The 72,089-nt window shown below is 34.0% G+C and overlaps 1 protein-coding gene across 1 annotated transcript; it reads right to left on the minus strand.

Moving 5' to 3' along the window:
* Positions 1-6,911: 6,911 nt before the first annotated feature.
* LOC134246517 (uncharacterized) lies at positions 6,912-30,283 on the minus strand. Its single transcript, XM_062728904.1, has 7 exons — positions 30,232-30,283; positions 27,120-27,234; positions 22,766-22,836; positions 20,644-20,872; positions 13,145-13,261; positions 8,504-8,570; positions 6,912-7,160 (listed from the first exon to the last, which is right to left on the minus strand). Exons 1-7 carry the CDS (start codon positions 30,232-30,234, stop codon positions 6,977-6,979), a joined length of 786 nt encoding a protein of 261 aa, XP_062584888.1. The 5' UTR covers positions 30,235-30,283; the 3' UTR covers positions 6,912-6,976.
* Between the last annotated feature and the right edge of the window lie 41,806 nt (positions 30,284-72,089).

Here is a 72,089-nt window from a genome sequence, read left to right on the forward strand (position 1 = left end):
TCAACCTGTTAAAAATACGGACTTAAAAACAGGAAGGAGAATATAATGTTTGTTTCAGGAAAAGTCATGTGACACGTTTTTCACTATACGAACGGGGACACGTGTGTAAACCCCAAATACGAACTTTCGATAATTATGAAAAGTTCACACTAACACACATCTTTTAATCCTAACTAACCGGGGACATTTTTTCAACATATTGAAAAATGGATTTTTTCGGCTTTTTGGGGTAATTAGACATCCCTGATTTCGAATTTGGCGCTACTTTTAATCGAAGACAACCGGGGACGTCCCCGGTTGGAAGGTCGTCCCCGGTTGGAAGGTGTGTAAACAAACAAATGTCCCCGTTTTACACCTTTCACGCACGCACACATATATATATATATATATATATATATATATATATATATATATATATATATATATATATATATATATATATATAAAGCACTAAAAAACCAGCAACACTGTATATCCTAAATGTCGGATCTACCAAGTAGATACAAGGTCACGGATGGAAATTTATATATATCACTAAAAATGACCAACGACACGAACAATAGAAATTGTCAAATTTTCGGGACGCCCTGTCCCTTCCTCAGGACAAAGAAAAAAGTTAAAAAGTCATAAGAACAATGGAAAAAGAGAAACAAAAACAACTAGCACTACTACTAAACTACTACACACTAGATATTTACATACTTAATTACATGATGAATTGGAAATTTTTAAAAACACTAATAAAGAAAGAAATCCGGACCGCTATGAAATGCGTCCGGTCTATCGGGTATACTCGGGCGAAGTGCGATTTACATAATTGAACGAATTAATTATGCTAATTAATTACGACAATCAGTAAATCGTACATTGTTTCATTCTGTCAAAATGGCGTAACTTTACTTAATAACGAATAATCGAAGAAAAATAATATAGCAGGGATATTTAAACATATGAATTATGATCAATTATAAATTTTGAAATATTTAAGGACTTATTACCGGGAAAAAATAATTAACAAAGGTGTAAGCAATACATAGTTATGAGAGTTGTTCGAGAGTTGGTGACGCAAATTAACTGTAGAGTTTACACTAAATTGAGAGAATAATCTTGTTTAGTATCATCAGGAATTGGGTCTAGTTGACGTTCATTCTGGTGAAGTCATTCAGTTTGTTAATGCCATTAGGGCGGAATGACTTCAATCTGTGCATCCAGAACTTTTCTTTGCTTTTTCTCTGAGCATCTGTCCATCTTGGGTTATGGTCAATCACCACGACTGTCATGTCCTCCCATTTGTGACCCTCAAGGTTGAAATGTTCCCCAACGGGTTCATTGAGTTTTTTGGTCCTAATGGTCGAACGGTGGTTATTGACTCTCCTGCGGAGATCTCCTGTTTCACCAATATACTGTTTGGAGCAAACTTTGCAACTGATGAGATAAATGCAGTTGTCAGTATGACAGGACAAATTCCCTAGTATTTTGTAGCTGCGGCCTGTAACAGGGCAGTTAAAACTGTCTGTGTCAGTGCTGTGCTTGCAAAGAAGACATCTTCTGTCAGAGCAAGTTTTAAAGCCCCCGTTAGGTAATGGGTTGTCCAGTCTGGTTCTTACTACCATGTCCTTTAGGTTCCTTGGGCGTCTGTATGCAGCCAATGGGGGTTCCTTAAAGACCTCTGCCATTCGTTTGTTTGAATGGAGAATTGGTAGGTTCTTTTGAAGGATACCGCTAAGGTTCTTAAGGACGGGATGGTATGTGGTTACCAGAGGGACCCTGCCGCTATTGTCTTTCTCCTTGTAGCGTAATAGGTTTTTCCTGTCATGTCCTGCCATCTCATCAATAGCTGTTTGTACGGTGCGGGCATTGTAGCCTCTTTTGCATAAGTGGGACTTAAGAAGACCACTTTGCTCCTGATATAAGGCAGGGGACGAACAGATGCGTCGAATTCTGGTGGCTAGACCCTTAGGCACTCCCTTAAAAGTGTGTGGGGGATGACAGCTAGAGGGCATAAGATATAGGTGGGAGTCTGTGGGTTTGGTGTGGAGTCTGAATTCGATTTCACCATCAATCAGGGTAGATGTAGTATCTAGGAATACGTTTTTCGAATTAGATACGTCTACTGTAAATTTGATCGATTGATGAAAGGTGTTGGCAAACGTAATGAATGCCTCGAGGCTCTCGCGACATTCCACCCACTTCATCTCTATATCGTCTATGAAACGCAACCAGCTATGGGGCCTAAATGGTGCTTGAAGTAACAAGTTGCGTTCCAGTCTGCCCATGAAGACATTGGCATAAGACGGTGCCATTTTCGTACCCATAGCAGTGCCATTAACCTGCAGGTAATGTTCTCCATTAAACATGAAGTTGTTGAACTTGAGAACATGTTCAAGGAGCTTAGCAAGGGACTCTGTAGAAGGAATTTGTATGGACCTACTTTCCCAGACTTCTCTACAGGCTTCGATACCCTCATCGTGTGGAATATTGGTGTACAAAGATGTGACGTCCATAGTCACGAGGAGGGTATGATTTGGGAGGCCAGTAGAGGGCGTCTTGTTAATGTAGTCCGTGGTGTCCTTGAGATAGGATGGCAAATTCTCTACGTGTGGACGGAGATGTAAATCAATGAATTCAGAAATTTTCTCCGTGGGGTGTCCAATTGCGCTGACTATGGGGCAACCTGGCATGCCTTCTTTGTGTATTTTAGGAAGCAGATAAAATTGTCCTGGTCTACAGTCAATAGGATTTAAGGTCTCATAGACGTTGATACCAATCTCATTTTTCTCAAACATATCGTCAAGAGTTTTGGTAATGGCGGTGGAGAATTCTTTAGTAGGGTCAGAGTCCAGTTTCTTATAGAAACGTTCGTCTGAGAGTTGTCTTTGGGCTTCCGCCATGTAAGTCTCTTTATCCATTACTACAACTGTAGAGCCTTTGTTTGCTTTCTTGATTACAATGTCATCCCGATTTTTTAATGATTGTAAGGCAGATCTCTCTTCCTTACTCAAATTGTCGGGAGTCTTGTCTGGCATTGAAAGGAGCTTCTCTATGTCTGACTCAACGGCGTCAATATACGACTCAAGCGCGCCGCACTTGCCCGGTGCAGGTGACTGGGAACCTGCACCGGGCAAGTGCGGCGCGCTTGAGTCAAGTTCAACAACTTCATGTTTAATGGAGAACATTACCTGCAGGTTAATGGCACTGCTATGGGTACGAAAATGGCACCGTCTTATGCCAATGTCTTCATGGGCAGACTGGAACGCAACTTGTTACTTCAAGCACCATTTAGGCCCCATAGCTGGTTGCGTTTCATAGACGATATAGAGATGAAGTGGGTGAAATGTCGCGAGAGCCTCGAGGCATTCATTACGTTTGCCAACACCTTTCATCAATCGATCAAATTTACAGTAGACGTATCTAATTCGAAAAACGTATTCCTAGATACTACATCTACCCTGATTGATGGTGAAATCGAATTCAGTCTCCACACCAAACCCACAGACTCCCACCTATATCTTATGCCCTCTAGCTGTCATCCCCCACACACTTTTAAGGGAGTGCCTAAGGGTCTAGCCACCAGAATTCGACGCATCTGTTCGTCCCCTGCCTTATATCAGGAGCAAAGTGGTCTTCTTAAGTCCCACTTATGCAAAAGAGGCTACAATGCCCGCACCGTACAAACAGCTATTGATGAGTTGGGGGGACATGACAGGAAAAACCTATTACGCTACAAGGAGAAAGACAATAGCGGCAGGGTCCCTCTGGTAACCACATACCATCCCGTCCTTAAGAACCTTAGCGGTATCCTTCAAAAGAACCTACCAATTCTCCATTCAAACAAACGAATGGCAGAGGTCTTTAAGGAACCCCCATTGGCTGCATATAGACGCCCAAGGAACCTAAAGGACATGGTAGTAAGAACCAGACTGGACAACCCATTACCTAACGGGGGCTTTAAAACTTGCTCTGACAGAAGATGTCTTCTTTGCAAGCACAGCACTGACACAGACAGTTTTAACAGCCCTGTTACAGGCCGCAGCTACAAAATACTAGGGAATTTGTCCTGTCATACTGACAACTGCATTTATCTCATCAGTTGCAAAGTTTGCTCCAAACAGTATATTGGTGAAACAGGAGATCTCCGCAGGAGAGTCAATAACCACCGTTCGACCATTAGGACCAAAAAACTCAATGAACCCGTTGGGGAACATTTCAACCTTGAGGGTCACAAATGGGAGGACATGACAGTAGTGGTGATTGACCATAACCCAAGATGGACAGATGCTCAGAGAAAAAGCAAAGAAAAGTTCTGGATGCACAGATTGAAGTCATTCCGCCCTAATGGCATTAACAAACTGAATGACTTCACCAGAATGAACGTCAACTAGACCCAATTCCTGATGATACTAAACAAGATTATTCTCTCAATTTAGTGTAAACTCTACAGTTAATTTGCGTCACCAACTCTCGAACAACTCTCATAACTATGTATTGCTTACACCTTTGTTAATTATTTTTTCCCGGTAATAAGTCCTTAAATATTTCAAAATTTATAATTGATCATAATTCATATGTTTAAATATCCCTGCTATATTATTTTTCTTCGATTATTCGTTATTAAGTAAAGTTACGCCATTTTGACAGAATGAAACAATGTACGATATACTGATTGTCGTAATTAATTAGCATAATTAATTCGTTCAATTATGTAAATCGCACTTCGCCCGAGTATACCCGATAGACCGGACGCATTTCATAGCGGTCCGGATTTCTTTCTTTATTAGTGTTTTTAAAAATTTCCAATTCATCATGTAATAACTGACCTAAGTGAAGGAATATTAATATTAATATAGAAAGCATAGAGAAATTCACTTTTACAAGGATACTCACTTCCGCCCCGGCCCGGGGTTGAACTCTCGACCTACGGAATCTGTCTCCTAGCAGTACAGGAACAGCGCGTTAGTCCGCTCGGCTATCTAGGCAAGTTAAAAAACTTGCTTTCGATACCGATGGAATTCTCACAACGCTGCCCTACACTACACGGTCATTGAGAATGGAAGTGAGATACAGTTATTTGGACATTAGTTTTAAAAACTACTTTCATTAGTTTGACTCTGCAAAAATCTCCGCTAGGGTCCCCGTGTGTTTACATTTTGTTTACTCATAGTCCAGACCAGCAGCAATAGCCCGTGGCTATATAAAGCCACCGTCTAAAAAGCACAAATTAGATGACACCTGAAAGGGGGTGTGTGAATATTAATACTACTTGAGAATGCCTTCATATTAATACAGCATATGACTTTGCTGTTCCTAATAAAAATATTAAAATATTTCTTAAAAAACATTTTTCTTCCTATATATAATTTCATAACAATTTGAATTTGATTCCCCCTTGTTTCCCTCCCTACCCCAAAGGGCCATGATTTGAATAAATTTAAATCTTTAATATATATAAGGATGCTTAGATGTCAATATTACTTAACATAGCTTTTCTGTTCTTGGGATTTTTCCCTTTATTTTTTTAAATAAAACTTTGATCCACCATTGTGACCCGACCCTACCCTTTGGGGTTATGATTTGAACAAATTTAATTTTACACTACCCGAAAATGCTTCCATATAAATACTTGTATCACTTGTCATGGCTTTGCTATTCTTGAGAAGATTTTTTATAACATATTTTCATGTAAAGCTTGGATACCCCATTGTGGCCCCATCTTATCCCTGGGGGTTATGATTTGAACAAACTAGAATCTAAACTACCTGAGGATTATTCCATATATATATTTCACTAATCATGGATTTGAAGTACTTCAGAAGACGGTTTTAAAAGACGTCCCTGTCTAGACCTATGTCAAACTTTAATCAGCCATTTTGGCCTCACCCTATGCCCGGGGTTGATGATTTGAACAAACTAAAATCTACACTAATTTAGCATGATTTCCTGGCCCAGTGGTTCTTGAGAATAAGATTTTTAAATATTTTCCCTATATATTCATATGTAAAATTTGATCCACCATTGTGGCCTTACACTTCCCCCGGGAGTCATGATTTGAACCAACTTGAATCTACGATACATGAGGATGATTCCACATTAGTTTCATCTTTCCTGGCCCAATGGTTCTTGAGAAGATTTTTAAAGGTTTTCCTTTTATACTCCTATGTAAAACTTTGATTGGCCATTGTGGTTCCACCCTTCCCCAGGGGTCATGATTTGAAAAAGTACACTACCTAATGATGCTTACACATGTGTTTCATCTTTCTTGGCCCAGTATTTTTTGAGAAGATTTTTATTGTTTTCTCTCATATCCTCCTATTTAAAACTTTGATTCCCCATTGTGGACCCACCCTACCCCCGGTGGTTATGATTTAAACAATCTTGAATCTACGCTACCTGAGGGTGTTTCCAAATGAGTTTCATCTTTCCTGTCCTAGTGGTTCTTGAGAGGAAGATTTTTAAAAGATTTTCCCTATATACCCGTATGTGAAACTTTGATATCGCCATTTTGGACCCAACCTACCCCCGGGGGTCATGATTTGAATAAATGTGAATATACACTACCTGAGGATGCTTCCATATGAGTTTCATCTTTTCTGGTCCAGTGGTTCTTGAGAAGATGTTTTTTTTAAAAATGTCATGAAGTTTTCACTAATTCATAATTATTTCCCCTTGGAAGAGGGCTTGACCCTTCATTTTACTAAACTTGCATTTCCTTTACCTAGAAATACTTTGTGTTTAGTTTGGTTGAAATTGGCCAAGTGGTTCTTGAGAAGAAGATAAAGATATTAAACGTTTACGACGACAACGACAACGACAGACAATGGACAAATTTTGATCAGAAAAGCTCACTTAAGCGTCTAGCTCAGATGAGCTTAAATGGTTTACAGACAGACGGACGGTTAAACAGCTCGACAGACAGACAGTCAGACGAACGGCGGACGCATTACAATCGCATATACTCTTCTTTTTCTGACCACTAGAGCTAAAGTGATACAATTATTACCATTTTGACCCCCACATAACTGTTTGTGGACTGCTGTTTATCCTTGGAATGATCTCGCCTTCTTTTCAGTATGTATATCAATCCAGTTATCATTAGAATACTGAAAAATGCCAGAAAACCAAGCGGGATAACGATTCCAAATCCAATACCAGATCTGTCTTTTCTACAAATGAAGCATCATCATGCTTTATTTAAGAGAATGAAGACTTGTGCTTCCATTACATATTTTCTTTACAAAATCTGAACGAGAATTCAGTTGGCATAAACACTTTCCTAACTTGCCTTTACCTTGCAACTATTTTTTCAAATAGAGATGTTATTCTTTTACATTAAAAATGGAAATGTTAATCTCAAATTCATCTTTGACAAACTTAAAACAACCTGATCTCAATTCTGTTTTTTATATTATTAATTTTGAATATCATTATGACTATGTAAATGCACCCTTCTGAATAAAAAGATTTATTACACGTAATATTAATGAGAAAAAAGGATATCTGAATTTCGTCCCACCCTAATTCAAAGGAACATGATTTGAAAATTTTTTTTAAAACATGATGCCCGTATCCTTCTATCTCGAGAGGAATTAATGTCAATCTGTCATTTCCATTGTCTAAATATTTCTCTTTCCTTTATTTCTTTCTTATTTACGAAAAACCCTTTATTTCTTTACCTTTTCTTTGCTTAAAATCGTCCCAGTAGCATAATTTTATGACAATGTCTTCAAATGCTTTACTGTATACATGTAGCCCCTCTGCTTTCAAAAGTTAGGCTTGTTGCATTGAAATGCCCGTCATTTAAAAGAATACTCCGAGCAATGATTTTGACAAGATTTTTAATGGAAATCTGTTTTTGCATTAACCATGCATTTTCAAAAATACAGTATTCAACTGTGAATGTTACTATCTCTATGCCATTTTATGCAAAATACAAGACTGCATTTAGCGTTTTTTCCTGCTTTTTTCCAGGTTTGTGATCATATTCGTATGACCGTTCACGGTAGCTCAGTCCGTGATCGGGAGGTCGTGAGTTCGTATCCGCGACTGAGCTAAGTCGATAAAAAATGGGTAGCAACTGTTCCTTCGCCATGCGCTCGGCACATTGAAGTGAAAGTTGTGGGTCCTTCGGATGAGACCTTAAAAACCGGGGGCCGTGTCAGCTGCAGGCGTTGGCACAATAAAGATCCCTCACTGCTCAATGGCCCTGAGTGCCGAGTAAAGGTCAAAATTTGAAGCCCTTCATTGGCACACGGTGTCGTCTCCAAATGATTGAAAAATTTTGTAGAGGGACGTTAAACTATATACAATCAATCAATCAATCGAAGGAAGATAGACCTGGTAATTGATGATATCTCCTTCTTGAATATTACATTTGAATTCATTGATAAAACAAGTACCTGACCATTTAACGAGTTCCAAGTGTCCTATACATGTACAAGTAAGTTTATTATAAAACGATTAAACTACTTATGAAATGATAACGAATTAAGAACTGCATAAAAATTACTTTGATTTATCAACACCATCATCAACTTCAACAGCAACTTGTGAATTCTTTGCGTAACATTCTTGATCTACAAAAATGAAAATTAAAACCTGTCAAGCATTCATAGTCTAAATCAGAATATGCTTTTTTGTAAAGATGTATGAGTAATTTTGAAACCTTTCTTTATATTATACTCATATTTACATTGTAATGCTGGATGGTTTTAGTGTTTATACGAGGGGTTATCAAAACGTTCGTAGACTGAGGCTATGAAATTAGTACTATGTAGTTTGTGTTTACAAAAATTTATATGGGACATAAAACAACAAAAAAAAGAAATGTTGAAAATTTTAGCTTGATACGTTCAATATTTGCCAAATTATTATAAACTAAAAACAACATTATATGTTCACCGGGCGCTATCGCCGTTTAGTTTCATCACGTCCGACAACGTCATTGTTTTTTAACGTTCGATTTTTTTTACCTTAAACATTTTTGATGAAATTCTCTGGAGCTGAATAAGGACTTAATCCCGCCTGGTTTATATGACTTTACAATGTCATGAACAGTGACTTTCAATGAATTTAATATTTCAAATGGATTTATATAATGAGTGAGATCCTCACTTGAGTGTAATATCTTCAACACATGAACAACGTCATTTTTTGGCGTGATTGATTTTTCACACCTTGACTACAAATCGACATTAACTGTGTATCCCTTTTCTCTCTGAAACTATTTTGACCATAAAAGAAAAGTACTCTGGGTTTATATTATTTCTCTGTAGCCAGTTTAAACATATCTTATTCTATACCAGTTTTTTTCAGGGCCAAAACTTTATAGGATATTGGAAAAGGAAACCCCTTCCTCTTTTGACGTCATTTTTAGGCCTTTTTTGTTTAGACACCCCATGCAAAATTTACAATAAAATTTCATAGAACTTCCAGAATGAAATGCAAATTTCATATTTTATTTAACAATTGTGTCCCAACACATACCTGAACTAGCGGGGTTTTTGGATGTCAAATGTTCATATCAAAAGAGTTTTTCTCAGTTACACTTACATGTAGGTCGCAAAAACGTCGTGTTCGAGGTTGCACCGCCTGGACAAACCATGGCTTACATAAACATTACTAATTTTTTTTTTTAATCCATGATTCATTGTTTTTTCTTCAGATCGAAAAGATGATTCTAACTAGATATCTTAAAATTTATTGATATACCTAAAGCTGTTTTAATCTTATGGCGCTAGTCCACTAACTTTTTGACAACCCCCTCGTATGTGTTATTAAAAGATTGTTTATCTGTGTATTTTATTTATGTATCTGTTCACGTATTAATATTGTTTAGATTAATTAATTAATAATTAATATTGTAATTATATGATTATTGCTAGCGCTCTCGAGCGCAAGCAAGTACGTTAATCCAAATTCCTGGAATTCTTCGGCTTCACAGTCGAGCATTCTGTGAAAACTGTACAGGTGGCAGAGGATAGTTTCAGATTAGGTACTGGTAAACAAAAATAGAGAAACCTAAGGTTTGAATGCATGTTAAAGGTAATTTAATGGCTAGAATATTTTATGGGTGCATTTGGAGGGAATTGGTGGCCTTGTATGTTTTATTGAAATATGACACCTTAGTGTCACTACTACTGTATATGGGATATGGACTAGAAATACGAAACTAAGATCAAAAATCACTTTTCCGGTTTATCACCAGAAAAGCGGGGGTGGGTTCATAGGATGAATTTCAGCTAGAAAACGAGGTGGTCGAGCCATTATCTCTTGCTGTTCAGTAGTATGTACAAATATCATTATGCAATTTGTTGGTAGCTTAGGTCATTAATTACCACGGGCCTGGAAACAGTTGCAGCTGCGGCGAAATAGTGAAAATAGGCTTGATTTGCATGAAGTTTTGAGATTCTCCCTGTGCCATCATTAGGGCTCATTGTGTAAGTTGTACATGTTTTATTCCTAAAAGCTTCAAATTCCTCAAGGGACTGTATCATACTTTTATTACATGTAGAGAGAAATTTAAAATCAGCTCAATATCAAGTAAACCGTCAGTCAAACGTTTTGATTTAGAAAAAAAAATAATAATAAAAAGGACAACTATCTTCTGCCACCTGTGAAAACTACTAAAGAAAGACCGAACGATAAAAAATTTCTTTGTACAATTAAATAACTTTGTTTATTTATTGTGTACATGTAGCTTACACTTTAAAGATAACTACATAATTGTAATACTTCAAATTTTCCCTCTCATCTAACGGAAAAGCACGAGTCATTATCTGATTATTCTAAACAAAGACAAGGGATTTTTTTTTACGTCTAAGCAAAAGATAAACTCTATTTTCAAGATCTAGACCTCACCACAGTAAAAATATATTCAATAACTCGCTATCATGGCAATGTAGGCCAAGCAAAAAAATTCCATAAACAAGGATTTACACTAAAAATTACGAATAAATACATTATTTATATTTAAAAAATCTGTGTGAGGCTTTTAAGTAGCTTCAGAATTGAAGCTCTCCGAAAAAATATTTTGACAGACCGGGCTTTTAACCTAACAGTTCTTGACAAAGATAACCCAAAGGGCCAAGCTACTTCGCATCGTCATATTTGGAACTCTCTGGAAACTACAATGGGTCAACACCCCCCCCCCACCCACCCCCATCGTTTCTATAAAAAACACTTCACAAAATAATATAGCTTTATCACACCCCAACCTCGTTAAACAATTAAAAAAATCAGCAAAATAAATCACTTAATCACGGACCTTCCTTTCTGTGTTTAAAAATTGCTACGGCGCTATAGCTCAACTATCTTTTTTCAAAGATAAACTTGTTATATCACATTTAACGTCGGGTTCGTTACCGACTTAAATTTGGGTCAGTCCTTTCAGGCTATACGTCTGTTAAACTTATCTGTAACGTTCCCAACGGTCGGATTATTGCAACCTCAGTACTAATCTGACATAAGCTGCGAGATGGTACATGTATCCACCATTCCCTTGACCTTAAGACTATTCATTCTAACTTATTTATTATTTTTAATTAAGAAACATTTGTTATCCTTTGTAAATGTGTTATTCTCTATAAATCACTGAATCTGGACATACATGAACATACATATCTGTATCTCACAAGTCTGAAAAATTTGAATCGGTCACCAGAAATCTATAGTGCCAGAGTTTATATTTATTGCTAACAGAGAGAGAGAGGTAGGTGGGATTTGTAGCATTTGAATGTTCGGAATCAAGAGCATGTGAATGAAATATCAAAGTACTCAGAAGTACAGAGAGCCGGGCTCATTTATAGAGTAGAATGAATTTCTTACATGAATCACGTTTATATTCTGATGAAAAAATTATTTTAAAACTATCAATATAAATGATAAGACACTGACAGTGAGTTTTTCAATCCTAATACCACGATCCGATTTTGTCAGAATCAGAATTAATCTGGTACCGCAGCTGAATGTAAACAAACAGGCCAGTCTGCATGGTTCCCTCTCCGGTTTTATCTCGTATGAGTCGAGAACTACGGTAACACTGATTATCGAAAATCCCTACACTAATGAACTATGTTCTTTGACTTATGAGGCTTTCAAAGTAATTACTACTAATGTTTATTTATAAAGATAAAACTTCGTTTTATTTTTGTTGCTTTATTTAGCGTTTGTATTATCTCAAAAGCGGTTGAGAGTAAGAACTATATTTTTGCACGTAACTTTAAAATAGCGACTATTGGGTTAACATCCTGCCTTAAACAGGATCACATAAGCCGGCTATTGCTCTTTGAGCAATAAGCCCGGCTAAAAATTAATGTGTTTTTTGTTTGATAATATGATCAAACAATTTCCTTGTGTTATAATTTCATGCAAATTATCAAGCATGTATATTGCTTGATCATATCATAATACCTAAAAATAAGAAATTTATGCACTAAGTTAAATTTAAATCCAATTGGGACATACAACAATGCATGTTTCCATTTAAACATAAAACAATTTTCATCTGTATTCTGTTTCTTTTTAGAACCTTTACTATATTTTTCAGTGGCATTTATTTTTACAATCTCAATTACATGTACATATCAAGTTATCAGGATTTCATGTATTAAGTCTAGGAATCAACGTCTCTTGAGTTCTAATCGTCTTCTTTCTTCCAATTTTTCTTTTATTTGAATATCTTCTTTCAATTAGGTTTTATTTCTGTGATTAATTTTGTAAAACTTCCTCTATTTATCAATTTTTTTTTTATTCTGGATAACTATCTACAAAGTTCCATTGACATGAACTGGCGACTTGTTTTGATAAATCAATCAATACTTCTGATGTTTGCTTTTTAGTAAATTTCATATGCAAAATGAATATGCCCTGTTTTTTAATGAAGTCAATTAATTGATCATAATCAATTCAAAAGGTACATATAATTATTTCCAATGTTTTTGTTATAAATAATATATGAAGTCTATTTACTAAAATTTAATTTAAAAATCTGTATTTTTGTTCTACTATCAATACATCTAGGAATGTTAATTGTTACATGTTCTCTGAAACACCATGCATATACAATAAGCATTTACTTGTCACGAACAAAGTATATCATTTTTCATAATGGAGCTATTCTATGATATAGCTATAAATAATATTATCTTACATCTAAAACTTTCCGTTGATGGAAATGACTTTAAGCAAGGGTGAGAATAGTTTCTACAATCTGCCTTATAGTTGCGCTGCACTACAGCTCCTAGACTGTTGAATTCACAACAATATTCTGAAATATAAAATTCAATCTGATGAAATTAAAAGATATTGAATTATGATAATGAACATCAATGTATACAGTAAAATTTGCTCAGTATCAACACATACATTGAGAATTCTTGGATATAGCGAAGTTATCTTGGATCCATTGCTATATGAATTTAATGAAACCTTTATATGCATATGGCAACTTACAGATAATTATAGCGAAGTAATTTTAAAGGTACCAGTGACTTCGTTATAATAGAGTTTTACTGTATTATTATATGTAAAAAAAAAAAAGGACATTTGTTCATCCATTATAAATGTTTTTTTTTTGTTTTATGTCCCCATTTTCGAGAAAGCGAGGGGACATTAAATCTCATTCATCTGTCCGTCAGTCTGTTTGTAAGTCCGTCACAAAAACTTTAACCTTGCATATAACTTTTGATTAATAGGGATTATGACTTTCATATTTTACAAGTGTACACCTTATGAGAAGCCTATTTTGGGGGTACCACCAAATTTGACCTTTTGACCTTGGAGTTTGACACAAAAATTCCAAACTTTTATTTTTCATCATTACTTTTGAATATCAGATAATAGGACTCTTATATTTTTCCAATATGTATTATGTGTGGCAAGACCTTTCATTCCATACCAAGAACTTTGACTTTTTTGACCTTGACCTTTGAGATGTTCATACTTATGATAAAGCTTTAACCTTGGCTATACCTTTTGAACAGTAAGGGCTAGGGCTTCCATGCTTCACATACGCAATTCTTATTAGAACACATTTCATTGGATACCAACAGTTTTGTCCCTTTGACCTTGACCTTGGAGTTTGACGTACTCTTTGAAAACTTTAACCTTGGCCACAACTTTTGAACGGTAGATACTAGGACTTTTATATATCACATATCGTGTTTGTTAAAAGACCTTTCAATCGATACAAATAACGTTGACCTTTTGACTTTGGAGATATCCTAACTTACATGAAAAACTTCAGCCTTGGTCATAATTTTTGAATGGTATGGGCTAGGGCTTTCATACATGTACTTCACTTATGTAATCCTTGTGAGAAGACCTTATTTTTGACACCAAGAACTTTGACTTTGACCTTGGAGTTAATTAACATTTGGAGGGTTAGTGCTAAGGTTTTCATATTTCACATATTTTATCCTTGTGACAGAACCTTTCATTTGTTATCAAGAATGACCTTGGAGTTTGACTTCGGGTTATAAAATATTTAATTTGCATTTTTAAAAAGTTAAATCTTCGTTATGTTGCAATACGGGCTCATCAGGGCTTCACAAATGCATTTTGTTCCTTATATTGAGAAGAAATTGCTTTCATATTTTGTCCTGCGACAAGATATTTCCGAGCATGCTATGATTTCTGACTCCTTGACCTTCATGAATGACCATATTATTGTTTTAATCAACTTTAGTGATAATTTCTAAATGACATATGATCGGGCATTCATATTTATTACAACATGTCATCTCAACCACAAAGACACCGAAAGCAGGGAACCTCAATTCTTTCAAGTTGCTTGTTTCTATTGTTTTGTGTTCTTATCTTGATTATTTGTTTAACTTAAGAAATTTGATATTCTTAATCATAAAAGTTTATTTCAAAAATTCACAAGATTCAGATACACTAGTACCTTACGAAAAAGAGGCCCGTGAACCGCATCGCTCACATGAGCACTGTGAGAGGAACAAGCAAAAAATCAGTACAGTAAATGCATAAAGGTGGGTGATTATGAAAAATCAATTCAGTAAATGCATAAAGGTTGGGGGGGGGGGGTTAAGATTTTTGTTCATAAATTCAAATTGATGCAAACTTATATCTGCACTTACTAAGATGATTACAGTTTTTTATTAACTGTGGTTTTTCCCTAATAAGTTTGAACATTGACTGTTGTTGAGTCATGATTTTAAAAAATGCATATTCACTGTGTCTGAGGGTCCTTCCATATCAACATGATCAATCACGACTTAGCTGTTCTTTAGAATATTTTTCCTATCTATTCTTTGAATCTTTGATGGAAAATTGTGGTTAAAGGTCAAAATTTAGACAAATTAATTTCAATCTACACTACCTAATCATGCTTACATATGATAATAACAATAGTAATACTTTATATAGAGAAGGTAACCCGAATAGTGCGAGCATTAGTCTTCCTAGGGGCCTTCTTGAAAACCAATATACAACGCATATGTACAATAAATAGAATTACAATCAAGAGACAATCAATAGTATATTACAAAGAAATAAAACATCAACATTTTAGTATAGAGAGAGAAAAAAAAATCACATAGTACCATTGCATTTCATAAGTAGAAAATTTTCAATATTTCTTTTAAATATTGCAAGGGATAGGGTTTTCCTTATATTAATTGGTAGCTCATTCCAGATATCAACCCCTGAATAATGTAAAGAATGTTTTAAAATGTTTGTTGCATATTTTGGTAATCGAAGTTCGGAATGTGTTTCTGAGCGTAACGTGTATGATCCAGAACTTTGAGATTCAAAAAGATTATGCATAAAATCGGGAAACATAATGTAAAATCACATATTTCGTGGTTTCAGTAAAATCTCTTGGTTCATGCGGATTTGAATTCGTGGATGAAGAATTTTGAAGTAGTTATATAATTATGTAAAATTTTACATTTCATGTTGGACAGGTATTCATGGGTCTCTTCATACCTCAAAAACAACGAAAGTTAAAACTCCACAAAAAAATTGTGATTTCAAAGTACCATGAAATATTATGAACATTAGAATGATTTTCTGTAAATATAAAAGTTAAAAAACCGTAAACCAATCTAGAGTGTTGAATAAAGGCATTGGAGGTGTATAATATTTTTCATTAAAATAATCCTAGCTGCTTATTTTTGTAATCTGTAGATTCTATCCAGATGCGTTTGAGGACAGTTTCCCCAAATGGATAGTAGACAATATACAAGAGGCCCATGGGCCTTATAGGTCACCTGAGAATCATGCAACAACTTTCAAATGATAGAATTTGGATCAAGTTTTAAGGTAGATGTTATGGCATTCACAATTTTGAAAGAAACTGGCAGTCTGGCACCATTGCTAATCATAACTATGAACTTTGCAATCGCTTAGTTTGGTTACTTAAAGGGGTTGGGTGGTCGTGGCCATTTTTATACTATTTCTATCTCCTTTAGAAGAAGAGCTCTATATAAAGATAAACAAAAATACATGTAATCAAATTTTAAAACAAATATGTGTATATGTATGAAATTTTTCTTTGTCAAATGATAGTTGACGGCTAAAGATATCATATCATTTTCGCTATATCTGGTGGTTAATTTGTTGTTAATTTGTTGACCCCAAGCCTCCTTAATACCCATGGGCTGGATAGGGGAACAAATACCACACATGAACCCCTGACCCTAGGTCTACACATTGCACAATTTTTGAAAAGGCACACTTGCTTATCAAAAATGATTGATTAAAACCAAGGAGCAGAATTCAAACAATTCATTTTCAGTATTAAGTAGAGCCCTACCCCCCCCCCCCCTCAATGGTATCCCTGACCCAGGAGCCTGAAAGTTCACAATTCTGGAAGAAAAACCCTTGCACATCATAACTATATAGGTAGTTCATCTGCTTATTACCTAGGAGCAGAGAAGAAGTTTTCAAAAAATTAATATATATTTTAAATATATAATCATTATAGAGCCCCGCGCTAACACCAGGACCCCTGACCCTGGGGCCAAGAAATTCACAATTTTAAAAGAGGCACTCCTATTTATCATTAGTATGTACTTTATAAGTTATTTTAATTAATAGCTAGAAGAAAAGAAGAAGATTTTCAAAGCATTTATGCATTTTTACTATTTAATAAATAGAGCCTCGTACTAACACAAGAACCCCTGACCCTGGGGCCACAAAATTCACAATTTTAAAAGAGGCACTCTTACTCATCATAGCTATATACTTGATTATTTTAATTATTACACAGAAGCAGAGAAGAAGATTTTCAAAGAAATAATGCATTTCACTATATAATCTATATTGCCCCGCCTTGCACTAGAACCCCTGAACCTGGGGCCATGGAATTCACAATTTTAGAAGAAGCACTCTTGCTCATCATAACTTTATACTTAGTCAGTCTATTTAATACCCAGAAGCAGACAAGAAGATTTTCAAAGAATTAATGTATTTTCACTATATAATCATTATAGAGCCCCGCCCTAACACCAAAATCCCTGACCCTGGGGCCATAAAATTCACAATTTTAAAAGAGGCACTCCTGCTTATCATAAGTATATACTTAGTTAGTTTATTTAATACCTAGGAGCAGCGAAGAAAATTTTTAAAGAGATAATGCATTTTCACTATATGATCTATATAGCCCCGCCCTAGCACTAGAACCCCTAACCCTGGGCCATGAATTTCACAATTTTGGTAGAGGACTCAATGCTGATTACAATCATACAAACAGTTTGACTGCTTGATGTCCAGGAGTAAAGAAGAAAATTTTCAAAGATTGCACTAATTTTAGTGGTTTTGGCCCCACCTCCCAGGCCCCAGTGGGGCAGGGACCATGAAATTCACAATTTTTGTTCTCCTTCAACCATAGATGCTATATGCCAAAATTGGTTGAAATTGGATGAGTGGTTTTAGAGAAGAAGCTGAAAATGTTCAAATGTTAACGCACGACGAACGACGCACGACGCACGACGACGGACAAAATCAGATAGCAGTAGGTCACCTGAGTTTACTCAGGTGACCTAAAAATAGATGGTAGAATAAAAGTTTTAAAACATTGTTTTCTAGTACGCATTGGAAGAAACTTTTTAATTTTTCGTAAAATAAATGATTTATATGAAAGAGTTTTGCAAACTGCATCTACATGACAAGTACGAGTATATTGAAGATTATGATAAATATGACCACCTAATAATTAGTGCATTTCTACATTTTAAGGGGGATGGCCGGAAAGTTCTAAATGAAAATAAACGTTTTCTAATTCAGCTTTCTTTTGTTGTGTTCACATTAACATACACCTTGTATGTTATCATCAGTATTTATAATGATCTGATTTCGTTGACATCTTTTTGTATTTGACAGAGTTCATGATTAAGAGTTGTTTCAATACGTGAAATCCTTTTACCATGAAAATGCATTGTATTGTCATCAGCAAACATATTAATATTACAATGTTCAACACACAATGGTAAATCATTAATATTCAACAGAAACAACAAATGACCTAAAGTAGAGCCCTGTGCACACCTGCTGTGACTGGCAGTGATTCAGATGTGTAGGCACCAATTTTAACATTTTGAGTTCGATCACATAAATATGATTGAATTCATTTAATTGATATTGGATGGAAGTGATAGCATTTAAGATTTCTAATAAGTATATCATATTTTACAAGATCAAATACTTTGGTAAAATCCAGATAAGCAATGCCAACAACATTTCCTTGATCTATTTCATACAGCCAATTATCAATTACTTTTGTGTAAGCTGTCTGGCATAAGTGAAGTTCTCGAAATCCAGATTGTGCTTTCATTAATAAATCAAAGTGAGAAGTAAATATACGTATATGTTCTGCTACATGCTTCTCTAAAATTTTCGATTTAGTTATTTGATAAAATTGAGATCGGGCGATAGTTTCCTGGGTCTAATTTATCGCCCTTTGTAAACAGGGGAGATACTTTTGCAACTAAAACTGTGAAGGAAAAGATCCCTTGATAACGCTAGAATTTATTAAGTGTGTTATAGGTGTGGATATTATACTTGCTGAAAGTTAAAGCAATTTAGGTCCATGAAAGTCTATACCGGCAGATCTGTTTACATCAAGTCGTTACCAACGAGACCGATCATGATTATGGGATTCATAATTATGCTTCTTGAGAAAAAGATTTTTAAAGAATTTTTCCTATATATTCTAATATAAAAGTTTGTTCGTCAAGTGATGTCATACCCTGACAGGATTTGACTAAATATGAGTCTACACTACCTGTGGATCTTTCAAAATGAATATGAAAACCCTGGCTTTTCTGTTCTCGAGAAGAAGATGCTTAAAGATTTTTCATATATATTCCAATGAAAAATTGATCATCTATATTGGTTGCGCCCTACCCCCTGACGACATAATTTTGTACAATCTTGGATTAACACTACCTGTGGATGCTTTCCTTTAAATATGGCCAAACATTGTTTAGTTGATCTCGGGAAGAAATTTTTTATGATTTTCCCTATTTTCCTATGTAAAACTTTGATCGTCCACTGTGACCTCGTTCTTTACCCCCACGGGTCATGATTTGATCAAATTTGAATCTTTGATCTTTTTTTTTTAATTCTGGCCCCACCCTTACCCTGAATGCCATAATATTAATAAATGAAAAACTAATGTACCTAAGATACTAAAATAAGCAATTCCAATCAAAGATTTGCTGTTCTGAAAGAGATCTTTAGAAGTTTTTCATACAAATATATATTCCCATGTAAAACTGGTCATCTATTGTGGCCCCACCCTTAACCCGGGTTCAAGATTTCTTCAATCTCGAATCTACACTATCTGAGGAGTCTTCCACATAGATATGACCAATCATGGCATTGCTTTTGTCGGGTCGAAGATTTCTAAAACCTTTTACCTTATTATATTCCTACAGTATGTTAAACTTTAACCGTCGATTGTGGTTCCAGCCTACCCCGGGAGACATGATTTGAAAAAAAGCTCAAATCTACATTACCTTGGAATACATCTGTATAAATATGACCAATTATGACTTTGCCGTTCCCCGGGAGACAGTTTTAAAGATTTTTTATGTAAAACTATGAACGCCCATTGTGACCTCGCCGTTTACCGACGCAGACCATGATTTGGACAGATTTGAATCTTCACTAACTGAGGAGAGGGTACTTCTATATAAATATATTACCAGTCATGGCTTTGCTTTTCTCGAGGTTTTAAAAGATTTTTTTCATTTTTATTACTATTTAAAATCCGACTGCCCAATGTTGCTGTCTCCTTCTCCCAGGGCTCATAATTTAAATAAACTAAAATTTAAATTTACCTGTTGATGTTTTCACATAAGTTTCATCTTCACTGGCCCAGTGGTTTTTAAGGGGAAAAATTAAGAGATGCCACAATTTCTTTCATAAATTTTTTATTTTCTCTCCTTGGAAATTGGCAAAGCCCTTAATTTCAACAAACTTAAATCCCCTTTAGTAAATGAAACTTTGTGAAAATTTGTTACAATTTCGGTTGAAATCAGCCTAGTGGTTCTCGAGATGAAGTCGAAAATGTGACAAGTTTACAGACAGACGGACAGCTAGACAGATGGACCGACGAACGGAATGATAGATTTCTTCGAGCTTTAATAAGATGAGCAATCCTAATGCTCTGTATGTTACCTGATGCATATATCATTGGAGCACAAACTTCCACAAGGGTTTGCAAATTTGTGTTCGGCAGACAATGGTAAAGAAACGTTGAGTTGTCTGTGCAGCTTTGATGAAACTTGGAGCAATCTTTGAGCATAGCTCTTTGATTCCATTCTTCTTTACTTTTTGGACAGTTCTTCACTGTTTCCATTGTATTCAAAGACGATGGACAAAACCCATTTGTGTAGTTTGCAAACATCTGGGAAAAAAGGAAGGAAACGTGGATAATTGACATACCCGACTTCATGTACATATAGGTGATTAACATTCATAATGATTATCTGTCTATATTTCGACCCAAAGGCGTATTCACACAATGTGGCACTATGCATTACAACCCGATCGGAGTATAGAAAGTGCAAACTGGACATTTCTGCAATGCAATAAAAGGCAATTACGTTGATTGCTATCGAAAAAATGAAAGAAAAGGTAAAAACTTGAATACTTTTGTTTTCTCTGTGTATAACATTTAAGATAAATAAAGCGCGAACTTTCTTATATAATGCTACACCGACTAACGTCTAATTTGCAATATTGTAATTAGATTCCAAAAGAGATCATGATAAAGTAATCCCCAAAATGCATGACCGTAATAAATTGAATAAGCTTGGCTTAAGATTTGCGGTGTCGTAGATGTACACTGTAATTTGTGCACATAATAAACAGATAAAGCCTTTTCATTTGAATATGAAACCACAAGGACCTAGGTCCGATGAAGAAATTTTTCCCTGTCTACGGTTTACACCTGTCGTGTGCTTTTCATTATGATCGGATAAAACGACCGCACTCATAATCAATAGGTAATGGTCCAGCTATTGGCAAGGAAAGCATGTGTCGACATACGACCAAATGAGGGATTTTATTTACAAATATGGCTATTTTTTGCAAGAAGAAATCGACTTCAAGGAATCTGTACACTCATATCATCAACTATTTTGTTTTAAAAATCCATCTTTCATAATCATTTACATATATAAAACAAATAACAGGATTGAATTCTTATTCAACAGATATCTTTTTTTACGCAGCATTTTTTAAATAAATACAACTGTATTACAAAGAAGAAGGTATGGTTTCCATACAAAATTTGCCCTGTGATTTTCTAAAAAATGAAACTGGTGCAAAAGTTGAAAACTCACGTTTTTTAAATAATAGAAATTCGATGCAGAAAAATCATACAAGTCATTTTTCTCACATGTGTTTTTAAAAGCTAATTATGACGTCATAAACGTGTGCGTTTTCCTGTATTTTCTTAAAAAGTTGCAGAAGACACCAATTTTCAATGGAATTTTCTTTCAGATAACATTGTCCACAGGCCTCGCCCACAAAGATCTTGAGATATGTGATTTGTTATTGAATTTTACACAAAATATCAAAAAATTAACGTGGGCGACGGCTGTGGACACTATTTTCTAAAGGAAAATCAGCTTTGAAATGCGCCAGTTTGAGGCTTTTTCTGTTGAAAATAACAAAATACTTCACATTAATGACGTCATATTTGCAGAATGGTAAACCTTCACGCTATATTCTGTCCTGATTTATCAGAGTCATTTATTTAACTAATATTTCAGACAGTTTCAAAACTTTTTGATGTCATTACATTTTTAGGGCGCAATAAAGCTAAAACCATAACTTCTTCTTAATAATGATGTACGAAAAGTAATACAGCATTATTGTCAAATAATAACATTTATGTAATCATGTGTTTTGTGGTACCAGAGTTTTTGTTTTCTTAAAATCAAAATACATCATATGTATTTGGCGTCTATCAGAGAATTAGCCAAACCGGTGTATATTAACCAATCAGAAGTGTGTTTTTTCTTGTGTCTCAGAATAGCGCCACTTCACTGATTTAGAGGGTAAACAAAAACACGTTAAATTCTTCTACTTAAGAAATCACCCACCCACCTTTCACCATCAGTCAAATATCAAACATTTATGTTTATGGTAAAACAATGCTTGAATTGATTTAATAGATAGATCATCGAAAACAACGAAATTACCCCTCCTTTGCGTAAATTTGTGATTTCACAATATGCATCAGGATTTTCAATGAAAGGAAAAATATAATGTTAGAACTAGAATGCATTACCAAGACTGTGAAAACAAATAAGAGCCTCTTGGGTCTAATTCCCAAATATCTCAATGGACAACGCAGGAAACCTGTGAAAATTGAAAAAAAAAACATTTATAATGTTGTCAATAAATATCTACAATTTACATTCACATTTCCTGAGGAAAGCTTCTAATTAATTAACTTTTACTTGTTAAGTGGTTCTTGAAAACATTTTTTTAACATCCTGTATACTGGATCGTTTTACTTTGATTCCCAATTGTCCCCCGGAGACCATGTTCTGTTTGTTTGTTGTTGTTTTCACTAATATTGAAACGCCACCATTTCTCGGTGGAGAGCTGCAAATTTTGATTTAATGCTCGGCACTAAAGGTCATTGAGCGTTGAGGGATCTTTGTGACACGGGACTTTGGTTTATATGGTATTATCATAAGAACCGGTCCCCATGTCCCACGGTGAGATTCGAATCTACTGCAGCGCAACCAGAGCGACCTACAATGAGCTGAGCAATTAACAAACTACACTTCATAGCCTTTAGTTGAGAAGCTTTCACCTAAGTTCACCTTTTCTATTCTAGGCGTTTATGAGAGGATTGTCCTATGTATTTCAATGTAAAACTAGTGGTGGGCAAAGGGTTGTTAGAAAAGTTCACTTGAGCTGTCAGATCAATTTAGCTAACAAGAAATGATATATAAAACATTTGTCGAACGCATTAAATGATAAAATAAAACCAAGGCGCTTACTTGTACCTAATCTAACATTTTTCATAAGACATGAGTACATTGTCATTAAATTTTTAAATTAGAGTGTTCCAAGGAACAAGTTTGAAGGAGGTCAGGGGTCAAGGTAAAGTGAATTGTAACGCTGATATATTTTTTTTTTTTGTAATCTTTTATGAAAATCGACTAATAAGTATGCTATGTTAAGCTAAACAGCATAGAAATAACCCGTAAATATCAAAAGTATGCTGTATATTAGAATTTTAAACTTGTCAAAGTTGGTCAAAGGACAAGGTCAAGGATCAGAAGGTCGGTAATCATGTCAATTTACAGATGCCCTAGTGTCAAGAGGAAATGTGCAAAAATATCAAGTCCATTCTCCTACAGTTCTTGAAATATTACGCGAGACAGCTGACAAACTGAAATACAGACAGTCAGGGAGACAGCCAGTCAGCCAGACAGACAAACGCAAAATTGAGTGATCCCTTAGCACCGCACTGCTTTACAGGCGATGTAAAAAGGCATTAAATAAAGTTATACTAGGGTTGTTAGAAAAGTTCGCGGACACGTGCACGACACATCCACGGAGAATCTATTGTGTACTGTGAGGTATGACATATGTCTGATTTATTTCCTATCTTTGTTTATTAGTATGTAAAAAATCCAAGTCGATTTACTAAAATTTACAAAGGTTCTTACCATGCGGTCAAAGGAATCACGTAGAAATCACTTGACATTAAGGAGGCTGGGGGGTCAACAAATTAACAACAAATTAACCACCAGATTCAACTTATTTTTTAGATATGGTATCTTAAGTTGTCAACTATCATTTGGCAAAGAAAAAAATCATACAATTTAGCTTTTAAATTTGATCATTTTTGTATATCTTTATATGGAGCTTTCTTTCAAAGGAGATCAAAATAGTCTGAAAATGGCTGCCATCCCCAGTCTCTTTAAGTGACAAGCTGACAACCAGATTTCAAATCCGTTAAGTTTTTTTTTTATCAGTTCTAAATGCCTTCGAGGGCTGTTAAATAAATAAGAAAAGACAAAAAAAAACCCTTTAGTATGATTTAGTCTTTATGATTTCACTTATATATTCTCTTTTAATTAAAATACTTATCCGTAACATTTTTATCCAATGTCTGATTGTTTTTAGAACTCATGTTTTAGTATGCCCCTTTGTATACTGGAATATGGAAGATCCTTTTATTTTCTGCGCTTGTTTCATCTTTCTGTAAGGTGGTTTTTTTTTTCAAATTTGGAAAATGAAACAAGTTAAAGGGTGAAAGATCTGGCGAATATTGTTGGTGTGACAAACATAAACTTTCTGTTTATCCCCAAAACTCATTTACTCTTTAGGGCGTGCAGGTTTGGACGCTGTCATGGAGAAATTTAATGTGGTGGATTCTTGATTCTGTTTTTTTTTCTTCTCATAAACCTTTCAATTTATGCAAAAAATGCTTTTTAGACGATTCCAGAAACTGAACTGTCTCATGGTATACTAATTTGAACAACAAAACCACTAACATTTAAGAAAATGGCACATAAATCTGTTTTGTGCTCTTGTAATCCTTCGCTCCTCTCAGACCTTTGCTGATTTTGTCAAGGTTATCTTATTGCAAATTTTGTTTTATGGGTTTAAGCAAGTTTTATCATCTGTTTGAATTTCAGACAAAATTGGATAACTACTATTTCTGATTTAAAAAAAAAAATAATTGTTTAAATATTCTTACACGCTATCGTTTTCACTTACATGTATTCACAGATAGGGTGGCCATTCAGTATTCAGCTTTTTTATTGTCATTTTTTTTCATTAAAACAATGTGAAGTACCCCCCAAAAGTATACCTATCAAATTTGCTAGGTGACTTAAAATCCATAAAACATCATCAGTGATTATTTGTTGATTTTTGGCACACGGTACATTGGTTGTTATATAATGTCTTGTTGTTATGGACGGTACTCATTTTGATCCTCATTATATTATTTGTGTTCAAGGAAATCCACCTGCTCGTGTGTCTATAAAACAGTCATTGGTTGTTTTAAATTTCTCATATTTCAGTGAATATTACTTTAGGTTTCTTTAATAAAGCGTTTAATTTCACTCTGTCATTCTCTGATTCTTTACCATTCACATTTTAATGCAGTGTCTCGAATAGCCCTTGTTCTCAAGCTTCTCACAATAAATGTGGTCAAAAAACCTGTTATAAAAGTCAAGACTAATATCATATGATATGTAATGGTTATCAGCCGAAATCTGTCCATTATATCAGATATTAGACGACCCGAGGGGCGCCAGCGCCGAGGAGAGTCATATCTGAGTTAATAGTAGGAATCATCGAGAGGTTTTTAATATCGTTAAATATGAACATTTATTTTGTAAAGCCTTATTTATTCGCATTTTGACATTTTTATATATACTACGCATGCGTAAATGTCAGTTCTCCTAAATTCCTTACAATTTATTCATTATACAACGCAATGATGACGTGCATTAAATTTTGAATAAAGACCTTCAGAATCGGGTGTTTTGACGATGCTGTTTATCGATTATACAAAGATGCTTTCTACTGTGAAATCCGGATATATATTCTTATGTTTCAGAATTTTTCAGAATTTGCAAGAAACCGTTATCTGTTAACAGGTAATTTTTGTAAAGCAATAGAATTTGAAGGATTTTACTCCAACAACTGTTTAAGCATTTTCTATGAAATAAGGCGATTTTTTTTTTTGGGTTTTTTAATTTATTTTTTATATAAATGCAACACTTTCTCTTTTGTGTGCAGGTTTCGAACTCGGAAGGATTTTACTCTAGCCACTCCTTCAAACAACGACAGGCACTCGCTCAAACGACACAGGATTAGGTGGACATATAGTCATAAATCACCAAACGAAATTACAGATTCGTTGGAATTTCGTGAGCTAAATTGTGTGCTAATTGCGGAAAAAATGGATATTTCAATAAACAAAAAGCCCAAGAATGTGTGTAAAAAACGTATGCTTCTTATTTATTGTTTGTGTCCATTGGATTCTATATATGTTTCCTAGATCACTCGTTGTGAAATGAATCTGTTATTTATAGCAAGGAACGGCGAATTAAGGAAATTTATAGTGGGAGCCACGGATACGTCTACAATTATAAATCTGACACATTAAATTCACTGGATTATTTGTGCCATTTTCAATAGGATTTTTTGTGAAATGTTAAGATTTAACGCTACTAGTTTCCTATAACATTCATATTAAATTGTTTGATTTGTTATTGCCTTTTAAGTGTTGTTCACCTATTTGCCTAGCCCTTTGTTCTCATTTGAACGTTTCCTATACCTGTCCAATAAGTTGAATCTTATTGGACATCTACAGGTAACTTATTGGACGGTGTGCAGAACAATAAAATATTTAAATTTTTGAACCAGGAACAAAAGATGTCATAAAAATGTTTTAACTATGCTGTATGTAATAGAGTTCAGGACATTATTTATTGCACAGCCCTCGTATATCAAGATGTGTTACTTTTTTTATAGTGTCATTCCATATGCGTAAATCATTCGCAAAAGGGAATTTTAAACAACGAACAACACCCCAGCCCCGAAACATAATTTTTCAAGCTTTTAAACTATCAATAATCCATTGTAATAAAACAGATACTTGCCTTTAGCGACGCAATTTTGTGCTTTATCCAAATTTGTATCCTCGCTGCCCTGGTGATTTCCAACAAAATGTTTGATATCCGTATCCTCCTTATAATCTATTTGTATCAACTGACACTATAATAGAACAAATTGAAACTCTTAAAAGAATTAAGAATTTGTTTATTTCATGCCTGGAAAAGGGAAGCGTATATAATAGACGTATTCAAATGGACCATGATATGGTAACGTATTTACATTAAATCACAGGGATCGTACCTAGTTATTTCCAAGGTCTAAGGTGTTTAACATTAAATGTTTGGAACTAATTGCTGTGGTTTTTGTGGAATGCCGAAATGTACAAATATGTCTTAATATAATCCAGGTGAGATTATAAAATTAAATAGTATATATATATATAAACAAAAATTAGAGACAAGCAACAATTAAATGAGTAGTCCTAGCCTAACATTTAGATACGGACATTCTTATTATAACACCTAAATGAGTTGCCCAGTGGCCCTCGGACAACAACATAATTATGCTGCACGATTTTTACTCCTCCTTGGCACTGGTACAACCTCTGATGCTTTGGAAGTCTGTGTTTGCTTTTCTTAATTTTTGTATTGTTTGATGGACTTCTGACTTGAATACTGTTCGTTACCTCCAAATATTTCATTACATGTGCTTGTTACATGTACGTTTGTCCCAGAAATCGCGCGAGATTTATATGTTTTCGACTTTTTCACAAAAGAACGCACAAAGAAGGACATTTACTACATCTGGAAATAGAACGAATTTTAAACTATGCAACAAAATGTATTTATAGCGTTTTTAAAATGTAGAGGAGAATTAAACTACATCAAAAAGTATAATTACTTACAACTTACAATTTTCATGAGTTAAATCCAAAATGACAATTCACTAATTCTCTGTACCTGTCGACCTGACAAAAGTATGGATTAAAGTTCTATTTGTACATATTTCAGAGGCAATGGTTTTGTTGTTTATTATTTTTTAAATATGTAGGTGCAATTGTTCTTATGATTTTGAAAATACATTTCTGTACATTCCCTTGTTAAGCGATTAAGCCAATTACATGTATTTGTATGTAATTGTAAGGGTGTATTAGTAGCGGTGCATTCCTTATTCAAGTAATGGAGCTAAGACCCCGGAGTGACAGAGACCCATTTCTTATATGGAAAGGAGCGCTTCGAGTATATCAACTTGCATTAAATCAACCTTTCTAAATACTTGTATTTAACGAAATTTGTTATTACATAGTTAAAAATCTGTTAATCATGATAATGTCAATGGATTATATTTTAGTAGTTTTCATTTTATATGTACTATAGAAAGTAAAGCGATAAAAGTGTACTGAAGTAAGTTTAAACTAGGGTGCTGCGACAGCTTTGATAGTTTAGTGATACAGGGTACCCGACTTCAAAGGCCAAGGCACTGGGTTCGGAACACATCATGGACACTATAATATTTTAAGCGAAAATGAGCTTGATTAGATAAAATTTTCAATGTTCTTTCTCCTGAAGAGGCACGGGAGGGATGATACAAACATAACAAATTCCGTTTTCAATGTTTTTTGCAACTTTCCATTCCTGAAAAATAATGGAGCGCTTAAACAAACGAGTGACGTCACAAGTAGATTTTACGCAGTTAAATTGGTTATCTAAAAGTATTAATTAAATGGCCTTTTGCAAGTGCGTACCCTAAATGGATCATTTCAAGCTTTTAATCTATCTCTAAGAGTATAGAGCCATTTGAAATTAATATATACCAGATACTGCTATCCCGTTTAATTCTTGATTACGCCCTTGCACTATTGAAAATTGTAAGTGAAGTTAATATCGAAGGCAAATGTACTTGATGCAACAGTTCTAAAAAGAAAATTAATTTTTCTCAATTCGGAGTGAATCATAATAAACATATGTACAACTTTAGTACATGTACTAGTAAATTCTTAGAAGTCAACATTTTGAAATATATATATATATATATATATATATATATATATATATATATATATATATATATATATATATATATATATATATACAGCAAAACTCGCTTAGTACGAACACGGATATTGCGAATTTACGGATATAGCGAAGTCATCTTGGATCCCCAGCTATATAAATTTAATGAATTTCTTATATGGTTATAACGAATTACGGATATAGCGAAGTAATTTCATAGGTCCCTGTGACTTCGTTATAACCGAGTTTTGCTGTATATATATATATATATATATATATATATATATATATATATATATATATATATATATCTGTTGTCAAAAAAATCGCAGATTTCCATTGTGTGCATTACTTTGCTATTTTAGACTGACTATAGATGTATAGAGCTTATGTTCATATGCCATATCATGTGATATTTGTGTTTGAATATGTGCTCGTCTGTAATGTGATGTCTCCCAGTTACAGTGTAGATGTCATTTTGTATAAATGCAATACATGTGCACAACAGCATGACGACGCGGTTGGGGTCTCACATTTCAGGCATTTCAATAGAGCTTTGTTGTAAGAATCAGTCTTTAGTTACAATACAGTTGAATAATTTAAACCTGGCTTTTTAATCCTTCATTTTTAAAAGAAGAAAATACATGGATATATTTCGCAAGTTGCATGAGAGAATTTCTACTTCTTTTGTTCACCATTCAGTCAAGTAAAAATTCATAATGTCATAATAATAAGGAAAAGACTGTTTGTGAAGTAGTAACAGAAAGAATTCATATGTATAGTTTTATTGAAGAGCTTTTCATGTTAATTTTTTTTAGAACTTAACTTCACAAGAAATATGATTTCCTTTTTTATACATTCATTTCAAAAGGTTCGTTTCATAGGTACAAACCATACACATAAATTATATGAAACTATTTTATATTAAATTACATTACCATTCAATTATCCGTCGGGTCAATTTTATAGAAATTGATCATTAAGACTATTTAAAATTATTCAATAAAGAGCACTCAACTATACTCGTAAGCTCTCTGATTAAGACCAATAACAAGATGTCAATACGGTATATATCTGACAATAAATAATAATGAAAAATAATCCCTTTAAATAAAAACATTTCTAACATGTGAATGTATCTTACCATTGTCTAAAATTGCGCAGGAAATTACATCCGAACAAATATGGCCACGAACGCTGGAAGAGGTAGGCGCAAAGTGCGCATGCATGCGGTAATTTTAACTCTTTCCAGGTATAGGACATTTTCAAAATAGTGTCATTTCTTGGTATTGCGCATGTGTTCCATATTTAAATGGAAAGTACATACATGTTTACCTGTTTGTATAAATAGAGTCAATGCTTTAAAGAAAAAGAAACTAATGAAATAATTTTCTTTTAAAAACTCAGAGGTTGTACCTATACATATACAAATATATCTTCCATCGCAAAATATGAAAACAGAAGTTTATGTTTTTTTTTCAAATCTCTCATTGAAAAAGTTGATAAAAATTCTGAAACGAAAATTTTCAACTTCAAAGGTGCGGCTCAAGTGACTTCAAGTTTATTTCCTTATTGATGTACAATACACGTATAAGGTGACCTGTATAATCTAGGTATGACACGTTAGTTAAGCACTTGTCTCCACATACGTGGTATCTATTGACTGTTTTCCTCTCCTTTTAATTACATCGTATATATACGACACCTGATGACCTCTGGTTTCTGCATTGATATGACTCATTCTATCATTCCATGGCAAAGATATTGATCAAAGCAGGTTGATAACAATAAAGACATTGATTACACCAGGGATGATCCTTTCAATGGAATTTCGGATTCTCTGTTTTCTGCTCTCTCCACAGGGAAACCGTACCTTTAGCTTGTTCTTGTCCTCTCCTTTGTTGAGGCTTGGAATGAATCAGATTTGAGATGCACGAGGATTTTTTATCATATCTGATTCTGTGTTGTTGGTCCTTGCATGGTCATATCACTTATCACTTATATTTGCTGACTACCGATTCAACTTTATAGTAGGTGCTAACAACGCATCCGGACTCATACTTATATTAAGGCATAAATAAACAATCTTTATTGTTAAAAGGGCTAATATTAAATTTTTAAACATTACCACTGACCAAGCCCATTAGGAGAACAATGCTATTGTAAAAGTTGTTGGTTGACTGAAAATCTAGCTGCATTAAGGCGCTGGATGATGACTGGGCCTAAAATAAGCAGACATATTGAAGAGGTCACATGAGTACATGGAAATGTTCATGAGAAAAGGAAATACATCACAAAGAAACCCATGCTGCTCAGAGGGATTTTTTGCAAAAGTAAATAGGTTTCTGTTTACGTGTTTTGAAATACCTTTAGAAATGTCTTTATAGTTGTCGAAACTGGAACTGTATATTAAATATTCAACATTGGGAGAGAACAGTTTAGGGCATTCCATTAAGAATATATGTAGGTGATGATCGAGGTTCCTGAACTGTTCAGAAGAATGAAGTTCGCCTTTTAGTCCCAAACCAAAATCTGATTCTTTAAAGTCAAGGTTACCAAATTCAAAATGTGACTGTAGCTTTTTTTTCTAAGTACAGTATAAGCAATGCGATCGACAAAAATTTTTCGAACATGAAAACCAGACAAATTTCCACGCGTTCACGAAATGGTTTGTTAAATACGGTAAACAAATTTCAATAAATCAATTTTGGATTTGATTCTTTGGTAACTTATGGTGCGTCGTTACACAATTCAAACAATTTGGGAAATAAAAATTTTAACTGCCACATATTAATTCTCTTGAACAAGGCCATTTGATTGTAGCCACTGCCTTCGATTTTACAAAGACAATAGTCTTAAGGCAGAAACTCGAAGAAAGAGTAGCATGGGGTCTGTAATGGAAACACTAGATCACAAAAGTCATGGAACACTTTCCTTCCCTGTGATGAGAACAAAAAAAGAGAACATTTTAATCTTTTACCAGACAAACTTGTATTCACGATAACGGAGGCAACTTTTGTTGTAACAAAGAAAGAAAATGTCAGTATTAAAACTGTTGATCCCGACTCTTTATCAACTTGAAGCTGACATCCGTATGTTCCAACATCCAAAACAGGCAGCACCTTGTGGTAGCAGATCAATCAACATACTCAGCTCGGATACAACCGTTCTTGTTATTTGTGTGACTGTTTTTGATGAATTAAGTATGGATCAATTATGGATAATATTTTGAAAGGGCAAGGATGGATGGATACCAATTCATGATGTTGGTAGATCCTGGAGACCCAGGTCAAAGACATTGTCACTCTTTCATGCATTCACGGAGTGTGATATAGTGTCAGCCATTTGTTGGGAAATGTAAAATGGCAGCATTTCAGGCCTGGGGCGTGTTTGAGATCACCACAGAAATGTCTATTTTTAAGCACTCCTTGTGGCAATTTGATAGAACTTATAATTATAGAAGGAAATCGAGATAACAAAAAGTATTCAATATCAAAATCCATTAAACAATACAGAATAAGGGCAGAGCAAACACGAACCTCAGATGTGTGATCAGGTGACATGGAGGAGTGAGCATCCCCTGCTGACCGGTCACAACCGCCCTGTGTTCTTTGTCATGATAGGAAAATAACAGAGAAATCCGTCGTCAATTCAGTGCAAAAAATGGACTAAAAATTACATGTAGTATGAAAAAACGTCAGTCAGCATTTAACTCAATGATAAACTGCATTTGCTGACATTGCCATATTGTATCGACCATAGACGAAATGATGACTTTGAACGAGACGGCTGATATTCTTGTTTTATCAACTTGCTTGTCAATAATTTACCTCGTTTTAGAAATTCTGTCACAACTGACCTGAAGTTGTGCTGGATTCTTTAAATTAGAACTTACAAACCAAAATAAATAATATTTTGGAAGACCTTCTGTGTACCAACCAACAACAAGATTTATTAAAAAATTAACAATAAATTTATCTACATATGTACAATAAATATCAATTCGGCCAAAAGTTCATGGTCATCACGAGAGTTTCACACTACGTTCCAACGTTATCCACGGTCCACCATAATGTTCGTATTGTCCCCGCCGGTCCACCATATCCCTAGATTTAGCCAGTCTTCAAGCAAGCAAATACTCCCGTCCAGAACAAAAGCTCTATATACAATTTTGGTCACCTACAATTTTCATAGGATTTTCTAATAAAATATTCAAAAAAAAGAAAAGAAAATGCGTATTTTTGCTGTTTAACAGGTAAATGAACTACAGCGTAAATATTTACATTCTCGCTATAATGCAAACGGTTTTACATAGAATATTGCTCTTTAAAGCTAACAACAAAAATATTGTAAAGTGTAAAAACTTACTGAGCTGTGGCATTTTGTGAAAAAAAAATCATACTGCCGGCCCCCACGTCTTGCTCTCAACACCGCTACAAAAGATCCCTGAATCCCAAGGTCACACAGCAGGGGAACAGAACACACCCAAGTTCACAAAGCATGGGTAATATAAAAGGCACACCCAAGATCACATGGGTAAAGTATAACTCACGGCGTCCAGTCCTCATCTGACGAGCACCAGCCAACACTCAATATCACCCCTACTAGTGTTATTGTGATTTGAATTCAAGACACGTGGTTTAGGTTGATCTATTCAAAGGTTATAGGGTAGAACCGGTTTTACAAATAAAATTGGCAGTAAACATGATATTGCTATAGCCTGTTTCTTTTGTAAACGTGTCCTGTAATGAATGTTTCCAGACCTTTCCGAAAGACTTGCATGATTTTCAACAGAAAAAGGGTGGCTAAAGAAGGGGATGTTAAAATAACAATATATCTTATACTTTTCGGCAAAAATTAGAGCTCACTAGTGACCGATTCGCTGGTAAAAAATATATAAATATTGCATGTAGTTGAGTGTAACATTGAAAATTTTCACCCCATGAAAACCATTGTCAACCGAGGCGCAGCCGAGGTTGACAATGGTTTTCGAGGGGTGAAATTATTATATTATACGAATGTTTTATACAAATAATGTACATATTACAATGAACCGTGCGCGCATAAATTCCGCGCAGTCGCTATTTTTTGTAATACAACCCGTCGTCAAGCAATGTTGACTGTTGCTACGCAGGAGGGCGTGGCTTCATTATTCAGCGGGTAGTAGTGTTTTTTATCAAATGTTTCTCGACGAATCAGATTCAAGTAATTTACATGAAAGTATAATATTGTGCATTATCATCTACACTGACAAACCGTTGTTTGCCTTATATGGCTATTGTTATAAATGCGCACAGAGGATCTTACCATGAGCAACTGACCAATCGTTGAATGAATAGCAACGTTTACGCCAAATACATGTTTACATTTTACTTCGAACGCGTAGTTCAGGTCAATCTACGATCATGTTAATGGACTGCAAAATAAAAAAAAGTTCTTACGAACAAAATACAAAGATAAGAAACTTTGAAAGATGTTACGGGTGTTTTTAATTTGTTGTTAAATGGAAAAAAATTGTTTAATAAAATGTAGTTTGTTTCTAGTTCAGAACACCAGCGCTTCAAGGGTAAGGAAAAAGAGCAGCATCTCTTATGCATTTAAATTGACAAAACTTTGTTTACGTTCGTGATCACGTGTTCGGCCAGGAAATTCACCTGGCAATTGTATTCACCGATAGTACAACAAAGGAATAGATACAGTCGAAATCTCTTTTGCAGTATGACTTTCAGAAACCTAGACTGCCTGGACTATCTTATAAATGAATTGTTTGTCATTATGAGCATGAAAATCATACTTTTAAAAATGCTTTTCATTTACCATAAGGTTTTCCTTTTTTTCAAGCGTAAAATTCCTGTAGTATTCGTAGTAACCCATAATGCAATACTCATTCAGCCGATTGGTCAGTTAAAATCATGCTGGTGCCTCATTTGCTAATCTGACGCCAAAAAATGTAGTCCTGGTTCCCATGCAAAAATATTTGTCCAAAGAGAAATTTTAATTCATAACAGCAGAAAAATGTATCAGAGAGAATACTTATTTAAGTTTGAATGAATGTAAAAGAGATCAATTGATTGAAGTACATTTCCAAAGACATTATCAGCTTATTCTAGGGTGCTGAAAACTGAAACACACAATAACTTTTCTGTTTACCATGCTTCCACGTACTAGTCACTTCCTAGCCACATTTCCGTGAATAATTTACCCTATCTCGCTGAAGTCTCGCTAACTCTCGCCAGAGCCACTGCTAGAGCTACTCTGAACTCATCGGGTTTTATAATTTGCAGAACACCGAAAAATAAAAGGTTCCGAACACATTAGTAGGGGTGAATATAAATAACTGACCAAACTACTCAAACGGGTTCGACGAGTATACGTTGATAAAAATAGAACAAGTACAACTCAGTGACCTATAGTGCGTAAATGAAATAAACGATAACGTCTAACGCCCAAATAAAGATAACTCTTACCAAATCCTGTACAATAAGCTAATATCAAACATTGACACAATGTCATTTTTTACAGTATCAAATTATCATATTTTATGTTCACCAAATCATTGTTTACATTCTTAGCTTACATGGGCCGAAGGCTCAAGTAAAGTTTTCTGTTCAAAATTTGTCCGTTCTCGGTCGTTGTTGTTGTCGTCGTAAAATTTTCACATTTTCACCTTCCTCTCAAGAACCACTGGGCAAATTTTAACAAAACTTGCCACAAAGTATTCTTGGGAAAAGTGGATTCACGTTTGTTCAAATGAAGGACTGAGATTAAGTATTAGTGAAAATTAATGGCATTTTTTAAATAATCTTCTTCTCGAGAACCACTGGGCAAATAAAGATGAATCTGATATGGAATCATCCTCAGGTCGATTAAATTCAAGTATTGACTCCCCAGGGCTAAGGTGTTGCCATGATTTTTACATAGGAATATAAAGGAAAATCTTTTAAAATCTTCTCAAGTATTGCAAAGCCATGATTAGATATTGTGATTGATTGATTGATTGTGTATTCTTTAACGTCTTTCTCGAGAATTTTTCACTCATATGGAGACGTCACCGTATGCCGGTGAAGGGCTTCGAATTTTTACCTTTACTCGGCAATCAGGGCCATTGAGCAGTGAGGGATCTTTATCGTACCAACGCCTGTCGCTGACACGGGGCCTCGATTTTTAAGGTCTCATCCGAAGGACCCGCAACTTTCACTTCAAAGTACCGAGCTCATGGCGAAGGAACAGTTGCTACCCATTTTTTATCGACTTAGGTCAGTCGCGGCCGAGATACGAACTCACGAACTCCCGTTCACGGAGCGAGCGCTCTACCGACTGAGCTACCGTGAACGGTGATTAAATATAGTGATATTTATATGGAAGCATCCTCAGGTAGTGTAGATTCTACTTTGTTCAATTCATTACCCCCAGGTGTAGGGTGGGCCCACAATGGTGGATCTTAGTTTTACATTAAAATATATTTAAATAATCTTGTCAAGAATAACAAATTCATGATAAGTTCACGGCCAGGAACACGTTAAGTTCCAAGACAGTACCGTTGTCAGAAACATTTAAAGTTAAGCACTAAAAATGGCTCGTTGTCATGAAAATACAGGTAAGGTTATGACAAAAACTGTCCGGTGTCATTACTTTACAAGACAGGTCATGAGCAGTTTTTCATTTTTTTAAGTTAAATAATTTCAACCAATGTCTGAAAATGCAATGGGGAACAGGACTGACACCCCTTTTGGTGTTGTATGAATTTCAGCCGTTAAAATGAAGTAATAAAAGAGGAGTTTGCGTGTGAAGTCATGATCGTCAGCCTGAAAATTTAATATTTCTTACGTAAAATTGATCAAAATGGCCCTTTTATTTTGAAATATGAAGAATAACTTAATTTTACATGTGTTAGGCAACTGACAGCCTATTTTTTTATAGCAGACTTAAAGAAATCGCAATTTAAAAGCAAAATGTCCGTTGTCAGTACATGTTAAGTTTTTCTAGTCCGGTGTCTTTTTCTTAACATATAAGTTTACTAATAAAACGGTGTGACTAAAGCTAGTCCCTATTTTACTTTGTTAGAAGTGAAATAGTAAGGGCTGGTTTTAGTCAGACTGATCAATAAATACGCATATAACAAAAATGATCAGAAAAGTTTGAATCTTTTGGGGGGTCGTCTTAGGAGTAATGTATATACCCGAACGTGCTTACCCTTCTCTGATTTTTTTTTAATATATAGAGTGCAAACGTATAACAATTCCTAAAATATTATCAGTAAAACAAAAATAAAATATTGGATCTACACGAACTAAAAAATACAGAAATTTTTAATATGTATTAAATTTTTGACAAACAAGTTGCTGAAACAAGAATATCAAAAGTCTTGTTTTAGAAAGTCATAATTTCAAAAGCTCCTCAGTCGAAGCAATGATCTTGTCAGCAAATACAATTTATCATGGAGTCAAATGCTGACTGCCGTTTTTCATAGTAATTATTAGGCCATTTTTTACACATTGACGGATTTTTCCCGGTACATTTCCCGATCAAGACAAAGGGCACACAGTAGGTGTAAACGGTAGACAGAGGATGTTCACTCCTAAAAGAATTTTTGAATAGGCAATGAAATTTATTCAAAATGAAGAGAAATATGAATCAATGACTGGAATCTTTTACTTTGAGATATAGCTCTTAAATTAACGTTTGCATAAAATCTTTGAATATTCCCTCAATGATAAAAATAATATAATATATATAATAACAGATAATGTAATATTTGAATACTAGTACATATTGTTTTTACGCCTACCGCCAAGTTATAATTTTCAAAATTTAACATATTCGAAAGATTTTTAATATATTTTTTTTTATAGATTATTATATAAATTTTCATAAAACATTCCTTATTTGGGAAAACAAAGAGAGATAACTATAAAAATTTTGGTAAACTCTTGTTTTTCACAAACGAAATCAACGAAAAACGGAAAATCCCCCCCCCCCCCCGTGAAACAAAAATTCTTTTTTACAGGTGACATGGACTTTTTTTCTTCAAAAATTCAAACTAAAGGTTTTTGTGTTTCGGGGGGGGAGGATTTGTATACTTTATAGACAAACAACGACAAAAACAATATTATCATAGATATGTTTATAGTCAGAAAACGACAAAAAACAAAAAACTAAAAATATCACAGATAATTCAATTTATGCCGCTATTAAATCTGAAACCGTCGGATAGTTACCATGGTTACGGATTTTTTTAATCGAAAAAAAAGTCTTTGTTTTTGTTGCGCCATTTCTGTTACCCTGTTAGTGCGATGGAAAAAACCCTCCACCCATCCTTTTTATGGTTTCATTTCTGTATTATTTTGCATTCTGGTCAAAATTTGTATTTTTCTTATAGTTACTGTAGTAACTTGTCATCTGGGGTTGGTGCAATTGTTTGGATGCCTCCAAGGATCATAACTCATTTATGTTATATTTTATGCATATTTACATGTAAACTGATATTTTCACTGCATGTAAATTTCTAGTCAGTCTCAGGGGGATCACACTTGTACCTTTCATGCACCTATGTTCATTTTTTTGTAAATAGAATATCATATATATAACCAATTGATGCAGTCAGTATCAAGACATCTTTTCAAATAGTGCTTAACTTTAAATGTTTCTGACAACGGTACTGTCTTGGAACTTAACGTGTTCCTGGCCGTGAAGTTGTACATGTATTTATGTGGAAGCAGCTTCTTGTTTTAAAGTCTAATTTTCAAGAACAACTTGGCCAGGACAGATGAAACTCAGGTGGCAGCATCCTTAGGTAGTGTGGATTAGAATTTGTTAAAATAATGACTCCAGGGGATAAGGGTGGGGCTACAATGGAAGGTCAAAGTTTTTCATAATAATGTATAGGTAAAATCTTTCAAGATCTCTTTTTTTCTCAAGAACAGCACAACCATGATTGTCATATTTATGTAAAAGCATTCTCGGGTGGTGTAGATTCAATTTTTTTTTTTCAAATCATGACCTGAGGCAAAAGGATTGGGCCACAATCGACGGTCAAAGTCTTGCATAATTTTGTATATCGAAAACCATTATTCGACATATTTATATGAAAGCATCCTCAGGTAGTATAATTCAAGTTTGTTCAAATCATCACCCCCAGAGATAGGATGGGGCCACAATTGTTGATCAAAATTTTTCATAGGAATCTATAGTAAGAATCTTTAAAAATTTTTCTTCTCAAGAAGAGCAAAGCCATGATTCGTCATATTAATACAGAAACATCTGCATGGAGGGTATATTCAAGTTTATTCAAATCATGACCTGTAGTGGTAGGGTGGGGCCACAAGGGACGATTAAAGTTTTGCATAAGAATTTATAGAGAAAATATTTTAAAATCTTTTCTCATGAACAACAAAGCCATGAATAGTCAATTATTATCTGGAGCATTCTCATTTTCTGTAGATTCAAGTTTATCCAAATCATGACCCCTTTGAGTAAGATGGGGCCACAATGATAGGTCAAAGTTATATACAGAAATATACATATACAGGGTCACAACAAAAGTTTAAACTCGTAGGAAAGAAGTCATTTAGTCAAAAAATATTTACATGCCTAGTTAATGCATATTCAATTATGTTCAAATCATATCCCCTCTCCCTTTTAGGGAATGGTACACTTATGCATTTAAGCTTTCTAAAACTATTCTGATTATATTCTTTAAGCCAGTGCTTATGTGAGCGATATGGCCCCTGGGCCTCTTGTTCTAGCCAATGATCAGGTGCGCGATGTGGCCAATTAGCCTCTTGTTATTGAACTTTTTATTTGTATATATTTACATATTATTTCGGAACTGTACAGTCATTTCTTTTATAGAATTCAAGAGATATTAGCTTTTAATGCCATAAAAGGAATCGGTTTCATGGTTTCAAATTACACAGTAAATTAAAGCATCAAAGTATTTACTACAGTTAACTATTGTAATATGAATTATTTGTTAGGTGAGACAAAAATAATTTCAAAAGACAAAAATCACATACATGTAATATCAACTTCAATCTCCAGATATATCGAACATCAACCAGAACAATTGACTTGGTTGTAAACTGAATGAATAACCTAATAGGTATGTTAACACTATAGTTAACACTGTTGAAACTGTATCAGAAAGAGTTAATGTCTCTTAATCCGCGAAATTGATGACCTCTCTTTGTAACTAATTTATCTAAATAATACCTACGCCTCTCTGAAATGAAAAAAAAAAACATCAACAAAGAAAGAGCTACGCATTTCTGTCCGTCATTTTGTCACGTACTCATTCCCTTATTCATTCCCGATTTTTTGTAATGAGTTTAGATGAATAGCTGATATCTAGTATATCTTTTAACATTAATGTCTTTCCTTTGAAGTTTTAAGTTTCATTTTAAACTATTTTTAAGATAGAAATGGTTATCCTCCTTTGATTTGAAATTTCCCATGATTTATTTCTGATGTTGTTTTAGATCGAATAGGTAATTAATGTACCAATTCAAAACAAAATATAGTAAAATGCAATAAATTTTAACTACTTTTCAATGTAAATTGGACAGCAAGTTTTCCTAACCAATGAAATATCTTTTTTTTGGGTCGGAAGAGGGAAAACAAATTCATTCTAAAGTTGACCAGTGCTTTTTGTTAAAAAATAAGTGTACATGCAGTAAGCTAAATACGAGGGGCATTTTAAAGGTTCTGGCAACTGTTTGATAAAAAAATAACCGTTTCCCGGAAATTATTGAGATTGATATCATTGGAAAGATAAAAAAAAATATACGATTCTGTCACGTCATTTTATAATTTTTATGACGTTATAACTCCGAAAATGACGTAAGACTTCCACATGTTAATAATATTGACCATAAAAATTGCGTAACAAAAGACACAATTTGATCAAATTAAAATTCCTCAGACAACATTTGCTGATTACTAGGACGCAAGCTAACGAACGCAAATGCCAGTTGGTGGAATGTTTACATAGGCTTCAATCTATAATACGGTGTTCTACTTCGGAGATCTTCTTTTTCTGAAATGGAGTCAAACTAAACATGTTTTTATCGAATCTCTCTCAAAATATTGCTTAAAAAGACTTAAAAAGAGAAAAAAGACACAGTCGACAATCAAAGAAAAATAGGCCATCGTGATACAAAATTTGATGACTGACATTCGTCAGGTATTTTAACCAGATTTGTGCGATCGATTAACGCTCAAGAGAAGTTAAATTCAGCATTCCCCATATTTTCTCGTAAAATCAAAAATGGCGCCGGTGCAGTTGTAACCCAACCGTACCTCCACATATTTGCAAATTTTAATACATGGAAAATGAAAAAGATTTTACATGTAGACCTGTTTAACAATAATCATTTTTTTGGAGTCAAATGTCATAAGTAGTAGTGAGTTTTGGAGAGCCGAAGTTGAATTAATATGAAAAAAAAATACGAAAAGAAACAAGTCAGGGACAAGATTTAGTTCATTTCATTCGTGAACAGTAAGAGTCCTCTTACTCAAAATATACTTGTTGAAATCTGCAGTACTTCAGTTTAATAGAGAACATGTTTTATTTCAAACAAGGGAGAGCTATAAAAAGACCGAAAATCCAGACGATTCATGTAAATAAAAATCTTAAATGAATGTCGATGATAGCATAACTTGACATGAACTGTGCTAGTAAAGAAAACATACAATGAATCATGGAATTATTGGTAAACGGTACCATACTTCTACTATACTCCTTTTTCTTTTAAAATTTTTTTTAGATAAGCCTTTGGCAGCACTTAGACGATCGTTCTCATGTGGATAAAAAGCACTACTTTTCAGAATGCTAAACGTTCTATATTCTTATGTCATTTTCGGAGTTATTACGTCATAAAAATGTTAGAGTGACTTCACAATAGATGTATAATTTTCTGATCTTTTCCAATGATATCAAACTCAATAATTCCCGTGAAACAGTTTTTTTTTTTCATCAAACAGTTGCCAGAACTTTTAAAATGCCTTTCGCATACCTTGATCAGGATGTACTTCTTTAATCAATTATTACTTTTTTTCTGAAAGACCTTATAACATTTTTGTTATGTACAGTCATGTAAGCCATTGTGTTTTAGTACATTATATAGCATAATAGATTTAGATATTTAAAACATGTGCATTAAGCCACCTGTAAACGTACATTAAGTTGACAATACTAATCTACAGCTTTTTATCAACATAATGTACAATTACAGGTAGCGTAAAGTACAGGTTTTAAATACTGAAAATAATACATGGAATTCAAATATTTTCGAAACTTCATAAGTAATGAAAATAGGCAAATAAAATTTTAATCTAATACACAATTATGCATAAATAAAAAAAACATTTGTTTATGAAATGTTCAACAGGATACTATCTTTGGAATATCTAATGCAAAAATACACATATGCAATACACATAATTATACATGTATACATCATGTAATATGTAATATATTGATCCATAATAATTTTAGAACATCAACATGCAGAAGTTTTTTTTTATCAATAAGCAAACGTCTCAGCATCTTCACGACATTTGTAAATGAATATTGGATATGGTAGATCTATTCCATGAACATTATATCCAACAACAATTTAAACTATTAAAAGAGAAATAAAAATTTCCTGATAAATTAATAATCTCACTAGATGAACTGCAAGCGGAATCATTTTTGGGACAGGGATCACAAATTTTCATCTGTTTCATACACTTTCCATCATCTGGATCCAAAATATTTCCATGAATTAATTCGTTTACTCTCTTCTGCTGTTCATTGTTGGTTAAATTGTAGGATCACTCTGTAATAGATTCGTGACCCGTTTTCTCTGTTATTAGTTGTTACTTAATCTCAGCCAGCCATACAAGCGAGTCGCTGCTGTTGTTCACAAAGAATGATTTATTGATCGTTTACAAAAAATTGTGATATTCTTTGTCAAAACTTGAATACTAACTTCAAATTCTACATACATGTACCTACAGGCTTCTGCATGTGCCTCCCTACTTTAGAGTATTTACCTCCCTTAGGCCTGTATTTTGGAGAAATATGGATTTCTTTCACTTTATGATAAAGCTATACATGGGAGGTAGTCAAAAATCAAGTGAGCTATCATTTAAGTATAAATTTACCTGGCACTGTCCTTTAACTAAAACAATACAGCTATTGTTTTCACCCCTCACTCTCAGGACACTCAAATGTATTACATAATCATGGCAAAAACATCACCTAGGACAGTTTATTAAGTTTAATGAAAATGTTTTAAGTAGGATAAAGACCTCTAGCTGTCCATTCTGTGAGTAAAAGAACTGTTCGAAGCCCGAACAGTTTTCAGTCTTTCTCCTTTAAAGTTACGAGGTCTGTTTGAAAAGTTTGTGGACAACTGTCATATCTTTTTTTGGACGTCATATGTTATCCCAATTTGATAGAAATAATTTTGTAATAAATCCAAATGGTTTGTATGAAACTTTTCAAAAATACAACGATTTATTGAAAACTAATCCAGAATTTAAAAAAACTAAAATCGGATCGCGGAGCGGGTCAAAATTTTGTAAGTTACAGACAATACATTATATAATGTCTGCAGTTATATTCTCTGTAAAATGGAGCAAAAACAAATTATGGCTTTATATTTTTTAGCTTTGTTGAAAAGAAATCAACTTGAGAAGATAGGTAGTCCTTATTGAAAACGACAAAAAAAAGATGACGTTTGAGAACGTCACGGAGCAGCAGATTACGATGCATTTTTTTGTTTTACTCAGGAAAAATCTTAAATAAACTCTAAAAATGTTGGAGAAATCAAGAAAATATGTCCCAAGCGAGTTTGTGCATATTTGTACAAATAGTAAGTAGGCAGTATTTGATTGGCAGAGACTCTGTTTCGGATGAGGACAATCTGTGAAGCTACGATTTAGCTGTAAAAATCTAAACAAAACTTTAAAAAATTGAAATGTCAAGGAAAGAGCCCTTCAGAGTTGCGTATCCTAAGAAAGCAGAGTTGAGCAATAAAAGAAATTAAAACCTTAACAAAGGAAATTATACAAAGATTGCAATTCTTTAAAAATATTCGTCAAGTAATAGAAAAGGGGTTTAATGAGTGGGCATTGGATTTTACCACGTGAAATGCATAGGGATATTATTTTATTTTAGAAATTCTTGACGCTTTGTTTTGACGTTACTTTGCCGTTAAGTGTGCTCCGCGGGTAAAAAACATGTTTCTTTTCAAATGAAGGTAATTGATTTCTGTGAACTTTACACATCAACAAAACTACCGGTACTATTTTTAAATATCAAATTGTACTTATTTGAAATTTCCAGTGAGTAATATAACGAAGATTGACTTCGTCCACGAATTTTCGAACAACCCTCTTATATCCTTAGCATGCAGTTCTGCAGTCTTTTTTCAAAGAACATGATTTTTAAAATTTATTTTCAAATCAGATTTTTGGAAATTTGTCACAACCCCCCCACCCCCCAACACAAAAAAAGCGGCGCATTTGAAACTGCTGCCAAGGATTTGTTATGTGTTTAATTGCTGTAATCTAAAGATTTAGTTTAATTTCTTTTGCAAAAATTAAAGACAAATTGAATCTAAAATAATTATCACAAGGCGGACTGAATAAAACCTAATGCAGAAAGAATCTGTAAAAGGGGCTACAGCTGTAGTGATGAACAAAAATGCTTCTAATGAAATATTTGATGAAATACTTAAAGAACAGCATATCTTTATTTTGAAATTTTTAACAAATCAAATGAAACAAAGCTGTTGTATTAATAATCAAAATATAGTTTTAGATCTTTTTTCCTTGTACGCAAACAGGAAAAACGCCGCAAATAGTCTCTGAACTAATTAACGTCAAGAGCATTCAACAATTCAGATGTAGGTTTGCAAGAATGCTTAAAACAGTTACAAGTGGCGTTATCTTCTTTCTTTTTATCCAACCAATTGTTGTCGATGATACTCCCCGAAGAGGATTTTGCAAAATTGACATGTAAGTGTTACATTGTATAATGTAAAATTTTTATAACAATACATGTAGCTGTAATAATAAGAACATCAAAAATCTTTTAGTTATTTTCGGCATATACTATCATCTCGGAGTCGTTTTTCGCTTACCTGAGCGTCTTTCTAGTTTTCTACCCGCATTTCTGCATGTTTTTTTCAGTTTCAACTTTTTGTCAAGAACCAATGTGCCCATTAAACCAAACTTGCGATAAAGTATTCTTGTGTAATGGGAATTAAAGTTTGTTGAAATAAAGGGGCATGTCTTCTTCCAAAGTAACATGATTACTTGTAAGTTAAATAAAATAATTGCATCTTTATTTTTTTTTCTCTTGAACGATGAAAGATGAAACCTTATTTTATTGGCAAATTCTTATAAATATCTTCCTCTGAAGAACGGCAAAGTCATGGTTGGTATACATATAGAAACATCGATATACAGGTAGTGTATAGTCAAGATTGTTCAACTTATTACCCCTATAGTGAGATAGCGTGAAGTAAAATTTGTTCATCATCATCATTATCATTTTTATTATAATAATTATCTTTATTTATTATATATACATATACATATGAGGGTTATTTGAAAACGTCTTCAACGATGTCAATCCTCGTTAAATTACTCTCTTCAAATTTAAATAAGCACAATACAAGATTTTAAAATATTTTTTTATTGATGTGTTTAGTTTCATTCCATTCATTTAAAAAGAAATCGATTTACTTCATTTTAAAATCAATAGTTTGTACCCGTAGAACAAATAAGATACTGCCTTTACTATTTTTCCACACATGTTGAACTCACTTTTGACATATTTTTTCATTCCTCTAACATTTTAAGAGTTGATTCAGGATTATTTCTGAGTAAAACACAAAATTGCATCGTTATCTGCTGCTCCGAGACGTTCAAAAACGTCATCTTTTTTTATCGTTTTTAATTCTCAAATTGGTTTCTTTTCAACGTAATTTTTACAGAGAATTTAGTGTATATTTCGTAACTTACTAAATTTTGACTTGATTCGCGACCCGATTTTTGCATTTTTCACATCTGGATAAGTTTTGAATAAACCGTGATATTTAAAAAAAAACGTACAAATCATTTTAATTAATTGTTTAAATATTTCTACTAAATTTGGATAACTTATGACTGCTAATAAAAAAAGAAATTGCAGAAGTCCACGAATTATTCTAACAACTCTCGTAATAATAAAATGTTACGCTGTTATAAGAAAATGAGACAATATAAAATTACTGGTCGCAATAAATTAGCAATAATTAATCTTACTTCACCAGAGTACAACAGACTATGGTGTCCGGTTGAGTCCATTTTCTAAAGCTCAACAACCATTAAAAAAACACGCCGTCGTGCTTACACAAAAAACGCCACACTCACACAAAATACGCCGTCAAGCTGTAGAATGCGGAATTGTGTTAGTGAGTATTGTGATAGTGCGACATCGTTATGTGTAAAGTTGCTATAGCGCCACATCTTATCGTCTGAAAGTAAGACAGTTTGTTGTGTTATGTTGCGTTATGTTATCACAGAAGCGTGTTGTTGAAAAGCGTGTTATCGCGACGGTGTGTTGTGTACAAGTGCAATGTTATGTTTTGTTTTGTATAATTGTGTTAAAAGGGGTGCATGTGTGTGTTAGCATGATGATTGCGTGTTGCTTGAAAGCGTAATAGCGCAATGGCGTGAGTTCTGTAAAGTTGTATTAGTGCGATGGTTTGCTGTTGGAAAAGCGTGATGGCATGTTGTGAGTTAGCGTAATAGCCATTTGCAAAAGCTTAACAGCGCGTTTAGAAAACAGACCATCGCCCTAACATGCTTTCAAACAAAACATGTTGCGCTGACACAACTTTACACAACACGCCATCGCGCTAACACACCTTTACACGACACGCCGTTGCGCGAACGCAACTTTTCACAACACACTGTAGCGCTGTCAAAATACTCGCTAGCACAACATTATAAAATCATAGCCTTTTCATGGGGTCAATCCCTAGATATATAGACCTTAGAGAAAGCATATTGAGCGAGTACTTCGAGCACTTCTCTAAGGTCTATATATCTAGGGATTGTATCGAATTGAAAGGCTACAATTGTTTTATTATTTTTCATTAGTAAATATGAAATGTTTTAAAATTCCTCCAAATACTCTGTATTCTCTCATAAAGCATTGTTTTGACATTTGCATTATGACGTAACAATAACGATTACTAGCTGCAGTATCTGTTTTCAGAAACAGACAGTTTATAAATAAAGACGGATAAATTAAAAATTTTGTTTGTTGAATATAAATTTCATGATAACTACGACGGCTGTAAGAAAGAATTTCCACCAGGCAACACGTGTGCCGACGGAAGAGGACCTGACACCTGAATCGGTGTTTCAGACACATTCTAGGAATATTCCAGGGTCTGCCACTCGTATGTAATACACCCATTCTCAATATAAGGGCTCAAATAATGTCGCCTCATTTTCATTTAGAAGAAATACCACTGATGTAATTTTTAAATCAACATTATAAATAGTCATACAACAATGAATAAGAATTCATATAATTATCGATCTGAAAGAGTATTTAAGGAGTTCCAAATTCAAATATAGTAGCCTATTTGAAATGTACGTTACTGTCGCCGCGGCAAATATTATGCTGATTCCCCTCTGTGTAATATATAGTTTTGATTCTCAAGTAAAAATTTTCTGATAAGTTAAACCTTGTATCATATATATTTCTTTTCATAACAATGAATACATTTTCTTTGTGATAATAAATAATTTTTATTATGCAATGTCCCTGTCGCTTAATTCTATTTCAACCACATTACAAGCAAACACAAAGATTAAACACCTGATAGTTTTGTACTCCTTTATTTATTGATGGGCTAAATTTGAAATTTCAAAGGATTAATTACTCCTACTTACATAATGTAACATGAAATTGGACAATTTGAGCAACTTTTATAAATATGTTTACGGAATGAAAGACATTTTCAATCGTAGAGATAAGAAAGAAATGTACGTTACCTATATTTTTCCATTAAGAATATATATTAAGTAGAAAATATGAGACAAGTCTGATTAAGCAACCCCTTGTATCCTGTAAACTGGCAAAGACGTTTTGCTTAACACAATTAAAAATTATTTTTTACATGAAAAGTGATCATTTGAAATGTACGTGACTGAAATGTACGTTACCATGAAATTCGAATTAAGTGAATCTCGCACGAATTTTCATATATTCTCATACTTTCACACACTCGAATGTGTACACAAAGGAAAGTTTCAAAGGTTGGAGGTCCGCTAAATCCCAAAATTAATGAAAAGAAACGTTTCTGCTGAGGAAAAAAATATATTAAGGTCAATTATATTTTATATCATTTTGATACCTGGTATATATTTCTGAATGCGAAACCTGTATGATGCATTTCTTATGATATGCAAGTTCAAATAGTATCAATATATTACGTGTCTAACGTACGCTTGTGGAAGAAAATTGATTTTTATATTTGAAATGTACGTTACGTATGGTAACGTACATTTCACGTATTTCTAACTGACATTTTTTTTAATTTAGTCAATGAATTGCGTTTACACGAGCGAAACAAAATTATCGTTACAATCCATTTGACAACTGGCCACATAAATCCATCTAAATGAAATTGTTAACAAGACTGTCAATGGATATTTTCGGAATAGATTTATGTTAAGTTTCAGTGGCCAAACATCGTCTTGTCATTATTCCATGTATTATAATTTGATGAAAAAAAATCTGGAAACAAAATCTTCAGATACTTCCTTTCAAAGGTAATTGATAGAAAAATTGTTATCTTGAACTTCATTTTTTAAAAAATCAGAGAGGCATTTGTGCCCTTATATTGAAAATGGGTGAATAGCCAAAAGCATGCAAAGCAGATATCAGGAAACAGGTGGCTGTTAATTACCCAATACCTCAAAACAAACAACCAATGCGCTTTCTCTCATGCCTCGTGCATTAACTCTCCTAGTGCGATGATGTGACAGTCGACCTGCCCACTCCAAATGAATATCACTTGCAGCTCTCTCTAAAAGTTTTATAAAACGACTTGTACCACAAAAGAAGACGAGCTAATAATTTAAGCTCCCATCACAGAGGATACTATTTATCCTTGACAAAAAACATTGTCTTACTCATTGACATATCAAAATCAAACAGCTTTGGATTCACAAAGCTTTATTAGTGGAACAGAAACATTGCATGTCCAATACGGTTATCATTGCATGAAACACCATGCTAGAGATCATATTATACATGTACTTCTAAAATATATAAACTTATTTTGGGTTGGACCTCTGACGAGTGGCAGACCCTGGTACATTCCTAAAATGTACCCGAAACACCGATTCAGGTGTCAGGTCCTCTTCCGTCGGCACACGTGTTGCCAGGAGGCAACTAATTCTCTCAAAAAATAATGTCCTGAGCATTATGGCATATAGTATAGAAATCATATGACATTAAGCTTGACTTTATCTCAAATTGAATCTTTGATGAATTGATAACAGTTGATATGACAACTTTTCATCACATAGTCTCAGTCTGAGAAGCTGGAAAACAAGGGATATACGAGACTCTGAATTAAAAATGAATGTGAAGATTCAATTAACTAAAGTGAAATTTAACACTTAATTAAAGCTGTTGTAAAACTATAAATTAAAACTATACAGCAACAGTGTCTGTTTTATAGACATATGAGCAAGTCGATTTCACCGAACAAAAATATATAGACATCTAAAATGAGTACCGTCCTTAACGACAAGGGCTTCAAAAAACCAATGAACTGTTTGCCAAAATTAAACAAATTATCACTGATGATGTTTGATTGACTTTGCGACACATAGCAAATTTGATAGACTTCATTTTGGGGGTAGTTCACACTATCTTAAAGATATATTTGACAGTAAAGAAGCTTAGTACTCAATGGTCACCCCTTGTTTTCAAAATTGAGTGAAATTAACAGCGTGTAGCATTTTAAGATAATTATTAAAAATTAAAAGTGTAGTTATCCACATTTGTCTGAAATTCAAAAGATAATAAAAAAATCAATTGGTTTAAACCCTCAAAACGAATTTGCAATTAGATGCAAAAGAGAAAAGAATTGCAAGAACACAAAGATAGTTTATATGCCATTTTCTTTAATATTAGTGGTATTGTGTTCAAATTCTTATTCGGGATATATAGTAAATTTTCTTTATTTTAACGATTTTTTTTCTCATTCTCAGGAATCGAATTGAATGCTGCGAAGGATATAAAGTGAATGCTGCACGTAGGAGCTGTGAAGGTTTAAAACTTTAGTAACTAACATTTGCACTAAATGTGACTTGCAAAATAAAAATAATAATTCATCGCACATATAACATTAACAATGATAATACATTTATAAGATATAGAGACTAAAACCAATGTAGTACTCATGTATATATATACTGAATTTTTTATAAGACTTTTTCTACGTATACCGGTAATTATTCAACACTAGCATATTCAAGTCTCCTGTCCACTAGACCCATCATCACAACAGTGGGTGAAGTAACGGAGTAATCCCTCTTAAAAATTAGTATGCACATGTAGAAACAATTGGTTTAAAGTATGTCAGTCGAAACACTTTCCAAGGATAGAATAATAAAATACTGAATTGAAAATAAAAAATAGAATGTCATGTTGCTTCAACGTACTTTTCAGTTGCATTTGTTAGAATTGATCGTAGTTAAAACAAGCACTTAAAGCGGAACACGACTCGTAAATAGGCATACGCTTTAGTTAAAAATTAGTATGCACATGTAGAAACAATTGGTTTAAAGTATGTCAGTCGAAACACGTTCCAAGGATAGAATAATAAAATACTGAATTGAAAATAAAAAATAGAATGTCATGTTGCTTCAACGTACTTTTCAGTTGCATTTGTTAAAATTGATCGTAGTTAAAACAAGCACTTAAAGCGGAACACGACTCGTAAATAGGCATACGCTTTTTTATATAATTATGTACACCCCTGCTAATGTGTTACCTTTTATTTTTCGATGTTCCGCAAATTATAAAACCCGATGAGTTCAGAGTAGCTCTGGCAGTGGCTCTGTCCAGAGTTAGCGAGGCTACAGCAAGATTGAATAAACTATTAATGGAAATTTGGCTAGGAAGTGCCTAGCTACAGTAGCACTTGAAGATATGGTAAACAGAAAAGTTTTTTTTTTCAGTTTTTACCACCCTGTATTACATGTATAATCAGAAATGTTCTTCAAACGATCTCTCCTGAATTGAATCAAACTTTACTAAGTATTCACTATGACACAATTTTCTGTAGTCATGAATTAAAATTTATTTTTGGACAAATATTTTTGCATAGGAACCGGGACTATATTTTTGCCGTCAGAAAAGCAAATGATGCACACAAATGACTTTAACTGACAAATAAGCTGAATTAGAATTGCATTATGGGTTATTACGAATACTACAGGAATTTTACGCTTGAAAAAAGGAAAATCTTATGGCGATTGGAAAGGCACAGACACCATTTTTCCATCAATTTCGTTAATGAAAAACATTCTTTAAGTTCTATCATTTTCATGCTCACAATGACAAACAATTTGTTATATTTGTTAAATAAAGGGTTGAAGCCTAGGTTTCTCAAAGTCAAACTGCAAAGTGATTTGCGTTTGTTTTAATTCCTTTGTTGTACTATCGGTGAATTCAATTGTCAGGTGGATTCCCTGGCGAAAACACGTGATCACAAGTATAGGTATGTAGAAATAAAAATGTTCTGTCCATTTAAATGCTATTTTCTATTGAGAAGTTGCTTACCTATAACACATTTATCACGGTATTACACTTACTTGCAATATCTGTATCACCGGATTTGTTTAGTCATTCAACAGGTTCAAAACTGCGTTTCAATCAAGGTCATCTCTAACAAAATATCTAAAACTATTTCCCCGGATAATACCTTTACGCAGGATTGCATAATCCAATTTATCCAGAGAAAAAGATTTAGACATTTTTAGAGATCAGTCAAGTTCAGATGCATTTTTAAATGAATAAACGACCCCGGTGACACATATTTCGCAAGGCAGTGTAATACCGTGATAAATGTGTTTCAAGTAGGCAGATTGGGTATTTTTTAGTTGCATTTCCATTGAAAAACAACATCTGTGCATCAAAAGTACATCGATGATCATGATCCAGGCCTTAAACATCGATTGATGTGGAACCCGATTTGGTTCTTCATTTAGTCGATTTCTGAACTGCCTTTATAAGACCTTTCGTAGAGAAGTTGAGGGGGAGTATCAAAACGAGCCATCAACTTCTCAGTAGGGAATATTTAAATGCTAGCTGCTCGTTTTCGTTTTTGAGGCGATGGTGTTCTGAACATGACACAGACTGCAATTTTTTAACACACGTTTCTCTAGCTAAAACAAATTAAGAACGCCCGTGACATCTTGATATCATAGCTTCTAATTTTGGTATTTTGTTCATCAGAACATTTTTGCACTCCATTGACATGATTATAGATTGACCTGATCCACGTGTTCGAAGCAGAATGCAAACATGTATTGGGCGTAAAAGTTGCAATTCATTCTACAATTGGTCAGTAGCTCGTGGTAAGATCCTCTGCGCATTAATAACAATAGCCATATAAGGAAAACAAAGGTTTGGCAGTGTAGATGATTTTACACTGTGCAATTTTTTACCAGTATCGGTCGCTAGTGAGCTCTACTACTATTATGATGGGACATATTGTTATTTTAACCCCCCTCCCTTTAGCCACCCCTTTCGTTGAAAATCATGAAAGTTTTTCAGAACATGGTCTGAAAACATATTTTTCATAGAACATGTTTTCAAAAGAAGCAGACTATAGCAATTTCCTGTTAACTGCCAATTTTATTTATAAACCCGGTTCTACCCTATAAGCTTTGAATATATCAATCTAAACAAAGAGTCTTGAATTTAAACTGAAAACTTCTCGTAAATAGGCATAGTCCGCCATATTTCCCGTTCTTCAACGCTCTCCGTACAACCCGTATATAAGGAGCAGTTCGCTAATCAGTTCAATGTATTTCACTGTAGATATCCGACGAGTGTACATGAACATCTTACACCGCTTGCTACTTAATCTCGATCAAATTATCAAGGTTTACGTATTTTTTCAAGACAGGACAAACGTATCATGAAAAATAGTGGTCAATACATTTTATAAAAACAGAAAATGCACATAAAAACAAGAAAGAAACGCAAAAATTCTAATTAAGACCTCGAAAGGGGTACTACATGTCGGCCATGAATTTTGAGTGTGCAATCGGGTGTAACGAAATCAAACGCTTTATATACCCGTCTGACAGTGTCTATTTATGAGAGGTGTTCAGCTTTAAATCACAATAACATTAGCAGGGGTGATCTACACAAAGGTATTCTCTTCGCATCCGTTACACATGACTGCGTTAATGTCACGGGTGCCGTCGTGGAATGGCAAACCGTGTTCATGCTGGTAAAATGTATTTAACATTGCCTCCTTTGTTTGCATTTTATTGCAGTTACGCGTATCTTGTGATTGTTTGTATACTGCGCTGACCTGTACAGCTATTGTAAATTTCTTTGGTATCTTAATTACATTCCTGCACTTGAAGCAGTATTGCAGCTATTTTGTCGTTACCGAGTTCTGTTAAGCACTCGTCCTTTTATATGGCATACCAAATCCACAAAAATGAGCAAAACATAGTTTCACAGTCGATAAACTAGGTTTATCGGTTGTAAATTATAGTTTACGGACTGTAACAACGTTAATCTATATTTTACATCTGTAAACCATAGTTAACGCGAAAATCTTTGTTTCACAACCATAAACTATACTTAACATCGAAAAAAATCATTTGCGATTGCAAAACATAGATTATCTGATAAATACAGTTTCACGATTTGTAAACTATAGTTTACAAACCGTTAACTATAGTTAACGATCTGATAAATATAGTTTCACGATTTGTGAAACTATAATTAACAACTCTTAACTATAGTTTACGATTGTAAACTATAGTTTACAAACGTGAATCTATTTTTATCAAGAAAATCTATTGTTAACGCTTTATTCAGACAGATAAACTTAGATTAGCATTCGTAAACTATAGTTAACGACCGTGAAATATAGTTTTACAGATGAAAACTATACTGAACGAATCGTTAACTATAGTTTACGGTTTGTAAACTATAGTTTACAGTCGATAAACCTAGTTTATCAATTGTGAAACTAGGTTTATCTCATTTTTGAGAATTTGGCGTGCCATACTTTTACACCAGTGCCGACTGATGACACTAAACAGTGAATAAGTCCTGCCGTTTATATACATTAGGTGTCTGCAAATATGGCGTGAATCCGAACAATAATGTCGGGCACATTCATTTTACGAATCGTGTTCAGCTTTAAGAACCGAATCAGCTGGGAGAGATAAACAGTTGTTGATATTAGGTATTACTTAATATTTACACATTTAGAAGTCTTTGTCCGAGATAAAATTTACAAACATTAAATTAACTTTATTTTTACATAATTCGCACGCGGGGCGGGACAAAAAGATGCAAAACCGTGTCTTAAAGTGGATTTGCGGAATGGAGAGCATGTAAGAATAAGAAATAGTTGTCAGATTTTTTTTAGTTTCTTGACGATGATCAATCGATTGGCTTGCGAAATAATTTAAGGAATAACTGTTTAATTTTTCGATTTCATGATGTGATCAATCGATTGGATTGCTTGACAATACTTGATATCGCGATTACTTTACTTAGCGGAACTTTCGCGAAGGAGGTAGGAATCGTCTATTGGTTGGGGGCAATGTGCTATTCAATATAATGCAATATCGATCGTTGTAGCATTTATAAGGACAGATAAGTAAAAAACCTGGTGGAATACCTCGCTAAACAATCGTTGAACCAGCCTAATATATTCTTGAGAGGAACAATCCTAAATTGTCACATTTTTATCGATATTTTTAATTAAGCGGACTCTTCTCGTTCAATTTTCATTGAAAATCGTCACATTTTTTAGCAGATAAAATATTCTAAACTTTCCTTATTTGACAATCTACTATTTGGGGTTCAATATCTGGCAAAACATCGTGATTTCGGCATTTAATTGTTTGAATCATTCGATTGTCACTACTGTAAACAATCTCATTTGCCCCCAGAAATTTAGACTTTTCTCGACTCCCCCGCAAAAGAGCGGTAGTAAGTAAGATAACTGGGAGGTACTCATTGGTAGTCGTGAAATAAAGTATTGCATAAATGTTTATACATAAAATTATCACGCAAGCCAATCGATTAATTATCGTCATGGAATCGAAAAATGTTACAGTTATTCCTTATGTTGACATGCTCCAGATTCCGTCAAACCATGTGCTAGAAGTCCTGCTTCTTGTCTCTATTTGTCCCGCCCTGCACGCGATGTTTTTTAACCACGCCTATCTATGATCCAGTGCATAGATGAGGAAATAAAGTAAATTATAATAAATATTTGTAATTTTATCTCGGACAAAGACATAGGAAATGTACATATTTTATGTATGAACGCCTTCGGCGTATTTGAAAATTATCTCGCAAGCAACTCGGTTGATCACATCATGAAACATAAAAAAAAAATTATTTCTTTAAAGTAATTGAAAAGTTATAACACTTCAAATATAATTTCATTCTTAGCTTGTCAATTATATCTATCTTCAAAGCATCAAAATATAAAACTGAATATACCAATATGTTCTGACGTTTTGTTGGATTCAATGAGACATCACTTGACTGAATTTTCAATTTTCAAGGGTCTTGTCAACAATTAATCAATTAAAATTCTCTAGCATATCTTTATTTTTTTAAAAGTACACATAAACATTTACACAACTTATTGAAAATAGTGTTTCATTGCAAAAAAAATGAGAGTTATGAAGAACATTCATTGAATTCACCAATATATCTTAAATATAATATTACAGCATGGTAAATTAATTTAACTGTCATCATTTGAAAATGAAAGAAATGTTAAAATAAAATTAACTTGATTTTGAAGAAGTGTATTGTTTTAAATAAAATTTACCTCTTTACCTCTTTGGATTTCCAAATGTGACTTTTCTAAAATGCAGTTTTAATATTGAGGTTATTAATATAAACGTATTTTTCTAGATAAGCATGTAAAAAACGTATTGTTAAAATACTGTAAATAGTGTTTTCAATATTTGAAAATACTATTTCGATTACTAAAACGCAAGATAAATGGTTTGCATTCTGTCGTTCAATGAATCCTTCAATACCAAAGAAAATTTTAAATCGACGACACTAAGTACATTTAACATGTAACCGAGTGTCGAGGTTTTCCTCTTCATAACATTTATTAAACAGGCTGGATGATCGGTCAATTTCTCTCGGGATTATTTAATTTCTTTTCTAGAACTGAGAAAGAAAAAAAATATACATGTGTAGATATGCTTCTGCAGGAAATTACAGGAAAGAATTGGGGGGGGGGGATCCGTACAAAAGTGTGAATATGAACCATATTTAGATTGAATTCTCTTTTAATTTCATCTTATCCATATGTGTCTGACGTTGGCGAATAATATCGACTATTTTTCAATGTTTTTGTCAGTTTTTGTTTTCTGTTTTTCATGACATGGAATTTGATTGAAATAGATCGAATGTTACATAAGTTGAATTTTCTGACACATAAATTTATTCACTTGTAAGCGAAACATGTTATAATGCATTATGCACTCCTGATATTACATATGATTTCACACATTCAGTCCATGACTAAGTTAATGTTTCTGTGAAATCAAATCAACTTGTTTGTCAATAGATTGTCTCATAGGAGAAATTGACAAAAGGAAAAAAATGAAGACATTGCGTTTATTTCTATTGGTTTGTTATTAAAAAACAATGTATTTTGTATACTTATTGGAATTCCTACCGATTGAAAGACCAGACTTTGATCGTTGCCCAACAGAATGTATCGAGATTGAGCATATTTCCTCATGTTATTCACACTGTAGATTATTAAAATATGAGTAATTGTGTCTTTGAGGATCATTTTGTTTATAATGTAACAATTAAGACTCCTTTTTTGGTGCCTAGTGATTTTACAGTATAACAAGAAGCCCACGGACCTTATAGGTCACCTGAGTATCATGTAAGAACTTTCCAGCGATTGTATTCGGTTCGTGTTTTAATCCAAAAGCCATGAAATTCACAAATTTGAAGGAGGCACCATTGCTTATCAAAGGGCAGATTTCAAAGCATTAATTTATTTTTAGTCAAGGTACCCCCCTGGTACCCCTGACCCAGCGGCCCTGAAATTATCTATTTTGAAAGAGGCCCCTTTCTTCATTATAAGGCCAGCTTTTTTATGTTTAGGTTTAGTTATGAACGTGAGAATAAAAAAGTCCCGAAGGAGAAGGAAATAATGTTTTTTTGATAAATCAATTATTAACATTTGTACATTCTTTTTTATGCTATTCAAATAGGCTCCTTACCACTGGACACATAATGCTTTAAAACAAATAGGAAAGTAGAACATTTAATTGCTTATTTCATCATCTGCCAGTTTGGGCCAGTTATATAAATTTTGTGATTTTGGTCAAAATATATTTTAAAAAATCAATTCCTTAAAAGTCTTTCAATATATCTTCATTTTTTTATTATGTGTTAAGTGAATGTGTAGACATTGTTCTAAAATTTACTTGATGCCTAAAATTATAATTCCTATCATAAAACAGACAGGGAGTATTGGGGAGTAGGGTGAACATTTTTTCAAGTGTAAGATAAATTTTCTGGCTGATACAAATGATAATACATGCCTGTATATATTTGTATATTCTTGCCTTTTGATAGTTGATTTTTTTTTTTATTTCTTCGGGTTATTGTTTATTTCTTCCTCAAATGGACTTTTCTCCCATAGTTTTATTCATAACATCTGATGCATAAGCAACCCTTTTCTGAAGAATGATGCTTAGACTGTAAGCTATAACAGAGACCTAAACAATATTGCTGGCAATATGCAATAGCTACCACGGGCAGTTTAAAACCTGTGGTGGAGGAAAATAATTTACAGACAGATACTTTTGAAACGAAAACAAAATTATCTCACCAGCATGTCATTGTGCAACAAAGTCGTCAGCATTTTATTTGTCCTTTGAACGGGTGAAACGTTTTGAATGGCACTCGTATCGATGAATTTTACACTAAACCAAGCTTTCTTCTCAGACCTAGCTTTATTTACCCGCCGTTTCTTCTTAAAACAGGAAGTGCGAGTTCGTATATTTGAAATCTCGATCCCGACTCAAATTTGACATCGGAAAGAAAAAAAAAATGTTTTATTTTTTTCTGAAAATTCAAAACCTTGAGCGGAGGGTTGTAAAACTGAAAATAAAATAAATCCTGGCCTTAAATATGTAATTAGATCATTAGTATATTAACCAGGAGGAAAGGATAAGATGTTCAAAAATTCATGCATTTCACTATATAATCATTAGAGCCCCACCCTAAAACAAAAACCCCTGACCCTGGGGCCATAAAATTCACAATATTGGTAGAGGTACTCTTGCTCATTATAACTATGTACTTAGTTAGTTTATTTAATACCCAGGGGAGAAGATTTTCAAAAGAATTCATGTATTTTCACTATATAATCAATAGTGCCCCGCCCTAACACCAGAACCCCTGACCCTGGGGCCATAAAATTCACAATTTAGGTAGAGGCACTCTTGCTCATTATAACTATGTACTTAGTTGGTTTATTTAATACCCAGGAGCAGAGAAGAAGATTTTCAAAGAAATAATGCATTATCACTACCTACTTATTTAGCCCCGCCCTAGCACTAGAACCCCTGACCCCAGGGCCATGAATTTCACAATTTTGGTAGAGGACTCATTGGTGATTGCAATCAGGCAAACTGTTGGCTGCTTGATGTCCAGGAGTAAAGAAGAAGATTTTTAAAAATTGAATTAATTTTAGTGGTTTTGGCCCCACCCCTCAGGCCCCAGGGGGGCAGGGATCATGAAATTCACAATTTTTGTTCCCCTTTATTCATAGATGCTTTGTGATAAATTTGGTTGAAATTGGTTCAGTGGTTGCAGAGAAGAAGCTGAAAATGTTCAAATGTTAACGCACGACGGACCACGCATGACGCACGACGACGGACGCAAACTGACAGCAATAGGTCACCTGAGTTTTACTCAGGTGACCTAAAAACCTGGATGCTCTCTATTCAGTCATTCGTGATTTTTTTAAGTCATTATTTTAAAGCATGCTACAATTGACATTTTTTGAAAAAATGAAAAGCATTAAATTAAGTAACAGTAATGAGAATTTCCCATAATATGTAACCGGATTTCTCAGATATGAAGTAAATGACCGCGTGTTTTCATATTTTAAATTATCAACGTTATTTGTTTCAGAATGTGAAGCGGGATTTTACCATAAAAACTGTGCAGCAAAGTGTATATATCCTCTTTTTGGACTTGGATGTAATAAACAATGTTCTTGCAATGAGACATTTTGCGACTTTAGATACGGCTGTCGAGAGACTGGTAATTTCTTTCAACACATACTGATTGTATCATTCTGTACAATCAGTATCAGTGTATTTCACCTTAAAAATACAGAGAAGAAACTTCTTAATCATTAAATTACGGAACATTTTTATACATTCACACACTCTTGTACACGTTGAAAATCAGATATTTTTGCTTTAGATGAAAATTCCACAGGTGCTTTACGTTTTTGAAGTATTAGAAGTATTCTAATGCTCTATCATCATCGGTTAAATATTTGTAAATATCTTGAAATATTTACACAGCTTTTTTTATGAAGAGAAAATTTACACAGTGCAAAATAAATTTCTGGCGGTCGCCAGAAAAAAAAATAATCTGGAGGCCACCATTTAACTTATCTGGCGGTCGCCAGAAAATTATCTGGCGGCTACCATAAAATTATTTGGCGGCCGTCAAAAAGTTAAGTTACTCCTGCCGTATAATTTCTGGCGGCAAGATAAAGTTCTTGTTCATTTATTTCACAACAACATATCTGTGAGAAAAATAATAGATATACACTGTAATAATAATGATGCAATAGCATAAATGAGAGGCATCTACATATAATTCAATTTTGTTTGTATTCATTCCTCTCATTCGTTAATTTCCTCAAAGGAACGCAAATTATTTTTTAATAATCACCTGGAATCACCTGTGTCTAAACAGTTCCCTCATTTCCAGTCCTCTGGATTCATGGAAAATTTCCAGATTTAATAAATTTACCTTAAACTTCAAACAGTAGCTCGATCTTACCTCATGTAAAGAAAATCATGGCCGCTAGGTAGGTATATCAGTTATAACAAAGCGTAAACTGACACAAACACGGTTATACTCAATGATTTGGCCAAGAATTAGAGTAATTATTTAAATATACAAAGTATAGCAATAAGCATACAATGAAAAAAAGAAGAGTATGATGACATTTAAGTTATGGAGGACAGACATTCCCGTTTATTTAAGATATGAATACACAAAGGTTTCTATAAAAAATTAATTTGTGGTTGTGATGATAGACAATTATCTGGAGGCCTTAACCTTTTTTGCGGCGGTCAAATCTATTCATTTAGCGGCCGTCATGAAAATATTTGGCGGCCTCTAGATATGTTTCTGGCGGCCTTTAGATTAAACATTTTTTTCTACCTGCATGGCACCAACCGGCTTCCGTAAGATTTAAAATAAAAAAAAAACAAATTAGTTTATTTTTATCAATTTTGTCTGGGAAATGTATTTTTGAAGAAAACAAATTCTTTAAAAGTTTTTGTGAGAGGGGCGGGGGTTACATGGTGAACTTTACATTATAAATTATTTTGAATATTAAATATACATTTGAATTTATCTTGATATATATTATTGAAATTGCAATTTTACCTGAGTATAACAAGGTCACATAAATAAATAAATATTTACCTGAGTATAACATTGGCAAATAAATAATACTGTTTAAATGATTCTCATATGATCACAGTCAAAATATTCATATGATTCTCATATGCAGGGTCTTTTATATGTATATCATATGTATATTGCATAATTTGATTAACGTGTGTGCATTCATATGATCCACATATGATTGAACTAAAATAATACTCATATGATCTTATATACATATTTTTCTCATATGATTTACATATGATCCTCATATGAAAGGAAATGCATATTTGGATCATATATGATGAAATTGTCTATGCATCAAAAGAGCAAAACATTGTCAAATTATGGTCAGCTGATGACTGTATTTGAAATTTTCCAGCGTCTCATAACCCTGAAGTAGAAAACAGATATTATTTATCGCAAGGAAAACACAACAGTGACGCCGTAAAGGCCCTTTCACACTTTGGCACTCGAGCAGAAGCGACAAAATTATTCGTGCGACAGAATAATATTAAAGGGATCGTAAACTGTTGCTGAAATAATCGCATATGAAAAAGTATTCGTACAAAATTCGCACGATCTAAAGCGATTGATCGTGCGATTGAGAAGGGGTATATTTATATACTACCCGTTTCCGACCCTCATCAGTTGAATGCAAAAGATGCCTCCCAAAAAGATGCCGCTCAAAGGTATAGGTAAAGGCAAAGTAAAACGTAGAAAGAAGGCCCAGGCGGAGGAGGAGGAGGCCCAGGACCTGCTGCAGCAGCTTGTCGACAAAGGGGAAGAGTCACCAGACCAGCCAGTTGAACATTTACAACCTGATGGTGACAGTGAGGATGAGGACGAGGAAGATCCTAACAAACATAAATCCTTGAACCTGAATCCAGACCAGGAACAAGAGCTTGCAGATTTTTTCCAAGAAAAGGCCTGCTTCTATGATAAATGTCGGAGTGACTTTAAAAACTCCCAGAAAAAAAGATCGTCTGGTTCAGGAATAGGCAGCAGCTATGAATTTGTCTGGTGCGTAAATTAAAATAATATTATTAAACATTTTAATTGATTTATTCTGATATATTTTATGGTTGGTAATTTTAAATCCTTAATCTTAACAATATTGTATTTGTTTCTTTTTAGTGCAGACATCCGACTCTGGTATAGATCTCAACGGACCATCTTGGGCTATGGGCAGCGGAAAGGGCAAAAATTACCATAATGAGAAAACAAACGATTATTTTAATTTCAATGACCATAAAAACTTAACAAATAATATACAATGCATAATCAACAGACGTTTTCGCACAACAAATATACATTAAAGCAAAACCAACGACCACGTACGTAACAAACATGTATGAATGCAAAACCAACAATCATCTTTGCAGTACAAACGTACATAAAATACGACAAGCGAAAAAAACTTCACGAACGTGCACGCGGTAAATCTAGTCTTCCCGACTCCCGGCGGTCCCGTTTTTGTTTTTTGTTTTTTGTTTTTTTTTTTGTTTTGTTTTTTTTTTTTTGGGGGGGGGGGGGTCTTTTTTTGTCGGTGCACAGAAACTCTTCAAACTTCTTATGCATATTTCCTTTTTAAATGAATTCAATAATATGTAAAATCAAATTTACGTATTTATTACTAAAGCCAGAATCCAGAGAAAAAAAAATCCATCAAGCTGAAAAAAAGATTTTAAAACTTGACAAGCAAAAACAAAAAGGAAATTAAATGAAATATCCCAAACTCGAAAACCGATCGCGTATGTGTGTGGGGGTGGGGGGGGTGGGGGGGTTGTCAGTTCAACTTCCTTTAGTACCAATTTTTCCCTAATATATATACTACATACCCCCCCCTTTTTTACCTTTTTCTTAAAATTGGGAAATGTTGCTACGTGCCTGTAATAAAATATGTCACTGTAATGTAGATTCTTGTAATATTTAAAGAAATGGAGAAAAACAAATTATGTAACAACAACAAAATAAAAAAATGAGGAAACGGCATTCAGGAGAATGAGATTTTATTTTTATTTTCATTTTATGTGAATGCTTTTCTTTTCTTTTCTTTTTGAAATTTTAAGGATAAAATAACAAAAAAGAGGAAAAATTCAAGGGGGGTCCGAGGTAGAACCACGTCCATGTTAATTGTAGAGCCTGGGAATATAAACATGATGTGGCCAAGAGTTCTATACGAAAAAAAATGTGTGGGGAATTTTTGTGCATACAAATTATCTTGCATGCAAATGAGGGTTTTCATTTATTAAAAAAAATATACCTCAGTTTGTTGTTTTTAATCGCGATTCTGCTAAAACATCGGTATCCTTTTTACAGTGGTTTTCGCATTTATAGCTGAGTACTAGATTTGTCGCTTTTTGAAAGGTGATACTGCGGGGGGAAAAAACTGGGACCGTCGGGATCCGGGAGGACTAGATTTACCGCTTGCACGTTTGTTAAGTTTTTTTCGCTTGTCGTGTTTTTATGTACGATTGTACTGCAAAGATGATCGTTGGTTTTGTATTCATACATATTTGTTACGTACGTGGTCGTTGGTTTTGCTTTAATGTATATTTGTTGTGCGAAAACGTCTGTTCACTATGCATTGTATATCATTTGTTAAGTTTTTATGGTCATTGAAATTAAAATAATTGTTTGTTTTCACATATGGTAATTTTTGCCCTTTCCGCTGCCCATATTGGGCAAGGTCCAGAAAAAGAAGAGTGGCCAGAAAAGATGCAACCTCACAGCCAGGCAGAAGTGGGTGGAAACAAACTTAACTTCCCGAGAAGACATATAGTGCACCGGCCACAGGGATCCAAGCTCGGACAAGTATCAGCTGATGTAGAGGACGAGGATAGTGAGCCGTCCTCCTCGGTTACACAGGCACCCACTAGAAAGAAGCAGAGAAAGAAGGACTTGGATACAGCAGTCATTGACCTGAAGGAGAAGACTGACAGGCAGACGGTTGACCTGACTGCAAAAGTCGACGCAGCAATGAGCCACAGCAGCGACGAGAAGCAGGCCTGGGTGAACTGGATGTTGCAAGGAGAAGGTGGAGAATGAGCAGCGAGATTACTTTGCACTGCAGCCCCTGCAACAACCACACAGACAAGCGACCCCCCAGATGGTTCCTGTCAGACCAGCGTCAGTGCCCGCACAATGGCACAAGACTTCACACAGATGCAGCCACAGCCCAAGATGTACAACCAGATTTATCCCCAGTCTTCAGATGTTTTGGCCGCCGCCGCCCGTACCATGAATGAGTGAGAAGTGAAGTCTAAGCAGCAGCAGAGGATTCTGTATATAAATGTAACATTAATGAAGTAATTTTTTGGCATAAAGATGTAACTAATGAAAAATAAAAGAAGTATGTCACATTTTTAAATAATTTTGTTTGTATTCTCTCGCCTCTCATTGGTTGATTTCCAAAAAGGAACGCAAATTATTTTGTGTAATCTTGTTTGGTATGGGGACACACACCCTTGATAACCAGCTTATTCATCTTATCCAATCAATCCCCTCATTTCCAGTCCTCGGAATGCATTGAAAATTCCAGATTTAATTAATGTATCTTTAACTTCAAACAGTTACTCTTTCTTACCCCCCAAAAAACAAACACCATGGCTGCTAGATCCATGTATCAGTTAATACCTCCCCTCGCTTCAAATCACTTCCGTAACTACGCTTGTATTATTACGCGGTGAATTTGAACTCATAAAGAGCAACATAATGTTACATCCAAACTTGATTAATTATTTAAAAATTATATTATAAGGATTCAATGACTCTAAATCATGGTCATATTATCGAGTATAATCTAGTGTGGGTCAATCTACGCTTTATAATCCGTGTCAATTCCATCTTCACCATATTTCTGTGCCACTTGTCGCCACTCATCTGGGTTATTTGGAAAGGCAAACACTTCGTCTTCATACTTGTCAATGATGGCCTGGCAAACCTCTGGGATGAACAATGATATGGTGTTATGGGCAACACGGAAGGAATACTGGAGGCTCTTGTAGCTGTTTCCTGTCACTATATACCTGATGGTAATAGCCAGCTTTAGCCCAGGTTCAAGTGGCCGTCTGTAACGGTTCACTTTTCTGGATTTTTGGAATAATGCGCTGCAGTAGCTAGTAAAACATGACTAGTGGCATTCTCATATAGTTCAAAAAGTCCCCATGGCATTATCTCTCTATCTCCCTCATCAATGTTTCATACTGGCCAAATTACATGCGCCTCTCTATCCATGGTTTGACCCACCAACGTCTTCTATGTCTCTATGTCTTCCTTGTCTTTGTCGACGACGAAGAAGTAACGCCTGAACGAACATATATCTTCTCTGGAGTACTTGGAGTTGTATTCGGAAATTCAGTATCTAAGCAGACGGCGAGGAGGTATTGGTGAAGCATCCATGGTCAGTTGTGGTCTAAAACAGAAATGCTTATACAGGGTTTACATAGACTAGTGGCAAAGCACGGGAAATTGAAGTTGATAAATCGTGCATAGTAAAACGTTGCAAGATTACATGAGATACGTTGAGCACAACATACGCATTTACAGCTGCGATTCATCTTACGACCTTTAAAAATCGTGCATCACTCTTTCGAGTACAAAAACGTTGTAAGACGCTCGTATTAATATTCGTGCGTTGAATTGCGATAAATGGGGATCGCATTTGGTCGCGTCTGAATATTGTGCACGTGGACTATTTTGAGGAGACTTGATGCGACTACTAAAACACATGCAACGAATGCAAAGCATCGTGTAAATATGCGAGAGCTCGGGGAGAGCGCGTGCGAAGCTAAAATTTTCCGATCGCAAAGTGTTGTAAAGTGCTTGTGCGCCAGTTGTGAAAGGGCCTTAAGTCGGTGATCCCTAAATGCTAGAAGTCTATGTAAACAAGAATAGATATGGGTTACTCCATATCTAAAGATATTCGACTTTTAGATTTAATATGTTTAACGGTCTTTAATGAATTTTAAAAAAAATAAATAAATTGTGCAGTCTTCCTCTAGTTATGGAACTGGTGTAAATTTCCTGAGTCCGTAGTATTACGGTTACCCAGTCTCATAACAAACAGTACATATACTTGTGTTCGCAAGACCAGTTAGCTTTGGTCTACGCGCGTGCGATGGAGTTGTCAAACGCATCTAAGAGACCTCGGAAAACATGTTTTGTTTTGCTGAGAAGTTAGGATGGCAGACAAAACTTTTTTCTTATTTAGTTCATATGAATACGAATTCTGATTAATAAAAATTATACAATCCCCGGTGAACTACTCAGTATATTTTGTTATAACATTTGCATCTGCAACAAAGTGTGTTTAAAATGGATTTGAAAAATCAGGACCGGGCTGGGAAATTCTAAGCTGAAAACCTTTTTATTTTTTTTAATTACTGAAATATACTAATGTATATATGTCACGGAACTTACTTATATAATTCAAATTCTACATGAAATAATATACTGAACTTCAACACGAACCCGGTTTTCAGTTTAGAAATCTCCGACCCGGTTCGGGTTTTGCTACGCATTTGATAACTACGCTCCCTACAGTTTACACAGTCTACACACGAGCAGAATCCGGCCAGGGATTGAAAATTCCGTCATTTAATAATCCACACACACACACACACACACAGAATGATTAATTGTTTTTCTCTATGAGGAAACTATATGATTATTAACGAACAATTAACATAATATTAATAGAGCTGTTGATATAGTATGATCAATTCAGAAATGCAAATGTTCCAATATTATTTTACAAGATTGCAAACATTCAAAAGCTTGTAGTTTTTATGACAGGGGCGTTCTAAAGTAACATAAATTCAATGTTTCCCTATTATGATAACTTGTAAAACAGTGCCAGTAATTAATGACGACAAGAAAAAGGATCACTTTTGTAGGTATTGCGTTTGCCTTATATTTTTACCCTTTTTTCTTTGCAGTAAATTTTGATTCAACTGACGCTTTTTCAAAGAAACGTGGCAACGGCCTAGGACAAGAAACTACAATATTCATATCAACATCAACTACAGCTAGTCTAATTGAGTTTAGCTCCTTGAAAATGCCCAGCTCGAATGGAATTCCTCGAATTAAGCAAAAAAGTGAAATAGTTAATTCATTGCAAAATGTCATCGTGCTGAAGCTTATTTATATCTTTGGTGCTCTTTCTGTAATGCTAGTAGTTGTCTATCTGTTATCTTTTATTTACAAAAAAGCAGAATCTTGTCTTAATATGCATGGCAGTTCTTTGAATGCAAGGGCTCAATATCACACTGGGAACAATAATGTTTCCTTTGACATTGCATAGTGGAGGATTTCATATTTTCAATAACACACACACACACAGAGAGAGAGAGAGAGAGAGAGAGAGAGAGAGAGAGAGAGAGAGAGAGAGAGATAGAGAGAGAGAGAGAGAGAGAGAGAGAGAGAGAGAGCTAGTCTTATTTATTCGTGTTAATAATTATTTGTAGCCGGGTTTATTTTTTTTAATTTTTTTTCCGCTGTCACTGAAATTGGATAATTTAATTTTGTCTTTCCGTCAGTCTGCAAGTCTGCGTCTGTCTGCTACACTTTCGTTGATTAGAAACTTAAAAGTAAATCAGATATTTAATTCCTTGTGAGAATAATAATATAAATATTACACAGTAACTACTACTACACGTATCAACAATAATTGATGGATAATTAAATATTTGCATTTTAAATTGTCTTTTTCATAGATAAAACTACAAATAGTAAAAGATACTTTAACTAAATTAATTTAGTGGTTCATCAACAGGGGCGGTAAAAATATCACAGGCTGTGCGGGACAGAGAGAGTAAGAGCGGGGCTTGTAGCATGCGAATTCGTAGGATTAAGAGTGTGTGAATTGCTGTCTGACTGGCTAGAGTGATAATAAATACATTATCATGAATCCAATCGATTGATCACATAGTGAAACCAAAAAAATTGACATTTACATGCATTCCCTAATTAAATAAAACCGAATGATCTTAATATATTTTAGTTTCATATGAAGGGATTCATATATTTTAATTATTCAATTAAAGAATGTTTTTAAGTTTTGTGTGAGTTATTGGTGTATATTTACATTTTCAATAAATTTCCCCTATGATTCTTTACAAAATAAAATGCAGTATATTTTCTCATGAACTACATTAGGTATGTATCACGAATAAGCATGAATATCGCCATTGTTACGTCATAATACCGCTCTGAACGTCAAGAAGTTAAAAAAAATATAGTGCACACTGTTTTGTTTTAAAAATGACAGTTGAACGGCGTAAATTTATGGCAAGTCATCAGAAAAATAATGTAAATATAAGAAATGAATTTAATTTTTTGAAGATTCATGAGGTATATGAACTACAACGCTTCACGCCGGCATATTTCATGAAGCGCGTTAGCGCTTCATGAAAAAAATATGCGTACGTGCAAGTCTGTGTGATTCTCACACCAATAATTCACACTAAACTTAAAAACATTCCTTATTTTTACATTTTACATGTTTGGAAGCACCGACAATATACTCAATTTTTGAATTTCTCGCTGCCCTATATTGTTTTTCTATTACTATATTTACATTTGCAAATGTTTTCCTTTATATAACACTACTGAAGGAAAGCGTTTTTATAAATACAGGTACAGCGTTAGCGCTTCATGAAAAAAATATGCATACGCGTTAGCGCTTCATGAAAAAAATATGCGTACGTGCAAGTCTGTGTGATTCTCACACCAATAATTCACACTAAACTTAAAAACATTCCTTATTTTTACATTTTACATGTTTGGAAGCACCGACAATATACTCAATTTTTGAATTTCTCGCTGCCCTATATTGTTTTTCTATTACTATATTTACATTTGCAAATGTTTTCCTTTATATAACACTACTGAAGGAAAGCGTTTTTATAAATACAGGTACAGGGTCAAGAGGTCATAGATGTGCGTTTGGATAAACGTTCGACGTAATATCTCTGTGACGTCATAAAGGATCGACGCGCGTTTAGTGGATTACATACATGCCGTTGGGTTCGAAAAATTAAAGCATTTCACACGTTAAAAGTAACAATCAGGCAAATATAAAGTATGAATAAGTCACAATTGTAAATATAAGAAATAAGGTATCATTTTTTGAGTTTTATTGAGATGTAAAACGGGTTGGCACATGATCAAATCTTCCATAAAGCCCTTCGGGCTTTATGGGATTTGATCACGTGACCAACCCGTTTTACATCTCAATAAAACTCAAAAAATGATTCCTTATTTCTTAAATAACGTCGTTGTAGCTCTATTGTGACGTCACGGTAACGCACGTTTCTCCGTGTATATTTCTACGCGTGAGTATACACGAAAATGATTTTCAAATCAATTTCGTAGTTGGCTTAGTAGAAAAACACAGCGAATGTAAATATTGAATAATGTAAAGGAATGAAATTGTGTATTTTAATTTACTTTGATGTTCCAGCATCTGTGTAATATTGATCAATTTTGTCAACCATGTTTCTTTTGATGTTGCAAGCTTAGTTCCATATTGTTTCAATTGTTATCTATAGAAATGTGGGAAGAGTTAAAGGGAAAATAGTATGAGATTTGATAGTTTAGACTCAGAGTAAAGTTTTATAAGGTTGAAAGAAACATTTTGCAATTATGACTCAAAGATTATAATCATGTATTGACAAGTGCTTTTTGTAAGACTAACACCATCACACATATTGTAACTTTATTGAAAAAAAATAATGTTCTTGTGTGTCTTTTTGGATGTAACATTCTTTTGTTTCTGTTAAGTACCAGAAAAATTAAGTATTTCTTTTTATCTGATTTCAATTGTAATTGATTCATACAGTTCTTTGTCATTACGTTTCATATGAATTTCGTTAAAAATATCACACTCAGACTCATTGCCAACAGGTTATTAGAACTTTTTGATTTTTTTTTAAATTTCTGTCATACTTGAATATGACAGTAAATAAGCAGTGGCCATTAATTTCACAGTTTTTGCCCCCTTCCCCAATCACCTTTAGGCGCTCTGTTGCAGCAATAGCATATGCAAACAAAAAATATTTGTTCAGACCTTTCAGAAAAAATCTAAAAAATGTACAAATGTTAACAGACAACGCACAAACGACGACGGAGGAGGGAAAGAGACTTCTGCATTATATTAATATTATTGAATTTCTCTGACAAATAAACATGGCCCTTGAAATAACCCTTTTTACACACATTTTAAATATAAACTTCCTCGGTTAAACATGAAATATATTTCCAAAATATCTAGAAACGTGAGAAAAAAAGGATAATAAGTGTCACTTCTAGGTACCTAACCTTAAATTAAACGCATTTACATTTTTTTTTATAATGAACATTAATTTCCTCATGTGACTTTATTGATTATATAACTAATAAGGAAGTGTACATGTGCTCTTTAAATTCTTTTTTTACATGACACCATGACATAATTATAATATCACTAAACAGCATAATTATTTAATAAATTGTACAATAATTTTTCCACAAAAATTGCAAAAAAAATGTTTGAGTGATATTAAGACAGACATTCGAGTTCATGTATGTTTGTGTCGCGCATTCAAGCAGAATGTTGCTTTTCATTCCAATATTGGCAGTATTACCTTTTTATAGGTCTTCTTCCAATTTCAATGCAGGTGAGGGGAACAAAAATTATGCAAATTATTTTATCAAATCTTTCTCAATTACACCATATATAGCACATGTTTTTCAATATATTTTTGTGTGTAATTAAGATATCTGCAGATGTACAAATTGAAAATTTGATATTAAAAAATTCCGACACAGTTGTAACGTTAATCCCCTTGTACAAAAACACATCTGGACCCGCCCTTGCCTTTAGGGGACAGTGTATATTGTATAACGACAGTACATTGTTTTAGGGCGGAGGATTGCCGTTTCAAAGTTTTCAAAAATGTTAAAGAAATTCAAGTTTTGAAGTTGATAAAATAGAGATAGATATTGACATTTTCTAGTATAAGTCTTTGCAAATTCATCCAGATGTTTATGCTCTTTACAAATCAAAAATATAGTAACGATACTTAGATTAAATAAAAGGGTTGAAATATGGTATGCACAATTTACTAGTCAAAGGAATGGATGTTTACAAGGCGAGGACAAAGTTTTTCAAGCGATTTTTTAAATAGCGTTGTCAGAAATGTCTTTGACACATCTGTTTCCTTTATTATTTGACCTTTATTATGTCATGTTTTTCTATGGTCGAAAAATCCATTTTCGACAGTGTAATTGGTTGGAAATATGGAGAATCAAAACTCCATTGGAAAACTACTGTCATACATGCAGACTCTGTCAATCAATATCTTTAAATTAATTAAGTAACTTAATGATATAACTACATTTTCTTAGAGATATCTGGGACATGTTAAGTATGATTCATACAAAATAGTAAAAATGATGACAAGTTTTTTCAGCACCAGGTTCGTATCATTCCCCTTAATTAAAACTGTTGGAGCTGTAGCCTTTTTAAAATGTTTTACATAATTGTAAATTTGTATGAAAAGTCATATTTCAGCGTTTGAAAGCTTATTCACAGAATATTTTATTTAAGTAATTATGACAACAGCACTCAGCATATAATAAAAAGCCGATGTACCTAATAATTTATCTCAGTGTATTGTACTATAGTGTATTGTAATGTCACGTTTTATTGAAATCAAACCAAAACTTTAAGGTTTTAATTAAAAGATATTTCAAAGTAATTTTTTTAGTAACCATCACAACACCATGCACCAAAAAAAAAAATATGAAAACATGATTATGCAATAGTCTACTTGTGTGAAAATTAGCGTTTTTCAAAACGACAGGCAAGTATCAGTTGAATATCAACGAATCCATGGAACTCTCAGACATTTACAAAATAAAACAAGACATATAGTATCATTTTTAAACCTCCTTCTCCATAGCCCTAAATGTCAATTTGTGCACGCCATTCTAGGAGTTGTATTGTTTCAATTTTCTTTATCTTGTACCAAGAAGGA

Source organism: Saccostrea cucullata, unplaced genomic scaffold, assembly GCF_032062105.1.
Source record: "Saccostrea cucullata isolate Sc308-1 unplaced genomic scaffold, CSIRO_AGI_Scuc_v1 ctg2140, whole genome shotgun sequence".
Taxonomy (NCBI): Eukaryota; Metazoa; Mollusca; class Bivalvia; order Ostreida; family Ostreidae; genus Saccostrea; species Saccostrea cuccullata.

Coding starts and splice junctions, on each gene's coding strand:
- LOC134246517 (XM_062728904.1), bottom strand. Junction 8,571..13,144: donor ATCAACGGAAAGTTTTAGAT/GTAAGATAATAT, acceptor TCATTTTTGTAG/ATCAAGAATGTTACGCAAAG. Junction 7,161..8,503: donor GATGGTGTTGATAAATCAAA/GTAATTTTTATG, acceptor CTTCATTTGTAG/AAAAGACAGATCTGGTATTG.